We start from the raw sequence: 69,718 nt of genomic DNA, 5'->3' as shown, positions 1-69,718 counted from the left end.
TTAAAATACTGACTTCACAGTAAAATGTAACAAAATATTGCAAATATATATATATATATATATATATATATATATATATATCGCAAAAATATATCGCATTATTTGCTCAGACTGAACTCATTTAATCAGAAACAGCATCCTTGACAACCGCATAAATCTGATGATATTGGTGAGCACATGAGCGCAAATTAATTGTTCTGAATGAATCCAGGCTGTATGTATGATATGATGAACAGAGGGCGAAGGTTTATCTCAGATCAGCTGAGAGCCTGCTCCAAATGCAGAAGCGGTACTGTTCAGCAAAACTGAGAGACGCAATTAAAGTCAATGGAGAGGCCCGTACCCTTATATGTATGATATCATTAAAAAAATGCAGAAAAAATAGATTTAAGGTTTTTGTGGCTTTATTTCACTATGTTGGATGCAGGATCACTGATACAAAACATACTAAGTCACTTCCCGCTAATTTATACAAATGACTCAATAGTTCTTCTGTGGAAGTGTTTCTAATTTTGTGAAGGAATCTTTTGGTCATGAGAAATCAAACTTTGGCTTGATTGTGTCGTGGTCTGGGTGAGTGCTGGGGTTTTTCCACTGAGTCACAGTTCCACCCCTGGGTGGATTCGCTGCTTTCCTGCATGTCTCCACACCTGCTGGCAATTGAGCTGCCAATACTTAAGACCAGCGATCACCACTCCTCTTCGCTAAGCCTTCAGCTAATCACAGTTAGTGCGGGTCACCATAGTGGTTCACTGAAAGAGATTTTGTTTGCAAGAGGATTATCTTCAACCTGTGCTTTTTCTTCCATCAGCTATCCTGTTGTCTGCCACCTCCATCTCCTGGCAATACACACTTTCATCCTGAAGCTGGTTTGTGCTTGGCAGCTCTTTGCGTCACAGCACCTCTCGGATTCACTCGCCTGCCTGCCCTCCTGTCACAGTACTCAATCAGACTACCATCTCCTGTAGACCAAAGACTGCTCACTTGGACCTCTCACCCCTTCCTTGCCATTCCTCCACCTGCCAAAGTAAGAATGTTTCTTTATGGTTCACACTCACCAGGATTTACAGACTCGGTCACTAAAACTTGTCTCCTCTCTTTCTAGTGTTCAGAGCCTCCAGGTCATGTTTCCTGCCCCTTGCCCCTGTACATATCCCCTCGTCACAATTCTCTGGTGCTTTCGTAAATCTAGTGTTTCTCATAGTTTAGCGTCACTCCTGTTTACCACCGTAATTGAAGTCCCATGTTATTCCTCATAGCTCACAGTATTTGTCAGGTACGGAAGAGGATTAGGGCCACTGGAGAGGAGAGAAAAAAAAAAAAAAGAATTCTGACTTTAATCTCAGAATTATTTTTTTTATTATTATTTTTTCCCCCAGTGGCCCTAATCCTCTTCCGTAGTCAGGCCCTAGGAAATAAAGTTCTGTTTATTACGCTCGTCCGTGCCTGTGTGTATGATCTGCATTTGAGTCTGGTTGTCGGGTTCGGCCTTGGCCGTGACAGATTGTGGTGGATTTTTGCAGTGTTTGAGCTGGAATAAGCTCAATATTTATGGTATTTATATGAGATACGGGTTTCCTTAAATCAGTCTAATATTCTAATTGATACTTTGCCCATGGAGGACTTTGGCAGATGTTAATTTAATACATTCTTATCTTTTTTTTTTCATTTTGTTCCTTTCTTCTGGTGAAAATAAGGTTTTGTGCATAAAAATGCCATTTTTATTATTGAGTTTTTATTATTTTCAGTCTGAAGACCCTGTTTAACAATACTGTATCTTCACACAGTTTTTATGCCAAAGTATTTGACCTGCACACAGATCTTTACAAAGATCCAGCAGGCGCAATGGCCAACCCTCTGGTGGCTTGTACTTTGATCAGAAGTCTTCATTCAGAGTGGCTGAATGTTGTCTACAGCAATGAAGCCCTCAAGAACCTACAAGGCTGCCCCTCTGCCTTCTTCAAAGACACATCTGTCCCCTCATCTCCGCTGTTGCCACCCAACCCCTCCCCATTCACCTTTTGCCCCTCTGCTGTCCAGTCCTCAGGTCCAGTTACAATGAGGAAGAGGCTAATCTTGAAACTGGAAGACCTTGAGACTTTTCCCTAAAGTCTTCCCAAAAAGTTGAGTCTGTTCATCTGGTCGTGACATTTTCAGTGGGAGAAACATTTCGTCACTCATCCAGGGGACTTCTTCAGTCTCAGCTGACTGTAGGTTTCCCCAACTTTATAAACAGAACATTTGGATAATGACTGAAACCGGCACCACTGATTAATAATGGGTGGAAGGTCAGTTTATTGATCATTAAAATGCAAATTGATTAGTCACCACTGATCAATGGCCATGAGTACCATTCACAGAGAGTGACTGGTATTCAATGGCTGCAATCACAGTACTGTAAGATGGTGAAAGATGTACCCTTAGGCCCCTCCTCGATTCAGAGATGGTCCTTCTCTTTTCATGTGTCCATCCTCATCGTTGGAAGACTGTCCACTGGCCTGTAGGTGTAAATGGACTGCGGAATCCTGGCCTGACGAGTTAGCTCTTCTGTGTTGTGCCATCTTCTTAGCCAGAGGTCGTTTGGTTTCCCTGATGTATAAATCACTGCAATCCTCCTGGCACTTACTGCAACAGCATACGCTATATTACCATATTAGAGGCCAGATCCTTGGACCAGATTTTGCTGCAGTGTGTTTTGGGGTTGGAAAGCAGAGGAAACAGAGTAATATAAGTGGCACTCACAGCAACTGTTGAATTTGTATTGTTTATAAAGTTGGAGAAACCTGCAGTCAGCTGAGACTGAAGAAGTCACTTGGCTGAGCAACAAAACTTTTCTCCCATCCAGATAAACAGAATAATTTAGAGGGGGTTTCCATACCTGGATGACTGAACATGCATCAAGACAATGTAAACTTTGTGACTATAACACTGACAGTATTATGAGGGAATTGCTTTGCTGGTCCAGGTAAAATTGCACTGCATGTGGCACAAAATGAGTCCTGCTTTATTACATTGTTAGTAAGAAACACTTAAAGGCCCATGTTTTACTCTTAGCTCAGAGTGAATATGATGATATAGTAAACTTGTTTCATATTAACATTAACTAGGCGTACTAAACCTAAAAGCTAGATTAAACTAAAAGGAAAAACTATGAACAGGCAAATTAAAAATACTTTGATGCAACCGTGTAGAAAATAATTATAAAAAATGATACAGAAGTCTGCCTTAAATTAACCTTTCAATAACCCTACACTGACAGGCTCACTATGAAAGAGGCCTCACCAACATCCCCACATCACAAACTGTCTCTACACTGACTTCCACAGTCATTCTTAAAATTTAATTGTACATAAATGTGGTCAAATGCCATCGCCCAGACGTTCACAAGCTACGTCCATGCTTACACGGGTATTTTTGAAAACGGCGATTTTCCGTTTTCGTTTTAAAAAATAATCCCGTCCACACGTAAAGGCAGAAATGAAGGAAAACACTGCTATGAACATGCCAAAGCAACAGGTGGCAATATATTCCTAACCGTGCAGAAATGTTGGCCAATCAGAAGCAGTGTTGCCAACTTAGCGATTTTGTCGCTATATTTAGCGAGTTTTCAGGCCCCTTAGCGACTTTTTTTCTCAAAAGCGACTAGCGACAAATCTGGCGACTTTTTCTGCTGTTATTGGAGACTTATTTTTGACGACTTTTGACGTGAAAGAGCGTGTTGCTCTTACTCTCAACAAGCAGCGGTGCTGCCGTGGGCACCTCACCTGCTAAAGCACTCACGGGCGGAGGATAGTCCTCCCCCAGCTGCAGGAGATGTTCACACCTATGCGTCCAAACTGCAAATGAATCGCGCATGAGCGAAGCCGCTGCTTCCGCACTGTCTGTAACCAGTCAGTTCTTCTTTTACTGTTATGCTGTTTTGTGGATCACAAGGTTTAAAACTACTTATAAACACACACACAAAGTAACTCCACCAGAGTGCCTATTTCGGGTCACTTTTGCCGGTCGAAGCCCGGATAAAGGAGCAGGGTTGGAATTGTGACATTAAAAAACAATAATTGCTAAAAGAAATTTAATTTGTAGTTCTAAATGCATTTAGGACGTTTTTTGCTCACTTTATGTCTCTTCCACGATGTTATTTCTCTCTCCAACAGCGTAGGTTACAATTATATTAGCATGACCAATTATGCAAATTAGGTGATGACGTCATTTAGCGACTTCTAGCGACTTTTAGGACAGCCAATAGCGATTTTCCTTACTGAGGAGTTGGCAACACTGATCAGAAGTCTAGAAGCCTCGGTGGGAAAAAGTAAACAAAGCTGGGGCATAGAAGCAGAACCGAGTCGTATGTGTGGAGGGACAGTAACTGTGTGTATTTGTAAGCATTTAAACACTGCAGAGAGTAGAATTAACAGTAACAGTATTGTAGAAATTCATTTCACCGAAACAATAACGTGGCGCACAGTGTGATGTCAAAAAATGCGCACACCTTTGACGCTGCGTTTTCTCCGTTTTTCTAGTCCACACATAAATGCAAAAACTGAGTTTTCAAAAATATCCACCCTGGCCGGAGTTTTTAAAAATCTCCGTTTTCAGTGACCAAAAACGCTGTTTACGTGTGGACGAAAGGTGCAAACGCATAGAAAAATCTGCGTTTTCAAAAATACCCGGGTACGTGTGGACATAGCCGCAGTTTATACAAGAAACAGCTGGCCCAATTAACCATGATCATTTGCAAGGTGTCCATTCAGCAAAGTCAGTGTAATGTGAGGGCCAAGAGAGAGAGTTGGACCCCAAAAGCAGACACAACAGACCAAGATTTCCAAACACTGAAATCTTTATTCAACACAAAGAGGTCTGGGATAAGAGCAGGGCATTGAAAGGTAATCATGCAGGTGCAGCAGCAACTGTTACAGAAGGAGAGGAGGGTTATAAGCAGGCACTGAGAAATATCGAGGATATTGCTGGGTGTGTGTCGGCGGGCAGGACGGCAGGCAGGTGAGTTCTTTGATCCTTTTCAGATTTCCAATGAGCAATGGGTTGGCAGCAGCAATGGGCAGGTGAGTAGTCACGGGTAGCAGATCTGCACCAGGAAATCCAAGAAAAGAACTGGTTAGTGTGGGTAGTGATCCAGAAATGCCAAAGACTGAAGACAAAGAGAACAATAGATTAACACAGGATGTTACAAAGTTTAAACGAAGCATTGAGGCTGATTTACTGCTAAAGAATAGCTGACAAACTGGTGAAGACTGGAGGTGTGAGCTGGTCCTAAATACAGGTGAGCTAATTACTTACGATGCACTGCAGGTGAGGAGAAGAGGACGCATGAAACTGGAGGTGGAGATGGAGCTTGGTGCTCTGAAAAGGAAAAAACAATTTGTAGAAATACAAATTGAGAACATTTTTCCTAATTTGACTGTTGCAACTGCTGCTTTGGATGCCTTGCGATATAGAATCACTTGTTTGTTTAACTTCCTTTCATGGATCCTGAAATAAAAGGTGCTTTATCTTTTTCCCCTACAGTAATCTGTAGTTAATGAGAACCATGATGCTTAATGACGATAGCATGAAATTAATTTATCTCTGGGGAATCAGCCCTGAGTCAAACATAAGATAACCGATGCCAAACAGATCAGACAAGAGAAGACCATCTTTGACACTTTGATTGTTGAAAACATGTTGTGTGCTGAGAAGAAGAGAAATCTGAGCTCTTCTAACAGACAAAGTCATTGTTATTAGGTGAGCGAGGCACTGTCTCATTTTAATGGGTAAATGGTTAGTATTACAGGGTGATTTGACTTTAATGATTACTTTATTAACATGAGGCAGCTAATTTCTGTTGTAAATGTAAATGATAGTATGCATTATGTTTTATTTTATCTTCTGTATATTGAAGTTTAAGTTGTGCTTTTTTTAACAGGTGTGCTGCAACTTAAAGCTGCAGAATGCAGAATCTGACTGAACTTCCTTTTAATGCAACTTCCCAGAAAAGCCTGTCTGTTATCATCAAAGTATGTGCAGTTATCCCCTTCTTCTGCACCTTCCTCTTCTGCATTGTTGTCATGCTGCATGTGTTTGCATCTCACAGGCAGTTCCTAAACACTCCACGTTACATCCTGTTTGCCCACATGTTGATCAATGACACCCTGCAGCTTCTGTCCTCTGTGCTGCTTTTCCTACTTGTAATGGGTCAGGTAAAATTTCCCGTTTTCTACTGTTTTCCTCTGCTGTTCATATCCACTGTTACTTATCAGAACACACCTTTAATCCTGGCTGCAATGTCCCTGGAGCGTTATGTTGCCATCTTCTATCCCCTGCAGCGCCCGGCCGCCTGGCGCTCAGGCCGTATCTGGATCATTAATCTTTGTCTGTGGCTTACAAGCTGCATTTTCCTCATAATCGAGTACTCCATCGGAAAGCAGCGTCCTGCTGTAGATGTCCTCTCTACACCTCGACTTTGCATATATTTACTTATCAACTCATCTCCAATCCAAGCATTATTCAGAACTGCTGTGAGTGTGATGTTCTTTGCAGTTGTGGCTGTTGTCATCTTCTTCACATATGTGAGAATCCTGCTGGAAACCAGGAAGCTGAGACAGGACAGAGTATCTGTGAATAAAGCCAAGCACACTGTGCTGCTGCACGGCTTTCAGCTGCTTCTGTGCATGTTGGCTTTCACGCTCCCCATCACTGAAAGTCTCACATTGTTATACACTAACTGGCCAGTGGAAGACATTGCCTTTTTCAATTATTTCTGTTTTATCCTAATCCCACGCTTTCTTAGCCCACTCATCTACGGCTTCAGAGATCACAGTCTGAGGGGCTACATTGGGAAAACATTCCTCTGCTGCTTAGACACAGTCAAGCCCCATTTCAGAAGCAAACAGCAGGACAGCTTGTCTGCTTCTTGAAAAAAAAAACAGTTTAGACTCCTGCAGAAAACCTGTTCAGAGTATCTGCATCTCTGTCTGTCAGTTGCCCGAATGAACACCGAGCAATTTTTTTTACGCTGTAATTATTTTTTCCATTCACACTGGCTAATAACAGATTCCTTCTTATACTGCACGTGGAACAAACTAATAACCTAAAGCCAGTCTTCATGAAATGACAGTAAGTGGAAAAAGTTACACTGGAGAGAAAACAAACTCTTTGTATTACTGTTCCTCCTCTAAAGCTCAATCTGGAAACACAAACAGGCAATATATTTAAAAATATATCTAACAGATCCAGTTTATTTGTCTGACTAATGTTTTTAAAGCCTCATATTACCTTCACATATTTTTGCACAGATCAAAGAATCTGGCTCATGATAGGGGCTCTGTAATTATCAGTAAATATTTACAGTAAATTTAAAAAAAAAATTTCAGTGGTAATTTAAATATTGATTTGACTTCTTTTCCTTAAAAAGGCTAATAAATGGTGTCTAAAATCTTAATAAGAAACTCCTCATGTTGGTCATGTGTTTGTGTCAGATATTTGCACTAATAAATGTTTGACAGCTCCATTACATCTCTAACCTACAATAGTTTAGAGTGAATCTCAGAAAATACTTTTTTGTTAAAAAATAACTGCACTATTAAAAGATGTCCCTTTATACTGAAAGGAAATTCTACAAAATTGTGATAAAATGCCTTTATCATCTCAGTTTTATTCTTAAACACTTTGGTTAGTATTATCATTAAATCATCTTAAACTGCACTCTGTTTTAAAAAGCTGTACTTTGTGAACATTTTCTGCCGTTTTAATCTGAAATTTGCGAACCATAATGCTTTGACCTTTTAATTTAAGCATTATTGATAAGTTTGACATTTAGTAATCACATGTTTAAAATCTTATGTTGTCAGTATTATAAAGAAATCCTTGCAACAGTATTTGGATGCAGAACATTTGAATGCATATAATGATATTGTTTCTTATCAGACTTTGATGTTTACTGCATTTCTTTGAGGATGATTATCACGTGATGTTAATAAAACTGAACACAGAATAGAGCTGTTGAAAGTCTACAGCAGTAGATAAAAAATTTTCTTCTCGGTTACCCAACAAATTTGTTGTAGATTAGTCTTAAAAACGTAATTCCACAAATTTTTAATCTGAGAAAAAAACCCTTTTTTCAGATGAATCTCTTCATCATTAATATCACAGTTACAGCCTTCCTTACTTTACAATAAGTCATTGTCTCCTGCTTGTTACTTTTGCTGCACATGGCATCGCAATTCAATGGCAATCTGAAAATATCTTCATATTAATAATAAAAGAAAATCTTTACACAAGACTAAAATAGTCTTTACAATGAATTAAATACATTTGAGTTTGTTCTGGTTCGGTTTAACTCATTTTTAACTGCAGGCTGAATATTTAAATAGATCGTTTACAGCAATGTCAAACTTAAAAAAATATTAATAATTTAGCATGTTTGATACATATTTTCGGCACATAATCTCACTTTAGAAGAACCCCCCCCCCACCAAAACAAAAAACAAAAAATAAAGAAACAAATGGGGAATAATTTTATTATAGAGGACAACAGACATAAAATAAATAAATATGCATACTTTTAAACACAGGATCAGTTCTAAAATCTACTGTGAGATTTGCATGGAAATTTTGAAACCCATTGTGTTTTCCCTCTTTGATGATCTTTTTAGGCAGGTGACCTGTTTTTTTTTTTCTTTTTTAGAGAAATTATAACAATAAATATTTTATCACTATTTGTTGTGTTAATAAAATTTCTGAAATGACTTTGCATCCCATACTGTACACTGCTGGTAGATTCATTTCTGGAAAGGTACACACTGCTCAGAATAAAAAGAGGCATGTATGCTTTGATGTCTTTCTGATTTACTTGCTTTCAGTTGTCTTTATAAGTCTGTTTCCCCTCCACTTTCATTGCAATTAACACTATTGGACTCAGTCAAGAATAGGTCAAAGCAGTAATTGATGTCATCAGTCCAGGATACGTCATGGTTTTTTGGTTCTGTGATCATCCTGATGACATTTTTAGCTGAAAGCCAAACTTGATTCTCAGGTGGGGATTTCCCCTTCTTTGAGTGACAACAGCCTCAACATAGCCATTCTCCTCATCACTGAGTTCCTTCTCATCAGTTATTTTTTAGCCTAGATTGCACAGATTATATTCCATGCCATCTTCCGCTTTTGACACTTCCTTATCTATTCCATTCTCACTGCTAGTTTCCTGGCCTCCTCCTCCTCCTCCACTGTACTGATCAAAAATCACCACCAGGGAGGCGCAGTCCGTCTTTTAGGGATCCTTGCTGTGGCACTTCGCTGCTGCAGCTTGGTTGTTGCGCAGAGCTTTGTCCTGCAGATGTCGCTGTGATTCCAAACTCAGTTTTTGAAGAGCAGATGATTTCTCGTTGATTTTCACATTTTAGAAAATTGACTTCAAAGTAAAACTAAACAAAATATTGCAAATATATTACATCGCATTATTTGCAAAAACTGAACTCATTTCATCAGCATCCGCGAAACCCCATAAATCAGATGATGTTGGTGAGTACATGAGCGCAAACTAATTGTTCTGAATGAATCCAGGCTGTACGTATGATATGATGAACAGAGGGCGAAGGCTGATCTCAGATCAGCTGAGAGCCTGCTCCAAATGCTGAAGCTCAGCGGTGCTGTTCAGCAAAACTGAGAGACGCAATTAGAACTGGTGAATCTGCCGAGGAAGAGAGCGGACAGCTCACTTTCGGAGATGAAGTTTTGTGTTCTTGTTTGCTTTCTCTCGGGCCTCCTGAGTGTCGTTAGAGGGGAAATGTATACATCGCTGCTGAACGTAAAGCAGGCGGTCAGAGTTGAACGGAAGCTGATCGATTACCTGAGAACTTACATTGACCACGAGTTGGACAGACTTGAAGACATCAAACGGTGAGTAATGGTGAAACACTGGAAACAGATTTGATTGTAAAGGATTTAAACGATGTGTATCTTGGAAAATATCACACAGAATTAAAAGAAACCCCCATAGGTATTGTTATCTCGGTTTGTTCGAGTTTTCCAGAGGTGGTAATTAACCCGGGAGACACTGCACACACACACATAGTAAATAGTAATAGAACAAGCGTTGCAGATGTGAGGCTTGATAGTGAAATGATCATATAATGAACTACATAAACCTTATATGTATGTCATTAAAAAGCAGAAAAAATAGACTAGGTTTTCGTGGCTTTATTTCACAATGTTGTATGCAGGATCACTGTTACAAAACGAAGTCACCTCCCGCTAATTTATACAAATAACTGTAGTTTTGTTTGTTTGTTTTTTTGTAGAATTGCTTCTAATTTTTCTTCTGGTGAAAATAAGGTTTTGTGCATAAAATGCCATTTTAATTATTGAGTTTTTATTGTTTCCAGTCTGAAGACCCTGTTTAATAATTCTGTATCTTCACACAGTTTTTATGCCAAAGTATCCAACCTGCACACAGAACTTTACAAAGGCCCAGCGGTCACAATGGCCAACCCTCTGGTGGCTTTTACTTTGATCAAACGTCTTCATTCAGAGTGGCTGAATGTCGTCTACAGCAATGAAGCCCTCGAGAACCTACAAGGTTGCCCCACTGCCTTCTTCAAAGACACATCTGGTGGTGATATCTAAGCATCCACCCCCCTCTACTGTCACCACCCAACCCCTCACCATTCACCTTTTTGCCCCTCTGCTGTCCAGCTCTCAGGTCCAGTTACGAGGAGGAAGAGGCTGATCTCCCCAATCTGGAAGACCTCCAAGGGGCTGCTAAGGGGCTAATGAGGCTGCAGGATGTATATGCTCTGCAAGTTTCCAGCCTTGTAAGGGGCCGTTTCCAGAGAGTCACTAATGGCGAGTCTGTGGATGTCTACATGCCTGCAGTATCTGTCCAGCTCTCTGGTGATGACTGCTTTCTGGTTGGGAAGGTACTGAAAAAATTATGTACTTTGGAAAAAACACAATCCTGCATGTAAAAGAACAGAAATATTTGGAAAATTTAAGTAACAAAAATAATGGTGCTGTTTTACTATGTAGCTTTTTTTACGTCTGGCTCCCAGCCCAGGGTTTGGTCATGTGATGGGCGATGCCATGTATGTTCTCCTCCTATGCTTAATGTGTTGGGAAAGAAAATCTTCTACTGCTACACAAATACGTGTTCACAATTTTGTCTTATTTGTCTAAGTTTTACACTTTAGATCAAAAAGTAATTTTTACCAAATTGCCTGAAAGGCAAACCATTCATCAGTGAATCTAATAACGACCTAAGCCTACATAAAAGATGGATAAAGCCACAATGACATCATTCAAAGGTTGGCGGGTTGATGTTTAAAGCTTTGAGTCTGGCATTTTGACCATCTCCATATTGGGGTTTTTTGAGCCAGAAGTGAACAAATGAATTTGAAGTTAAATTATCTGTGGACTGTAAAGGGGCATTGCACTTAACTTTCAGTTAGTGCAAACACTGAGAAAACCATAAAAGTGGTGCACAAACCTCTTGGCAGGCTGTTAGTGCAGTTAACCACAGAGCAGGCCATATTATTTGTCCGATTACTGCAGTGAAAATCCTCCAAAATCAATACCAGAAACAAAGTCGAGAGAGAAGGTTCAGTGACTTGATTTAGTAGAGATGACATCTAAACAGGCAGCTGTTAGCTTCAGCTGTATGTGTTGGCTGCACCACCCGCTTTAATCTTTAACAATGCAAGATTATTGTTTTCTTTTAAACAGGAAAATATAGCTGTGTTATAAATGTTTTCAAATAAAATGTGACGAAGCATAAAATGAAAGCAGTGTAGAGTATACAGTATTTGTGCCAACTCTGTATTTCTTAAAAGCACAACAAAGGAAGTGTGGTGCAAGTACACATCTGTCTTCTTTCTGGAACAGCTGTCAGAGTAACATAAGGTAGGAGGAGTCACTGAAGGAAATTAACGTATTTGGAAGTTGGTGTCCTGAAAAGTTTTCACTCTGGTTAACATCCCATTCCAGAGGGCTGCAGTTTTATCCCAGACTTGTTAATAGTTCTGTTGTGGGAACCTAGACTAGAAAACTGGGATTCTTTCCATTGTGTGCCTGGGAATTCTTTTCATGCACAGATGAATATAATATTCTATAGAAGGGGGAAAAAAAGGAGATTTTCCCCACAATAAATTCCACTGTTTTCATGCAGTGGTTATGTGTAAGGGTAGGGCACTGTGTGGGAGAGACATACTCTTGTATGGAAAAGACATTAAGTCATGCTGCAGAAGCTTGTCTTCACTTGTACCAGGGCTGAAATTATGTGAGGCGGTCAGTCAGCAGAGATGCTTAGTTTTAGGGTTTTCTCTATAACAGAGCTCCTGCATGCATGTGCTATCATGTAGTTTTTAAACTGATCTTCAAAACCAGACACATTTAACACAAATTTGAGTGTCTCAGTTTTAGTGGGGAGAGGTTTAGGGCCCTTTAAGGTAATTGCCAGCTGACGCTTCCCTCAGGCTCATTACCTCATCAGCTGAGTATTTTTACACATTTATTGCTCTTTAGGCTATTTCTGTTAAGAATAGCTGATCTTAAATTAAAGAGTGAAATGTGGGTGTAAACCTGTGGTGGATTAACTCAGCATGTGTGATGAGTTGGTGGGCTTCTGTGTGTGTTTGTGGGGGTTAAATAGCACACATGGAGCTGTGGTTGTGGATGTAATCTGTGACGGGAGGAGTCTCTTACAACCCACTTTCAGTGTGGGTGCTGTCAGCCCTTTAGTCAGCACCTACTTCATCAAGTCAGGTCAACTGCTAAACTGCTTTGAACCTAAGTAAAGGAGACCTTTAGTGTTTGTGACTTTCAAAATCTAAAAATGCTGTAGTCCAGTTTTATATTTCCACATCATACATGAAAATGTGATGCAGGGACACACTCTGTGGAAGACATGCCTACATGTAATGCAAATCTACCGCCCATATTCGGTTACAGAAATGTCCAGATTATTTTTTTATCTACTTGCTTCAGGCACTGATGAGAATCAGGCTGCAGAGGTCTGTTAGGTTTACTTTATTGACTCTGCAACCTAGATTTTTTTCCCAATTATATCTTTCAGCTGACACCACTTTGTAGTACTTTATCAGATTTTGCAGAGCTTCTCTAAAATCATGAGACCCAAGGAAAAGAGAAATTCAAAAGACAAAGTCAGTTTTTGAAAGAACAAAGAAGGAATTCATTTATTTTGGTTGTGTGTGTTTATCAGAGATTTGATTCCAGGTGTCAGTGTGCTGCGAAAGGTTTCTGAAACTGGGCCTTGATGGCAGCTGTAGAACATAAGCTGCTACATGATACACGCAGGATAAAAGGGGGGACTAAACAAAAACTGAAAGTGGAAGAGCACAAGGAATAAACACAGGTGGGTGAACAGATGGGCCGACAATAGGGTGAAGGTGAGGGAGAGACAACAAAAGCAAAAATAGCCATAAAGGTGTGGAACAAGAACAAAGGAAAGCAATTAACAAGAAGCACATATAGAAGAATTGAGGAGGTACAAGGCACCACAGGACACACAGAAGAGTAAACCCTAAGAAAAAGGATGGCGGTGATATGCAAAAAAATGAAACAAGATCCTAACCCAGTAAATCCAAAAGAAAAGAATTCAAGTCAAGCTGAAATGGCTAAAATGGCTCAGCCAGCCACAAACATATATCAGCTGACTATCATGAGAAACTATCTGACTCTGGCTGCTGACTCTGACTCTGGCTGGTCTTACAGTTGTTAGTGTGATCCTTACTGAAATCATCCCTGCAACCACAAAACCTCACAAATTCTGGCTGACATGGATGCAGTATTCAGCTCTTCAGTTCTAGACAGACTCTGTTTAAATTGTGAAGTACTTGTTTTTTTTGGTGTTATTGTACCCAGGTGGCCTATGAACAAGAAGACTATTATCACTCAGTGCAGTGGTTGGAGGAGTCTGCGCGCCTTTTCAGGGGAGCAGGAGAGGAGTGGAGCCCTGAAAATGAAGGCACTTTGGAGGATGCTTTGGATCACCTTGCCTTTTCTCACTTTAAAGTAAGTAAACAGACAGACTGAGGAAATTTGCATGATTGATGATTTAGATTTCTCTGAATTCCTTTTCTTGTCTCAGACAGGAAACGTCTCCTACGCTCTGAGTCTATCTCAGGAGTTACTGCATCACAGTAAGGCTCTTAAAACCCCTTTTCTCAGTGAACTGTGTCATCCCTCTCTCAGACTGTTTACACATTTTCTTTCTCAGATCCAATGAATGGAAGAGTTTTGCAGAATGTTAAGAAATACGAGAAGCTCCTGGTTGCTGCTGGTCCACCCAGAGGCACTGGGCTGACGAGACCCTCCTCCAGTTTTTTAAGGACCAGGGACACTTATGAGAGACTCTGCCGGACTCGAGGCTCTCAGGTATTGCAATAATGAGGAGCAGATCAGGACAGGAACACATCAAACTTTTTAAATGTATATACAGTAATGTAGCCTTGAGTTACAGGGTTTTATGTCACTGGATGTTCAGTGTTTCAGGATGCACTTTATTTAAGAGGATGTTTTGTTTTTTCATTTTTACATGGACTACAATTTAAATATTTACATCAGTGTATGTAGATGTCATGTGAGATAAAAGTTGAGGCAATTTTGGAGAGCCTTTTTTAAAATCTTCACATCGGTATGCCAATAAAAATAATTATTTTTTCACCTTTTTTCACCTGAAACATGCCTGCCACACTCATGAAATTATTTCATCAAAAGTAAATACGTATTTATTTACATAGCCTCTTTCAAGATAAAAGCACAAGCACAAACTTCACATCAAATAAAAACAACAAACATGGAAATTGACACTAAGATACTGCTGACAAAAAAAACCAAAACACCACCAGTACTAACAGAGGAAAATCTCAGTGATTTGATTTGATTTTATCCTCTGAGGATCCTTAATTTCTGTCCAAAAACACATGAATCCATCAAATTAGTTTACAAATGTAAGTCTTGACCAAAGTGCCGATCTGAAGTCATAAAGCTTCGCTCCTAGCATACTCTAACAACTTCATTTAATTTCTACATTTTTAGGTCTGTAAAATGTTTTCTTGGCTTTAAAAAGCACCGCAAAAACTCTAAATGTCGTCTTTGTTTTTAAGCTTTTATGTGGTGACAAGATCCATTATATAAGTAACTGTAGATGGATATCCATGTTTTGATCTTGTTAATAGACTTCATATGGTCGTTGCTTCTTACAGCGCAGGCATTTTGCAAATCCCCAACTCTTCTGTGACTACTTCACCAACAACAATCCTGCACTGATACTGATGCCTGCAAAACGGGAGGTGGTGAGCCTGCAGCCGTATGTGGTCCTCTACCATGACTTTGTTACTGACACAGAGGCTGAAGACATCAAGAGCCTCGCCCAGCCAGGAGTGAGTGCTCATCGCATGTGGTCAAACAACCCATGTGCCTTCAATACGTTAGATTTTTGGGAATTAAAAAACAAACAAACAGTGTCTTAACGTCTTGTGTTTTAGTTGATTCCGTCAGATTGTTGAATGGTTTTGTAATCCAAACTTTTGGAGAATCTTGTCAACAAAGGGAGGGGGTTTCCCACATGGGACTCACAAAACATGAATCTGCAAAATGTTAACTTAGCAACAAGAAGTCAAATCAACAAAAGCACTAAATGAACACTTTTTTCCTTTGCAAAGTCACATTAAGGTGTGGGACTGCCAAACTGAAGCATATAATAGATGTTCTAATAGACTAAATCAATACAGTGGGGCAAAAAAGTATTTAGTCAGCCACCGATTGTGCAAGTTCCCCCACTTAAAATGATGACAGAGGTCAGTAATTTGCACCAGAGGTACACTTCAACTGTGAGAGACAGAATGTGAAAAAAAAATCCATGAATCCACATGGTAGGATTTGTAAAGAATTTATTCGTAAATCAGGGTGGAAAATAAGTATTTGGTCAATAACAAAAATACAACTCAATACTTTGTAACATAACCTTTGTTGGCAATAACAGAGGTCAAACGTTTACTATAGGTCTTTACCAGGTTTGCACACACAGTAGCTGGTATTTTGGCCCATTCCTCCATGCAGATCTTCTCGAGAGCAGTGATGTTTTGGGGCTGTCGCCGAGCAACACGGACTTTCAACTCCCGCCACAGATTTTCTATGGGGTTGAGGTCTGGAGACTGGCTAGGCCACTCCAGGACTTTCAAATGCTTCTTACGGAGCCACTCCTTTGTTGCCCGGGCGGTGTGTTTTGGATCATTGTCATGTTGGAAGACCCAGCCTCGTTTCATCTTCAAAGTTCTCACTGATGGAAGGAGGTTTTGGCTCAAAATCTCACGATACATGGCCCCATTCATTCTGTCCTTAACACGGATCAGTCGTCCTGTCCCCTTGGCAGAAAAACAGCCCCATAGCATGATGTTTCCACCCCCATGCTTCACAGTAGGTATGGTGTTCTTGGGATGCAACTCAGTATTCTTCTTCCTCCAAACACGACGAGTTGAGTTTATACCAAAAAGTTCTACTTTGGTTTCATCTGACCACATGACATTCTCCCAATCCTCTGCTGTATCATCCATGTGCTCTCTGGCAAACTTCAGACGGGCCTGGACATGCACTGGCTTCAGCAGCGGAACACGTCTGGCACTGCGGGATTTGATTCCCTGCCGTTGTAGTGTGTTACTGATGGTGACTTTTGTTACTTTGGTCCCAGCTCTCTGCAGGTCATTCACCAGGTCCCCCCGTGTGGTTCTGGGATCTTTGCTCACCGTTCTCATGATCATTTTGACCCCACGGGATGAGATCTTGCGTGGAGCCCCAGATCGAGGGAGATTATCAGTGGTCTTGTATGTCTTCCATTTTCTGATGATTGCTCCCACAGTTGATTTTTTCACACCAAGCTGCTTGCCTATTGTAGATTCACTCTTCCCAGTCTGGTGCAGGTCTACAATACTTTTTCTGGTGTCCTTCGAAAGCTCTTTGGTCTTGGCCATGGCGGAGTTTGGAGTCTGACTGTTTGAGGCTGTGGACAGGTGTCTTTTATACAGATGATGAGTTCAAACAGGTGCCATTCATACAGGTAACGAGTGGGGGACAGAAAAGCTTCTTACAGAAGACGTTACAGGTCTGTGAGAGCCAGAGATTTTCCTTGTTTGAGGTGACCAAATACTTATTTTCCACCCTGATTTACGAATAAATTCTTTACAAATCCTACCATGTGGATTCATGGATTTTTTTTTCACATTCTGTCTCTCACAGTTGAAGTGTACCTCTGGTGCAAATTACTGACCTCTGTCATCATTTTAAGTGGGGGAACTTGCACAATCGGTGGCTGACTAAATACTTTTTTGCCCCACTGTATATGTGTATATGTGTGTGTCACTAACAAACATTATCATTTGACAAGTTTTTTCTTTAACGAAACACATCTTTCGGCCTTTGGAGCTTTTATTTATAACAGATAAAGATTCAGAGTAAACCTTTAAGTCATGTTTCTTGATGGTGAAAAACATCAAATGCTGAATTGTTATAAACAGTTAATACATTTAGTTTTTAAAATTTGGTACACTTAATTAATGCATGAGTAGAGGGAATCTAATATTTTAATATAGATGTATATAAAATGCTGTGAATAGAAATGTAGGTCATAATGAGTACTATTAATTTTAGTGCTTTTTGCTGATCATTCTTTAATTTTGCAAAGACGAGACTTGAATCTAGACCGTGTATAGGTGTGTTACAAAATGCCTCTGACTGCTGGCGTCTAAGCCAGACTTCCTACTGGGAAGATTCTGGAGGGATCATATAGCGGAAGAGTTGGCGTGCTTCCAAACGTTTAGCAAAGCTTAAGGAAAAGAGGAATACATTACTACAAAAACTTGGCTGAATTCCTCAAACTGTCCAAATAAACCAACAGAGCTGGGGCCGATAAATGTTCAGTCCACGATAGCTGAGTCTTAATATCCAATGAGTAAAGTGAAACTTTACTGCAGTGGATCGTCCTGAGAGCTCTTCAGTCTTCTGATGCAGGAAATATTTGGTGGGATAACACATTTGCTGCCCCTATAGTTTCTGTGAGGTTTTGGCATTGTTCAGTGGGTTTTCCATCTCTTGCTCAGATGGAAACCCCTGTACTTATTTCATCATTATGTCAGCTTGTGGGCTGATTGAAAACAGGCCCCTGGTCTTAGTTTGGAGCAGAGAGTGGAATGGAGCATGGTTTCCAGCTTGCTGTTGCTAGATCCCAGAATACAGGTCTGTTAACAAACAGTTTAAATAGGTTTTCTTGGTGATTAATTGTTTGAACTGTATATATTGAGTTGAATATTTCACTACTGATTCTCAGCATGGAAATGTTTGTGTATACCTGTTGGAAAATTGGAAAACAATCATGAAAACCGGAGAAGCTCTGTGGTTTACACAAATATATTTGCGGTGCTTTTTTTCTCAGGTTCTGCTTCACTTTCCTCCAAAGCCCTAAAAAGAAAGAAGGATTAATGGAAACCCATCCTTAGATGCATTAAAGTTTGGCTGCTGTAACATTCGCAAAATTAAGATGCTTTTTTCTGTCTTTGCTAACAAGCTGAGAAGGTCTGTAGTGGCAGCTGGAGAGAAACAAGCAACAGCAGACTATCGGATCAGTAAGAGGTACAAACATCACCTCTTGTTACTCTACTACTGCCATAACAATAAAAACATCTGCTGCAGGTTTACTACTACATGCAGCTGGTATTTCTTTTCAGTCACCGTATCATTTTATTAATCAATATCTTTTATTGCTAGTGCATGGCTGAAGGGCTCAGCACAGTCTATTGTTGGGAAGTTGGACCAGAGGATCTCACTGCTCACAGGTCTGAATGTGAAGCATCCATACGGCGAGTACCTCCAGGTGGTGAATTATGGGATTGGTGGCCATTATGAACCTCATTTTGACCATGCTACTGTAAGTTTGTTGCGTTAGTTGATTAGCGCTTATTTACATGGTGATCGTGGATATTTTAATTGCCTTTATAATGTCTGTTTGCATTTCTGTAAAAACAGTCACCTTCAAGCCCCGTGTTCAAGTTGAAAACTGGGAATCGGGTGGCTACATTTATGATATATGTGAGTAAAGTCGAACCATCTATTGACCCTATTTGACCCCGTAGCTAAAAGTTCTTTGGCAGTTCTTTTTCAGCTGTCCAAAAGTCTAAATTAAAAATAAACACATTTGGAGAACCTGGCCAACTTGGACAGCAAGCCTGAGAAACTGACAACAGTAACTACATTTACACTTTAGGGATATTCTGCCACGCAACAAACTTGAAACAAACTCTCACAGTCACCTTCTTATCTGTCCTGATGCGGTGGCTTCAGGAAATATTTGGTGGGAGAACACATTTATTTGAACCTTTATTTGTGTTCATGTAACCAATTTGTCCTTCTGCTGAGTGCTTTTGTCCTTACAATAAAAGTAAAACTGGGTGGTGATTGAAAAAGAATGAGTCTTCAAACACTGCAGCAGACAGAGCGGCTTTTCATAACATGAGCACGTAAACACAAGACACAGCTCTGAAGGAATGTCCTTTTCCACAGCTCAGCCCGGTGGAGGCAGGTGGGTCCACAGCGTTCATTTACGCCAACTTCAGCGTTCCTGTTGTGGAGGTAAATACACTGCAAATATCTTAGTATCTGTTACTTTTATTTCATATTTTTCCCTTTTACACATTTAAATAAGTTTGGTGTCAAAATACTAAATGTCCGATCACAGAAACAATAGCCTTGAGATGAATTTACTACTTTATTTCACTACTACTTTACTTTGCAAAGTCAGTGGAGGTTTTTTTTTATCTTTTGTTTTTTGGTATGTTTTTCTGGTTGATAAATGAGCTGCAGTGTAAAGTTTAACAGGCCATTCCTGGGGTTTAACCTTTCACCTTAGAACTCATTTCTTGTCCAAACTTCAGAAAAAGATAAAGTGACCAAAAAAAGAAAAAAAAAAGTAAGAAAGAGAAGCCATACACATTGGTGACAAATTAAAAGAAACACCACCATAAAAAGTAAAATACTAGGAAACAATGCCAGCATATTCAATGCCAAGGTGTTCAAATGCCAACACCTTGGCATTGATTCTTCAACTCTCTGGAAGTCTTTGAAAAATGCTCTTTGAAAAGAAATTTCCCCCTTTGGTGTTTTAATTATGGCCGTGGGGAGACAAGGTCTAACATGGTAGTCCAAATCTACCACAGGTTTTAAATTTAGTTTGCTGTGGTTACTGTGAATGCCAAGCACGGTTTAAAGCATTTTTAGACACAATAAACCATTTACTGACCTCTAGGATGTAATATCGTCCTCCTGCGACTGTATTGACTTGCAGACATCCTGTTTAAGGGGACAAGTGGACCATGTCAGCAAATTGCCTCGCACAACAGCAGAATCCAGTGTGCTTTTTTTTTTTTTTTTTTAGGAAAAATAAAATACTTACGCAATAAAATACCCACTTTTTAAACTTGTTTACTTAATAATATTATATAGGCCAAAAATTAAGACTATAGAACTTATTATTAAGTACTTAAAATAACTGATAGTTACTGACCATAGTTTAAACCACACTTCTTTTTTTAAGATACTCAAAATGATTTGTTTTGTTTTTCATGTCACAGAAAGCTGCTATCTTCTGGTGGAACCTGCACAGAAATGGTGAAGGAAACGACGACACACTGCATGCTGGCTGCCCCGTACTTATTGGAGACAAATGGGGTAAGACCCAGGTGCATTATGATGTGACAGGGCTGTGAAAAAGTAGCGTAAATATGGAAAGTAGCAAATCAGTCACCATCGCTTATCCAGCATTCAGCTCTCCTGATATGCTGGTGCACATCTGTACCCCATTAGGCATTTAGAGATGTGGCAGAGAGCAGTTCAGACACTTGGAATGTAAACATCTGCTGATGTCAGATAAGCTGACAGAAAGATATTAATCATTGAAAAACAGCTACAGAAGTATTTAGTGAAGGTGTTGTTTTTAGCAGCCATATATATCGCCAGATATTAACCTCCAGGCTACACTTTCCAAGTACAATGACTCCAAGTACAAGTTGAAAATATTCAACAGCAAAAAAAAAAGAAAAAAACTTTCATGATACTGTTTTTTTTTTCTGTAGAAGATAATTTCACATGATTTGTGTCTGTCTTTGTGTTCCAGTGGCAAACAAATGGATCCATGAGTATGGTCAAGAGTTCCAACATCGCTGCAGTCTGAATCCTCAAGAGTGAAGGGGTGGAGCCATTGCTGGGCCCCTTTGGAGTGCAAGCCTTTGCAATTGTGAGCCACATCTACAGGGAGAGAGAAGGAGGCAGCAGGAAAGTTGATGCACAAGCAAGGGCAGCGAGAGCTGGGGAAGCATGCATCTGTGATTGGAGCCCTAAAGCCCCAGGGATCCTGGAGTGTACAGCGGACACTGCTGCAGTGGACATGGTGGAGGAGGAGGAGGCAGAGGAGGAGTGGGGCATCTGGCAGCCAGCCCCCAAGGGCGAAATGCTCTTTCTGGCCAGTTCCTGCAGATGGATAGAGGCCTTTGCCTTTGCACACTGTGCTGGCTTTAGTACACTGTGCAAGGCTGTTTACCTCCTGACAGCTTTAAACAGAGATCTTATACAGCCCTGTTCCTACACTGGGCTCACTCAGGGATCTGCTTTTACAAATCAAACTTTATTTTGAAATATAAATAGTAAATTAATAATAAATACTAAGTCAACAGAGATAATCAGTGTCTCAGAAAGAATCAGGTTTCAAGAGGTTAAAATCCGAGTCACCAGAGATTAATGTTGTCAGAGCTCAGGCTCGAAGTTCAGGGTGGTGCCAGTGAGTCAAAGGAAGTAGAAATTGTGAATGTGCCTGCACATTCCCAGCTGGCTGAATGATGTGGTCATTGCTGTCTGTGGGAGACTCTTTGAATTTGGTTGGATTTAACTGAATGTCTCATGGAACAAATGAACCAGCAAGAGTAGAGAGTTGAGGTTCAGATTCTGCTCTTCATTAATGTTGGAACTTGTGTAAACTCACATGAACAATCCTGACTGCATACTATTCAGATATGAGTGTCTAAGTAGGTCATAACCCATCATAAAACAGTGCTGAAATTCACTATATGAGGTAGGAAAAGCAGGATTAGATGTATGTGACATTTTGGAGATGCCCTGCTGCTTGAGTGGAAAGGATCTCTGAATAATACCTTTGCTCACCGCAGTGTACACAGACAGTACTTCCAAGTATATAAACCAGCCTGTTTCACATTCCTGCATGCACAGTAAAGAGCAGGATTGTTTTCCCAGGGAGATGATGGATAGACAGGCTCGACTGCTCTGAAGCTCTAATAACGCTTTGCTTGTCATGTGTAAGTCACAGGAAATGCTCAAAGCAAAAAGATCTTAGAACACAAATTTATTTCATTTAAAGAATAACTAAATACTACTATATTAAAAAACACTGTAGTTACAAGCTGGGTTAGGTATTTAGTTTCATTTTCTTACCTATAAAAATCATCTAAATCATCTATTTTTTAAATTAATAAAAAGATTATTTTTATTTCATCAAATCAAACATCTCAATAATCAGAATGGTTTAAAGTAATCATTTCTTTCTGTCTGTTTTAAAATTTACTGTTTCTTTTAGAACTGAAGGAGTTTTAATCTGCACTCTGGATGTACTCATTATCACTGGTTCTCACTGTTTCCACAGCAAATATAGCTGCAGATGGACTTGCTGCTCTGCAAGCGTAAAGTCCAAACTATTTGAAGCTCACATAACCAGAGGTCATAATATCAGGTCATGCGTAGGTCTTCCTCGGCACACTGTCAAGAGCACACAGTGATTCTGTTCCTCACAAAACAAATTCTTCAGAGCCTTATGGGTCTTTCTAAGTTTTGAGAACTAAACGAACACTTTTTAAAGTCAGTGAGTTTGCACAACTGATGGAAAATACAGATAAGTAGCAACATAAAAAGCAAATCATAGGTAATAACAAGTCTTTTTAATCTCAGATTCAAGAAAGGGGGGGGGGGGGGGGGGAGCATTACAGACTTGTGTTAGTGAACAGCTTTGACTGAAAGACCAGGGCTTCCCTCTACTGGTAGACAGCTCGGAGGTGTATTTGTAATTTTTCACAGTAATATATATTGTTTGGTTGTTTTTTTAATCTATTGTTTATTTGCTTTTACACAGTTGAACAGTTTTGGATGCATTGTTGAAGCTGCACTTATGGTTGTTTTAAAGGACTGTTGGACACTGGGTACAAGAAAAAACACTTTTGTGCCAATAAAATACACTTCTGAATAAAATGATTGCAAATAAAGCTTTCATATGTGTGTGTCACATACATTGTGATACATATTTCACAAATTTTAGAATCGCTTCAATTCAATGTAATGGTTGAGCTGCAAAAAGTAAAAGTGTCCACTGTGGCTAAAAAGCAAATGGCAGAGAAAAGTCTTAAAACAGAATATTATTTGCCCCCCCGCCCATCCCAATTAATCTCTGTATTCCTGCTTCCATTTCAGCAATTATTTAAACATTATGGTTTAAAAACCTCATAATTAAGATAGACATTGTACACTGTTAGTTACTGTATTAGTACAACACAATGTAAATGCCATAAATATAAGTGTAATAAATCCTCCCTCGTGGCGGTTATCATGCTGCTCAGTAATTGTGTAGTCGTAGTTTTCCACATTTTTATTATGAATGAATCTATTCAACAGCTCTAAAAAAAAACATCGCAGCAAAAATTAACTCACTTTCCCAGAATGCCTCTGTGAAAAGCAGCGGCAGCGGAAGCGGGGTAGTTCGTTGCTCGGGAACGGTTTTCCGCGCTGCTGTTTGTATTATGAGTGTCTGTGGGTGTGTGTGTGTGCCGCTCACTCAGCTGCGTTTAACGGATTATAAGTTAGCTGCAGAGCGATAACATGCCTGCTAACGTCTCTGACTGTGCTTTGGCCTGGCTGTTAGTTACAGTCCATGCTTACTGAGCTGAGGGATGAAGAGCAGAAAGCAGAGGTCCGCCAGAACTGCAGGCAGCAAAAAGAAAGGTAAACTCAGTTTAGCTAGCCGTTAGCTACTGTAATGTTACCGACAGCTGTCAGCCTCAGATTAGCCTCAAATGTTTACTTACTTATTAGTTACATTTCTCTATGTACTGTCTGTTTTGTATGCACTGTCTTTCGGTTTGTTTCGCCGGTCTTCACAAATCTCTTTTGTTTGTTTACGTGTAGCTCTAGCAGTCAACTTTATGCAACCTTTGTTTGTGGTTTTGTCAAAATATGCTAAAGCTAAAGGCAAAGTATACAATCTCTCTTTAAAACGGGCGCCTTCAATCGGTTTCTGTTTTATTCCTTTTTCGTTTTTGTGGTGTTTATGCATAAACAAGACTGTATTGATTTCATAAGAGATACCAAAATACTTGCTAATACATGGCAAGTTGGTGTAAGATTAAAGTACGCCTGTTTAGGCTGCTGCTGGTGGTGTAAGGCTGTGGGGATATTGTTTTGGCACACTTTGAACCCCTTAGTATGTATTTACTGAGAACTGTTTAAAAAACAAAACACAGCCTTCCTTTGTAATGTTGCTGGCCATGTCCATCCCTTTACTGAACATTGTATCCATTTTTTGATGGGTACAATGTCACAAAGCTCAAATTGTCTAATGTTGGTTTCTTGAACATGGCAAAGAGTTCATTGTACGTAACTAGCCTTCACAGTCATTAGATCTCAATCTAATAGAGCAATGGGCGATATTAAAAGAACTTATAAAATATCCATTGAACGTATAAGCATTGGTGTTTTTTGCTGTAAATTTATTTAGGTCTGATTTAAATCTCTGTGGATCTATGTTGTAACATACGACCTAACTGAAAGCCCCATATAACCAGTTATATCCCGCTGAAGTTAGAACAGTATTGTCAGTGTGATTTTTAGTTTGGGTTAAAGTAACTTTGACAGTAAAATTTTCCCTCTTTAACCTAATATTTTTCATTCGTTTAAAGAAAAACATTAGGTAAAATCTTTCAGTACATGTTTTTCTTTCTAGAGGAAGGCTTGATATAATTTGTCATATCCAATCTGTTATATTTGTCCAATGTTTTTCAAGGCAATAAAAGAAAATATAGGTAAACTGAACATCCCATTCTTTTTATTACTTTCTTTGTGTTTCCACTTTATCTCTTGCAGTCCCCAGTGATGTGTCCCCATCCACTAGTCTCCCACCTCTGGTCGAGGGCCAGCTCAGATGCTTCCTGAAGGTGACCATAGGCCGAGTTTTATGGACAGTTCACAAGCCACCATCTGCAACGTTCATCAGGCTGCGCTGGTGGGGAGAGTCGTCCGACGGTACACATTTCTTTCCCAGAGATGGATCACAGCTGGCACAGAAAACTATCAAGACCACAGCTCGCTTCCCCATCCGCTGTGGCCCAAAACAGTTCACCTCTTACCTTACAGGTAGTTAGGAGAGGTTGATGCTCTTGAGTTTGCTATGCTGCTTCGATTTCCTTTTAATCTCCATTATGCTGTTCATCAACAGATATGGGCTCTTTGGTGCTGGAAGCCCTAACTAAACCAGATCATCTGCCAGTTGCACGAGCTCAGGTCACTGGCATCTCCCGCCTGTCACTATCACAGTCAATCAGTGGATTTTACACTCTTGTATCTCCAACGTCTGAAAAGCTGGGAGAGCTACAGGTGAGTGTAGACTTAAAATCATATTTACTTGCCAAGTGCTTATTTGGATCTGAGTATTATTGGCTGTATTGAAATTGGGCTTTGCTCACTCAGTTTGTGACATTGAGGACAGTCCACATCTAAGCTTTTTCTTACACCCCTCATCAGGTAGCTCTTAGTTTGGAGCCACTGACAGAAGCTTATGACAGCAGCGGCTCCGGTCCCCACACAGACCTCAGCACCGAGCGACGACAAGTCACCCCAATGACCGTGCCCTCACAGCACAGGTTGCTTTCAGCCAACAACGGGAAAGAATCAGCCGAGAGCAGTGGCGGAAACACACCAAGGTTTAGAGTTGAATTCAAACACCTGCACAGCATCTCATATCTTGGCATACGCAGTGCCATTTTTAAATCAGAGGACAGTGATCTTACTTTATTCGTTGCTATAATATTTTCAGAGGGAAGGACCACTTATATTTCCAAAATGCACAGAGGGACGAAGAAGAGACGCTTGAAAATCAGATGCCAACAACAAACAGATCTCAGAACAGTCAAACAGCTGTGAATCCTTTAAATCAACCAACTAATGATATCATTTCAGGTTTGTTTAAGCATCCATGCATTATCAGTTTGCAGAAACGCATATCTATATTTTGAAATTTTATTTCTTTCATCTCAGTTATTCTCGACCGTGGAAACAAACTCAGAAATGCAATGGTTATATCAGCTTTGAAATCTGACACCGATAGTGCGGCGGCTCTGAAAGATACTCCACTGCTTCTACCAAAGGATAACATCCAACCTCTGCCAAAGTTAGTGTTGAAAAAAAATAGTGCTTCCTCTCTCTTACCAATTCACTTTCTGTAAGACTTTCTTCTTTTCTTTGCAGGCCCTTGTCTTCTCCTTCTGGGATGTTTCTTGAAAATATCCTTCACACTGATTTAACTCTGAAGCACTCTGATGATGTTACTGTAATCTCAGACAGTGGCTTGGACGGACCTGCTGACATAGACAACAGAGCTGTGGATCTGGTACTTGGCAGGTATCCATGTTTGAATTTATATCCAGATGCAGATGTACGATGTTGTATTTTTACTTAAAGTTTTCCCTTTTTTTCTCTTTTCTTTAAAGCTCTACTTCTGCTTTTCCTCTCTGGGATGGACAAGGCCCCTGCCCTGATTCTCTTTCTGGTCATAGCAGTGTCTGTAGCGATAGCGAGCTCAATGATCCACAGTATGATCAGAGCTTGCTGGAAAATTTGTTCTACAAAACTCCTGTAACTAGATGACTTTTATATGTTTGTTTTTTTAAATTTTGGTAAAGTAAGCTTTGTCAGTTTAACAGATTTTCTAGTATAACTGTCATTCTTTCAGATTACAGGTACCACATTAGCTGACACTGAGGAGTGCCAAGGGATCGTGTCTTCAAGTAAAAATCAGGCAAAAAAGCTGACTGAGTCTGCACCCAAGATTAGTGAAGGGTGAGGGCCTTTACGTATTCTTTTTAAGTCAGAGCTAGAGCTTCTTTCAGAGGCTCAGGTTGTTCTTAGATGCATGAAATGGTTGGGAACTGTGTTTTTCTGTGTCCAGCCACAATTCAGAGAATCAGCGGTCAGGTGATGGTGGGAATATCCATTTTCTCCTGAGTGCAGAGCAGCTGACTTTGCTGAGTTCGGTGCGGCTGGCAAGAGTGACGATTGAGTCTCTGACTGTACCAGCTGGCAGCTCACCCACAACACCCAGAAAAACCTCAAATAAAGGAAAACCACTTCGGCCATTAATTGCCAGGAAATGGTTAGGAAAACATTTAAAATCTTGTTGATCATAATGCTAATAATAATTATAACGATAATAATAATAATAATGATGATGATGCAAATCACTGACTTTGTTATAAAAAATACAAACTTTTAGGGACAAAACCGTATGTCATTTTCTTCTTTTAGTACATATTTTGTTGAGTATTCGTTCCCAGTGACTTCAAATCGACATGATCGCAGTAAGGCAAGCCGAGATGGGGAAGTGACCAGAGTTGTTTCCAGTAAAGTCACAGGAAGAGGTATGACCATTGAGAATCTGCTTTAATGAAATCATCCCAAGTGAAAAGTGCTGCTTGTGGTGCTTCAGGTTTGTGACTGACAAACATTATGTTTTTTAGTGGTGAACTTCCATCATCTCTCTGTGTTTCCTGTCAACTTCAGTACAGCCACAGTTGAACAGTGGTGGAGAACTGATCTGATTTTCAAGATTTACTCACGAAAGAGTGACCAAAGGAAAGTAAGTATCTTCAGGCTGACTATTAGTAATTTGATTTTGTTGAAATTTGTCAATTATTTCATGATATGTGAGCTACTGTTTTTCTTAACAAAGGCTTTACGTTATGATTATTTTTAATTAACTGGTTGTTTTGAAGTTAAAATATTTTTGACATACACATTTTCAGACAATAACACAAGTGTGATTAAAATATTGAAGAGTCTGTTATTGTATTTCTAACATGTTCTACAAACACATGGCTGTGATTCCATTAAATATAAAAAAAGATCATTGCTGTTTTCTTTTAAATGCTCGGGTGTACTATGTGTTAAATCACTATATCCTGTGTTGCAGCCTGTTGCCATTGGTAAGGCAATTCATCCATTGCGCAGTCTGCTGCAGAACGAGCAGCTGAGTCAGTCTGTCGTGTTGCCTGTTCAGAGAAAAGGCAACAGTGAAACATGGGAGTTTGGACCTCTCAAGGCAATATATTTTCATTGGCTTGCTTCTTTTACTCAGGAAGTAATGTTTGGAAGCAACTGTCACAGAAGGAATGTTGATGTGTTTTGCAGGTTTCACTAGAACTTGGAGCACACAGTAAAGGTTTCTCCTCTGAAAAAAGTAAAAGCAAGGTGACTTGGAGAGACATGTCACCGTCACAAAGTCCTGAGAGACAGGTGAGCCTCAGAACCCAGCATGCTACCAATGGCAGAGAGGAGTTACCGGCTAGTTCTTTTGAAGAAGCCAGGCTGAATGTTTGGACACCTCAGAGACCCTCCAGGGAACCTGCTCCTATTTCCGGCTATCAAACATCTCCCCCTAAATCGTGGCAGCAGGTGGAGGAGGAACCTGAGGCCCTGCTGCATGCCTTACTCATGGTACCAGATGGGAAGAACTTCAACTGTGGGCCTCTGCAGGCTCCGAATGTTTATTTGAACTGTAAACTGTTTTGGTGTGATGAGCCGGCAAGATCTGTTGTCAGCTGGGGTCAGCCAAACCCTACGTTTAACTTTGTTCAGGTAAGTGCTGCAGGTCCATTATTCTCACCACATTTAAAGTTTGCTGCCTGGCTTTGTACGTCATTGGAATGATCTTATTTATGAAGGGAAATTACTATAATGTTTTTGCAAACTGAATCCACAAAACAAAAGACATAAAACTTACTTTTTCTCTTAAGTCTTTTTTCTGGATCTACAAAGAGTTTGCACAAAGCTGTTTTTTGTAATAAAGGAGTATATGGGAGCATTATGAGTTTTTTATTTTTGACTGTTGTTTTAAAAGCTTTACATATTGTTACATGGTTTTTTTAATATTTTATTTATGTACGTGATACTGTGCTATTCTACAAGAAACTAGTAGTAAAATTAACATAAGAATAAATTAGCATAAACTAGCATTAGAAATTATTCTGTGGCTTCACAGAGTAGTGGTTTATCTGTTTGTCTATCATGGGAAAAATCCCTGGTTGGAGACCAGGAGGAGAAACAAATCCTCTTGGGGTTCCTTCAGTAAAGGCATCTGACATAAAAATCAATGCATACATTAGTCTGTTTTACCTGGCAGGCGTTTTGTTTATTTGTTTATTCCAGAAGCTACCAGATTTGGAAGCTGTTTGTTGAATCAATTAAAACTACATGGATGCAACAAACAGACACTTCAGAATTAGTGAAAAGTAAATGTAGATTAATTAAATGTAGTAATAATAATATAATTATTATTATAATTATTATTATTATTATAATTATTACTTATTATTACTATTATTATTATCTTTAAAACTGTTTTATGTTCCAGGCTTTAATCCTTTTTTTTAGTCTGGCATTTTTAGTTGTCGGGATCATTGATGATTTCTCAGTGCCTGCAGCTTGATCTAAATACACTCTTTACATTTCTCTGTTTTAGGTGACACCTGTGGCCTTAACAGCTAAGCTGCTGGAGAGGATGAAGAATAATATGATGGTCATAGAAGTGTGGCAGAAGACTAGAAGCTCAGGGCAGGATCGACTCCTTGGCCTAGTTAAATTGCCTCTTCATCAGTTCTACATGTCATTCAGGTAAGATAGGTAAACAATAATATAGGATAATTATGAAATATTACAGTTGCTAGCTGGTCAGCTGACCATTTATTTGTTTGCAAAAAGTATCTCTGAGTTTTTGACTGAAGGAATTAGTTAAATGTGAATGCTACACCATTTGTGCCTGGGAATTATATTTTGATGTTTAGTTTTTTTGACTGTTCATATACCAACGCTTTGAGAACGTTATCCACTGATTAACAATTGTAATTGTTATTTAGCTGACAGTCCTATAAATTGGAATCACAATAATAATATCTGAGAGGGAAGAGCAGTGAAAACTTTTAGTATCCCAGGTTTACATACACCAAGAATGTATTGTAAAAGGCAGTTACCCTACATTCTAGTCACTAAGTGGATTCCTAAAATATATGACAAAGTATAGAACATACTAACATGTTTACTAAAATATGTCTGTCCCCTTCAGGGATCCAAAGATCACCCACCTCCTCCTGCAGGCGCAGTACCCTGTTTTAGGGGTGGACTGCTACATGCCTGTCATTGATGTGTTCTCAGGGAGCTGTAAAGGAAACCTCAGGGTTGTTTTGGCTATGGGCCAATCAGAGCAGATCGTTTCCCTCCAGCGTACGAGAGATGAAGAATATGACTCGTTGCCTCATCTTGTGAGACCAGTTCATCTGCTTGATCACCATCCACATTCACAAACAAAGGTTGGTGTTACCATTGGCTGCATAATACTTGTCAAATAGATTAGTCTGGCAGTTTTTTTTATTTTATTTTAATAGAAAGTATAGAGAAAATTCCACTTTAAATATGTGCTGGCACACAATACAGACCAAAATATAAATATAAATAAATCTGCACAATTTACATTTGTCCCTATTGAGTTTTTATGGAAACTTGCTGCAATGCTTTTTTGTTGTTGTTGTTTTTTGTTAATTTAGATCCTTAAAACCTCACAACTCATGAATGTGACTTGGTAGAATAAATATTCATGAAAACGTTAACACCAAACTTCAACACAACTTGTTTGTTCCCTTTCTTTCTCTAATGTGTTGGTATGAAAACAAACAAACATTAACTGCTCTGCTCCCTCAGGTGACTGCAGCACATGTAGAATCTATGAGAGAGCATGTTTTTGTGGTAAGGGTGGAGAGGGTCAGTGGGATGACTCCCCTGCAGTCCACAGTGTGGGGTGAGGCAGACTGCTACATCCAGTACAGCTTCCCCTGTCAGGAGGGCAACTCTGCTGCAGACATGGACCAAAACCTCATAGAGAGCAGTAAGGCCACCTAATCATTTCAAATCTTCATCATAAGATGTTTCTATTCCCTCTGAATCATTCCAAGCTTAATCACATCCCAACAGCTGTGAACCTGAAACCATTTCGTACCACCACAACGCTCTGTGTTCCTGACCCGGTGTTTGGTCACACAGAGACTCATGTGCTCCTGGCTCCTGAAGGAGTTCCTGTCCAGAGGCTGCTACTCAGCTCTCTCTCAAGTCAAGGTCTCAGCAGCGGTGGAGGCATCCAGTTTGAAGTGTGGTGCAGGTTTGTGGATGCTGTTATGTCATCCATGTATCATTTAAACTTTAATAAAATAATGAAATGATGTTTACCACAGTTAAAATGCTGATTATAAGCCTAATATTTCTACCCCAGGAATGGTAATGTTTTGGTTTCCTGTTTTAGCTGAAGTGCCCTCTGTAAAAATAGGTTTTAAACTTTACTTAAAGTTTCATTAGGTACAAGGAGCACAGAAAACTTTACTTCCTTGGCAGCTTTTGTAAATTTTGTTTCATTACATAAATCTAGTGCATTTTGTATGTTTTTAATCAGTGAGTATCACACTGTATCCTGTTAAGGAAAATACTTTATTTCTAAATGCTCAGTTGTGCATACGGTAATGATATACAGGTCTGCAGAATTACTCTTTAGTGTCTTTAGTGAAGTGATTCTCAAGCTGCATGTGTGTGTACAGACAACCAGGTGTAGTGGGGGCATGCCAGACAGAATTTTGAGATCCACTAACTTAAATCAGAATTTATGTGAAAGTAATCAGTCTTAATTGTAACTGGCTCAACTTGTTTTCTTTTTGTGATCAATATAATGTCTCTCTGTAGATATTACTATCCAAATGTGAGAGATCAGCTCGTGGCCAGAGGAATGCTTCCACTGTCCAAGCTGTGTGCCATGGTTACCATGCAGAGGCAAACTCCTGATGAGGCTCAGATGTTCTCTCTGCCCCTGATTCCCAGGACAGAGAGTCCCACAGTACACCAACCTCAGCCTTCAGGTATACACACATAATTATGCACGCATGCTAATAGGAATATATAGATACAGGCCGTATCTGAATGTTATTGCTTTTGTTTTTGTAGGACTGTTAGATGTTTGCATTCGATACAAGCACAGGCCTGTGAGACCTGAAGGACACACTGGAAGAGGAGCTGCCTCTCGAGTTGTGACACTCGTGGTTCAAGTGCACAGAGCATGTGGTCTGAAGGCTGCCGCAAGGTACATCACTATTACTGACCTCTGGACAATTTGCCTTTTTTATTTCATCTATGTATGATAAAGCTCATTAATTAGAACAGATTTTCTGTACACCTGCTCACTTTGATAAAAATATTTGGGTTAGGATGTAGGATTAAGAGCTGATGATGTGCACCAAATCTACAGTTGTTGAGACTCTGCTGTTTTATTTTTGTTCATTCTGAGATTGGTGGCAAATTTCATCTGATCAAAATAAAAGTATTCGCTCATTTCTTCTTTATGTGTATTGAAACCATAATGCCCAAATTAGTATTTAGAAATACTGCCTCTGCTATTTCAGGATATTATCAGAACAAGATGAGAGGTTCAGCTACTTTGTCGGCGTTGGTTTGAACACTTTCATCACAGTCCAGCTTTCTTTCTTGCCCGAGAGTGAAAGGAGGTGCACCCGCACAGCAGCAAAGGCTTTCTGCCCCGAGTTCGACCACCACATGGAGGTGTCCTGTGATCTGCTTGCTCAGACCAGCAGCGGAGAAACCTTCAGCCTTGCTGAGCAGCTGGAACAGGCTTCTGCTGTCTTCACTGTGTGGAACCGAGACAATCGTAAAAGTTTAAGTGAGCTCAGTGCACTCTTTGTGAAATGAGGTTACTCTTACATTTAACTTGCCTAAAGTATATTATGTTACAGTTTTCTGATTATGTTTAACTTGAGACCATTAATCATTTATTTTACTTTTTATTTATCTTTTCTTTACCCATCAGTGGAGCCTTAAAGAAATTGTCATAGTTTTTTTTTTTTTTTATATTATATCATATACACCCGTGCAATAACTGACTGATCTAGATATTAAGAATCGTCATGAATGTTAGCCCTAGTTTGTGAATATTTTTCGTTATACACCATTTAACAGTGAGATAAACATCAATGCGTTGGAAAAGTTTGTAAAAGAGCTGATCCAGGATGGGACATTGGAGGATACCTTTGCTTTTTGGCAGCATAATGTCAAGTTAAAAAACAAACAAACATGTATTTAAAATTTTTGAAACATTATTGTGTAAAAATTTTATTAGCAGTATTTGTTTCTAATATTGTCCTTTTTTTTTTTTTTTTTTTTTTCTTTTGTAGGTGTGAACGTTTCCAAATCTAAAGATTTAATGTTGGGGACTGTGAAAATACCTCTGTCTGAGCTCATCAACAAAAGAACAGGTATGTTGGGCTTAAAATAGTTAAAGCAGTTATTTTTTGTTAAGACTTTGTCAGAGTTTTTCTTTTTCCACATATGTAGGTATTTCTGGCTGGTTTGGAGTTTATATAAGTCTTGAAGCAAGTTCTTCTCAGCACCAGCACATCTTGGTCGGAGGCCTAGAGCTTTCCATTAGCTTCGCTCACCACTCTGATAGAGAAAGGGTCATTAAAGCTGCTCAGGGTTTAGGCTGGGAAAATACCCTGACTGACAGTTCCATGATGCAGGATGAAGAAGAACTGTTTGAAGAGAGCATGAGAAAACTCTCGCTGACCTTTACCATGCCTAGAGTGTGGCTACCCATCCACTGTTTGCTGCTACCTGGGCACAGTGAGCTGCTGCGCTCCACCTACTGCTACATCAGGTACAAGTTCTATGACCGAGACGCCTTCTGTTCTCACCTGAAACACCCATCTGCTGATGAAGGCGCAGGGGAAGACAAGGCCACAGTGAGTTTTGAAGGAAGTAGGACTGTTGAACTGAGACGTACGCAGCCTTTAATGTGGTATCTAAGGGAGGAGAAGCTGGAGGTGCAGGTGTGGGTTGCCTTTAAGAAAAATAAAACCAGAAGGCCCAGTGACACAGACCGACTGGTGGGCTCAGCATTCGTCGATCTGTCCTCGCTTGCAAAGACTTCCAAGCAGAAGCTGACGCTAAGTGGTATGAAATAACTGCTCAGCAATGCTTTAGTAAAATCGTCTCCATATTTCAGAGTGTAATAAATTTTGTATTTTCACAGGAGTGTACCCTCTGTTCAGGCGCTCAGCAGCAGATCTACAAGGAGCAGCTCTCAGGGTACACATCACCTTGACAGGCGGTTCAGATCCAGGAGAAATACCTACTGGAGCTGAGACTCAGGTGGACTCTGACAGTCAGGAAGAACTGGTATCAGAGGACATGGAAGAAAGAGATCAAGTCCTTTCTCCATCTACACTCAGAAAATCATCAGCACAGAGCAAACACAAGTATAAATCCTCCAGAGCCACTCCAGACATCTCATCTGTGCAGCACACGGAACAGAGTACAGATGAATCTTTCCCTGTGACAGTCACAGTGGATCAGGCCATGCACCTGAACCTGAAAGGTGTGACCTGATGTCTTGTGCCTTTTTTTTTTTCTAAAAAAAAAGAAAGCAAAACAGAAACAAAACGTACAGTTCACTAACAACAACATGTTTGTCTTTTCCATCAGGCTGTCCCCTCGCAGAACGCAGTGAAGGGATGCCATGTTGCTGTGTTTCATACGCCACTGCTGACTCTGCTGAACCAGTGTCCACGGCTGTGATAGCTAACACAGACTCCCCTGTGTGGGACCATCAGCACGAGTGCAGGTTGAATAACTTCACAGACCTCAACTTAAATAACCTACTGATCAAACATCAGGCTAATGTGTTTGTTTCAAATTTCCAGGCTATCAAAGCAGCTCCTGGTTGATCCACAACAATCCCTTGTGTTTAAAGTCTGGCATAAAGGAGGTACAGGAGCTGTTTCACCCCGTTGTTTGTGTTGCTTTAATGTTTTTGAAGGATTAATTTATTCATTTTCATTTTGCTTCCATAGAGCTGGACAGGGTGATTGGATTTGCCTCTGTAGACCTGTCCCCTTTAGTCTGTGGCTTCCCATCAGTGTGCGGTTGGTACAACATCACAGACTTTGGCGGCCAGTGTCACGGCCAGCTTAAAGTGTCCATCACTCCACTGAAGGGGGTCCAAGATTTACGCTGGCAGAGACTATCTGTGAGTGAAGAAGCTGCCAAAAACTCATTGGTGAGAGAACTCAGACTGCTTGAACAGATTTTTTACTCTTGATGGCTTTCTCAAAATTTGAAACAAACCAGAAGGTGTTTGTCTGGCAGGGTTTGTTCCAGGCCTTTCCTCTCAGCTACCAGACTACAGCCACATACAGCAGCTTTCCCTCTCACATCAGCAGGTTCCCTGAGCAGAAGATCTCATCACCCGACCACACGGACAGGCTGTTCTCTGAAAGGTTTTTATTCACACCATGGTTGTGCCGATCATCTGTTAGAATATTTGCAGCCAGTAAGGCAATGGAAGATGTTCATCAGCTGTGTTTCATCATTTTTGTGGTCCTTATTCCTGAGATCCAGTCTCATAAATGTGTATCACTTAGTTTAGACACATTGAGGACTGAAAAACATTAGGGCAGGTTTTTGTATATCTACAGTAAGTAAGTAAGCCTTAAGCCTCCCCTCATTTCTTTGTATTTTGCCATGAAAATCAGAAATATGTGCAGCGATTTGTTGAAACGTATAAATCTGGAAACAAACAATTAAGCATTTAGGCAAAAAAACAGTTTTAACATTGGTGACACAGTTTAGTTTAGTTTCCACTTCTTGTGTAAAATAAAATAATATTTTACAAAAATAAAATTAAAAAAAAACACTGGTCTCTGAAAATGATATGGACTGAAAATGAGTTTAAAGCAGCCAATGTCCTCCAAAAACCTTCAGAAAGTCTGGAGAACTATTGCACAAGACCACTTCAAAAAATTACAAGTCTGACCCCTTTGGAAACAAAATACAAATAAATGAGTGTAGTGTAAGTACTGTGTATAATACTGTGTTTGTGCAATGGGGATTAATTCGTTTTCCTGTCACAAAATGTCAACAAAACAAAAGAACACAAGCGTCTGCTATCAGATTATTTTAAACATTGGTATTGGCACAGAACTGGTGCTTTGCAGAACCGGTCCTTGCATAGTTTTATTCATTGCCACATGCTACAATATAAAGTCTGCAACTGTATTTATATGTTATTGTAATGACTGCTGCAGGTCCAGTGAGAGTGACCGTCATTCTGAGCACATGGACAATGTACGCCTGTACCATCAAAGTCTGCAGGAGCAAACAGCGTCTCAGTCCTTTCACAGCAGCAGTGCAGGTGACATCAATCCTTCCAGCTCGATCCTGTTCTCAGCACTCAGGTACCAGTTTATGGACACTGCATTGTTTAACCATTTATGACTGATGCAGAGCCTGAGCTTTGTTTCTTTTCTTACAGGAAAAAACTGAGCGAGCTTGACAACATTCAGAAATATTTCAGCCGCAAACTTTCAACTCCTACATTCCCACCTATGCCAGAGCAGGAAAGTCACAATAAACATGAGAAACGGAGGGACTCGGAGTACAGCTCATCTCAGCTTCTACTAAAGTCAAACCAGTTAGTCGGAGAAGTCCACAACATCATCAGTGGTGAGTTCATCCATTTACTGCTAAGGTCCTAGAGGACGTTGTGGTCAACCAGTTAACTGCTGCTCTGGATCAGCACAGCATTCTTGACCACTTTCAATCAGGTTTTTGTAGATTTCATTGAATTGAAACGGCTCTTCTGAGAGTATCACATGACATTTTGAGGCCGAGCAACAGGGGAAACTGTTCTCTGCTGCTCAGGTTGGACCTTACCTCAGTTTTTGATACAGCTGAACGTTTCATTCTGCTTAATAGGCTGAAGTACTAGGTTGGTATATCAGTATCTGGTTGGAGGGATTCTCTTCATACCTGTCTGACAGATCATTTTCTGTAGCTACTTCAAAGCACAGATCTCCCCTTATCCAGTTCATTTTGGTGTACCTCAAGGTTTCTGTTTTGGGGCCTCTGCTGTTTTTATTGTATTTGGTCCCCCTTGGGCACATTCTGTCAACCTTTAAGGGCATCTCTTATCTCTGCTCTGCAGATGATAATTGGTTCTACACCTCATTTCACCCAAATGAAATTTGAAAACTTAGCAGTTTATTGAAGTGCCTAGACACTGTTAAACAGTGGATGGCAGGCAGTTCTCTTCAGCTAAATCAAGAGAAAAATGAAATAATTAGAACCTCTTGGTTCTTTGGCAAACTTGGAGAGCTTTTCACAGACAGACACCAGGTTATACCAGAGGGCTTCTACTAACATATGTCTATGGCAGGCCCCTGAGGTTCTGTGACCAGGGCCTGCTGATGGTGCCCAATACTAAGCTGAAAACAAAAGGAGACAGATTCTTCTGTTTAGTGGCCCACAGACTCAAGACTTAAGATCGGTGGACTCTTTTAAAAGCCAGTTAAAAACAAAACTTTTTAAATCTGCTTTTTATTAATTTCTCTTGTTTTGCTTTTTTATGCATAGTTGGCAGAGTTGGTAGAGCAGGTCACCTCCTAACCAGAAGGTTGGTGGTTCGGTCCTAGTATGCTCCAGTCTGCATGCCAAATAACCTTGGGCAAGATGCTAACCCCAGCTTGCTCTCCAATGCATCCATCGGAGTGTGGATGTGTGTATGAATGTTAGTTAGACAGAACTAAAAAACTTAAGAAAAGAGAAAAGTGCTTGTGTGATTGGGTGAATGAACGAGTTGTGTAAAGCGCTTTGAGTGCTCAGAATAGAAAAGCCCTATATAAGAACCAGTCCATTTATTATTATAATAATAATAATAATAATAATAATGGATTGCATTTATATAGCACTTTTCGGGCCCTCAAAGCGCTTTACAATTCCACTATTCATTCACTCTCACATTCACACACTGGTGGAGGCAGCTACAGTTGTAGTCACAGCTGCCCTGGGGCAGACTGACAGTCTTCTGCTGCTTGTTATTTAAATGAGCTCATTGTACAGTTTTTCTCATATCCCATTATATTTATTTTATATGCAAATTACATTTATGTTATTAACTTCTTCTGTGTGAGCCAGACAAAACTAAAAAGATTCAGCTTTGGGTTTAGACACATGTTGCATGCATGTGTGTTTCTCAAACCCTTCAAACTTTGTCTGTCTCTTTACACAGGTCTACAACGACACCGCTTGGAAACAATTCCTTCAAACCCACAGAGTAGCTCAACAGTGTCACCTGTTGGAGACAGCAATACACAAGCAATCACTGAGAGATCGTCCAGTCCTCACAGAGTTTCACATTGTTCCCCAGAAGTCACGTCTCCTCTGTCATTTACACCAGCAGAAGTGTCTGAGGACCTCACAGACTCTGAGCCTGAGGAAGAAAAGGACAGACGAAGTGGCAAGGCTAAAATGACTGAGAGTGATGAAGAAGAAACAGGTTGCAGAGAGGTAGAGGACGATGATGTGGATGAGCAGACAGATGAGGATTATGAGGAGGTTGTAGTGAAGCTGAGGCCTTTAAATGAGGTGACCTCATTAACAGACAAAACCAGTCCCTGGACCAGCATCTTGTCAGATCCTGAATTGGCCTCTCTGGAGAGCCTGGAGGGACCAGAGCACCTGGACCTGAGTGAAGATGAGGGCAAGAAGGAACTGCTGGTAGATATGGAATCGGGTCACCCCAGTGGGAAGCACAGGGAAGAGGAAAGTGAAGACGACTGCAGCTTAAATGGTTCCACAGGAGATGCTTCAGATCTGGAGAGAGGTGATGAAACGTCGCAACATGCTGGAGGTGAAAGACAACAACAAGAACTAAACAGCCCTAACAAGAGGTCACATGACACAGATTCATCACCAGCCAAACAGCACACCACAGACACCCACAGTGTTTCCGCCTCCTCAGACGAGCCACACCTCCAACGGTATCTTTAAATGTGTTTCATGATTCATTTGTGGCCGTTAGGTTATGCTGTTGGTTTTTGCTTTTCTGAGCCAGTTCAAATCAGTGATTCATTATAAAACTTGTGTTAGGTGTGTAAATGCTTCATCTTGTGTGGCGTCTTTAGGGTTTTATTTCAACATTCATCTCAACAATCTAGACATAAGGAGACTGACAGGTGGAAGTGCGAAAACGTTCCTGCTGAGCAGGCTGAACATAAACTCACACACACTAAATCCCATGTGGTTGCTCACAGTCTGTGTAATAATGAATAATAATAATGGATTAGATTTATATAGCACTTTTCAAGGCACTCAAAGCGCTTTACAATTCCACTATTCATTCACTCTCACATTCACACACTCGTGGAGGCAAGCTACAGTTGTAACCACAGCTGCCCTGGGGCAGACTGACAGAGGCGAGGCTACCATATCGCGCCATCGGCCCCTCTGGCCATCACCAGTAGGCGGTAGGTGAAGTGTCTTGCCCAAGGACACAACGACCAGGACTGAGAGCCCGGGGATCGAACCGGCAACCTTCAGATGCGCTTCCCCTTAATATAGTTTTCCCGTGGAGGTCAAACAGATATTTTTTTTGTTTTGTTTTTCTGAACATTTACTTTCATGTTTTTGGGGAGTGTTTAAACACAGTTCCCCTCCTCTTCAGTTGTACCTGCCTCAAAACACACTGAGAACGTGTTTTCTTTAACTTTATCCATTAAGCTCTGTTCCTGCAGAGGTTCTAAACTTCTTCCTCCCCTCCCACCAACTGGAGGCGTCGATGAGAGCTATACGTTTAGCACCCACGTTCTCCCAGGCATCCAGCAACCCGGTGAGTGTTTGTCCACGGGCAGTGCTTTTGGCCGTCACGCCTGCTTATATGTTCACTCTCTCCACTCCTGTTACTTTTACAGTGGTGTTAGAGATTAACCTTTACCTTTGATGTATCTGTTCATGTTTGCATAATTTAATGGTTTTGCAAATATACTTGCCCAACCTTCTGTACACACAGTGTTATGAATAATCTTTCGCATGATGTGTGATGTGCGTGATGCCAGACTGACATTCGGTGTAATTTAACACTCAGTTCTGCAGCACTAACAGGTTGACTTTCTCTGATCTCATTCACAGTGTTTGCCCAGCATTTAAATGTTGGGGTTTTTTTGTTTTGTTTTTTAAACCAACAACACATTTTTGTATTTTTGCAAACTTTGGATGTGATTAAGTAAAAAGTATGAATTCTAAAACCACTGATTGGATCTCTCTTCTAATGTAATTGATCATTTTAATGCAATTTAAAACAAACAAAAATAATAAATCAAATACAGCTTTATTGTCAAAAACCATATGTACATTCCATACACAAGAATTTGAAATTGAAACGGTCCCACGGCCCTCAGTGTACACTAAAACAATATAAAGATAAAAATAAAATAAAAGTCTTATATACAACACAATATAATACTGCAGTACAATACAATAAGATGCTGTCACATGCAAAAAAGAAGAATCAATGGAGATGACTGTCACTCCTGTTTTTTAATTTTACAACTTTTTGAAGAGCACAATAAAACAGAGAAGTTGAGAGTTAGAACTTATTTGGAGAGGTGGTGTGACTGTTGGCACCACCTCTCCTCCCTGCATGATGACGAGACCTTTCAAAGAAACTAGTTCAGGCATGCCATTTGTTGCTGATACATGCAGCTGACAGTCTCACAACATGAAGGCTAACCAAACAAAGGTTTGTTGTGTGTGAATTGTGAGTCATATAATCACAAAAAAAGATTCAGATCAATTAACTTATTTGTCTTCAGCCTCCCCTGCAACTAAGCTGTCTTGGTACACTGTGTGCTAGCAGTTCAGAACTTGTTTTTTTTTTTTTTTTTTTTTTTTTTTTTACTTTAACGCTTCATGTTTTCAGGACCAGAACTCATCGGTTCACAGCGCCCCACCTCCCAGAGGCCCTCGGCAGCGTCCCAACATGTCACCGTCATCCATGAAGAAAGAGACGGAGAGAATAGCAAAAATTTTTGCAGCTCACTTTGATGAGACTAATTAGAGACGTTTGGTTTCAGCCTGCAACAATAATCATGTATATTAAATGTAACATGTTGTATTTTTATAAATAAATATTAACCATTTTCTCTACTGAAGTTTTTTTTTTTTTTGTTGTTTTTGTTTTTTTAAATGTTTTATTGAAGCTGAATGTCTGCAGGCTGGTGGCCACAAGTTTTGGTGATGTGTAACTGTTTCAGGTTCTCTCTTGAATAAGACAGCTGTGTATGTTAATTTCATGTTTTTGGGTTTCCCATCATGTTGATTTGTTAAAGAAATAAAACATTGAAGTTCAGTTTAAAAATGCCATTGCTAGTCCACATCACCTCTTCACCTCATTATAGTAGCTGACATAACAGAAGGGCACCTGTACATATGTGTGGGTATTTATATGAGAAATGTGATACACGTAATTGGCATCAAATAAAAAAAAAATGCAAAAATGAGGCATAAGTCAGGATAACTGGGAATATTTATGGAATATGTGGTGGCAGTTAAAGTTGAACGTTTCGTTGATAATAAACAACTATATAAAAGATAAACAAATATGGAAGAGTGGGGAGGTGTGATCTCCAGACTTTAATATTTTCAGATAGTGGTCCTACTGAAATATTAACACACCTACAATTCCTGTAAATAGAGGGTTTAAATACATCATCCTTAAGATGTATGATAGCAGAAACATGAAACCTGAATCGATCTAAAAACAAAAAAACAACCACATATCCATGATACAACACCCAAATGACACTGCAGGGTAGTTTTGGGGATGTAACATAACTCAGTTAAAGTTAATCCTGAACCATTTACTCCTGTACTGAGGATGTTGTGAGGTTCTGTTATACTTTGGGGGGCATTTTTTTTTTTTTTTTTTTTGCCATGGTTTGAGTCTTCTTGTCCCTCTTAGAGGAAAATGTCACTGCCAATCAAGAGAAAGTGCAATTTCTATAATAAAAGACTATTATTTCATATTATTTCCCTTCATAGTTATCGATCGTGGCTCAATTTGTAATCACAAGGTTGCCGGTTCGAGCCCCGGCTTGCTGGTGGTGGTCAGAGGGCCCGGTGGCGCCAGTGTCCGGCAGCCTCGCCTCTGTCAGTGCGCCCCAGGGTGGCTGTGGCTACAATGTAGCTTGCCATCACCAGTGTGTGAATGGGTGGATGACTGGTTGTGTACAGCGCTTTGGGGTCCTTAGGGACTAGAAAAGCGCTATACAAATACAGGTCATTTATCAGATATACACCCACGTGAACTCCTGTGAGTTGGTGGTCGCCATTGCCATCATAAAAACACCAAAAGCAGGATTATTTCCCATAAGAATGGAAGGACATTATCCGTACTAAGATACATAAAACTTTCCTGATGACGCCTCAGCTCTTGTCCGCTGACATTGAAATTGTTTTTTATTTGAAAGCAGGTGGATCATGACAGAGAACACCGATAAAGAACAATCCGGGGTATTCCGCGCATGTGTGTGATGAGTATCTGGAGTTCTGCAGGGCGGTGCAGCAGGTCCGTTCAAAGTCAGTAAATGTGGGCCAGGCTTCACTCGTCGGCTGCGCAGTCAGGTGTTTGTTGACATGCAAAGATACCGACTTAGTTCAGTTTGCTTTCGACTTCTTGTCGTGAGCGTTTCTGTGTAATGGCACAACGACGCTGTTCCCTTCAAACTCCAAACTTTCTTTTGCATGGAGCTTGACCTACATCGCTTTTATTCGTTTCCGTACACGAAGGATGAAATGATGATTAGTCCTTCAATGCGCACTTTGTTATTTAAGTTTTGTTGTTGCTGAGGCTTGCTGTTGAGCTCAGGCACTGATCATGGTTGGAGGGAGAGCGGCTGATTTGGTGCCCACAACTGCTGTTAAAATCTTCTCAGCTGGAACAGCAGGCTGCGTGGCGGACCTAGTCACCTTCCCACTGGACACCGCCAAAGTCCGGCTACAGGTGAGGCATCAGGAAGCCCCACCCACCTCATGGTATTTGCAACTATAGCCACCTCAAAATATTCTCGGTAATTAAGAGCTTTATATTTTATAACAAAAAGTGTAACACAATTCAGAATATAAAAAAAGTGGAAAAATTGGTGCACAGGGACACCCCCCTCACCCCGACCCGGCTCAGCTTATCGTGTAAGTGTTGTTTCCTGATTTATTTCTTTCTTTCTTTCTTTCTTTCTTTCTTTCTTTCTTTCTTTCTTTTAACATATTTGTCACACTCAAATGTTTCAGATCACCAAATTACCGAAACCCCAAAGTCCGTTTTTAACTGATGATTTGAGTTATTAGAGAAACAAGTGTAACGTGAGGGTTCACTTGATGGAATCTCCCTGAATAATTAGGAACAGCACGATGGAGACAGTTAACTGTCTTACCAGCCTCTTTACTCTCAGCACACAGCAACAACAAAAACCAACACTTCCTGTGTGCCGCCGTCATCAATATTTCACTGGGCTCTAAGAAGCCAGGAAATGTTATACTCAGATCAATGCAGAAAGACCAACTAGGTAGATATAACACATACTTATTACTGCTTTGAACATGCATGTGTAAACATTCAAATGTGTAAACATGTAAATACCAAAACAGGTAACCACCAAATAGCTGCATAACTAGCTCTATAACCCTTGTAAACACCTCTTTTTGTATATCAAATTACCTTTAAATTTACTTCCACATTTTACACAAGATATCCAAACCTACCTTGCCTTGTGTGAAAATGTAAAATTTACTGTGACCACTCACATTTTTAAGAAAGCAAAGTTCAATTTCACTAGCCACACCCAGGTGTGATTACTGCCAGTCTAAAAAGTGAAGTAGGCTAAAATATGACACAATTCAAAGAAACAAAAAACCAAAACAAAACATGTAAAACAAAAAGTCACTGAAAGATATCAGTCTGGAAATGGAAATGGAAATGGAAAGTCATTTCTAAGGCTTTGGGACTCCAGTGAACCACAGAAAAGAACCCAGTACAACATCTGAAGAACTGCAGGCCTCACTTCAGCTAGGGTCAGAGGTATAGAGGTGATGGGAATGTGATGGTGTCGAGCTGCTTTGATGCTTCTGAGCGACTTGCTGTAGCTAATGGAACCATGAATTCTGCTCTCTACCAGAACATCCTGAAGGAGAATGTCCAGCAATAAGTTTGTCCCTTCAAACCCAAAAACACTTGAGTTATGCAAGAAACACACTAGTGTTTTGGATCCTTATCCTGCTCCTAAATGGTAAACTGACTGGTTCTTATATAGTGCTTTTTTACTCTGCCTCATTCACCCATTCAAGCAAGCAATTTTTGCTATGCTTTTTCTATCTACAATTCACACACATTCATACTCCGATGGATGCATCGGAGAGCAACTTGGGGTTAGTATCTTGCTCAAGGATATTTGGCATGTAGACTAAAGCAGCCAGGGATGGAACCACCAATCTTCTGATTAGCAGATGACCTGCTCTAGCACCTGAGCTATAACCACCCCAAATGGCCTTGTCAAAGTAGGAACTGGCGTTATCAAACTCCAGACTGAAATCTTATTGAGATGCTTGGGAGTTATTTGAAACAGGCTGTTAACGCCTGTTAAAAACAATGTTGTTTGTTTTGTTTTTTTTACAGGCGTAACTAACAAAATTACCAGTGAGTGTCAGTTTTCCCAAAATCATTGAAGTTGCCATATCTGTCTAAGAGCATAAAAAATAACATTTATTCATAATGTTACCACATGAGCATTTTTAGGATACTATAGATATAGATTGTTGTCAGCCAATACCTGTGTTTTGGCTGACTAGAAGATAAACTGCTTTTCATGTTGTCCAACCCCCTAGTTCAAGCATATGCTCAGAAATATCTCAACACGGCTGCATGTTACACGAATGTAACCTAACAATTAAGAAAGCAGCCTGATCACAGACATATGTGGACATTTTCCCTCTAAGTGAGGCAGTGAGGCTGATGGCACATCTTGAACCTGTTATTATGTTTCTTCAGGTGCAAGGTGAATCCAAGCCCTTACTGAAAGGCCAGAGGGCGGAATACCGAGGTGTGTTTGGCACCATCTTCACCATGGTGAAGACAGAGGGGCCGAGGAGTCTGTACAGCGGCCTGGTGGCAGGGCTGCACAGGCAGATGAGCTTTGCCTCGATCCGCATCGGCATGTATGACACCATGAAGCAGCTCTACACGCGAGGCTCAGAAAGTATGTCTGCATCAAAACCACATCCCACAACTCAGTACACAGCAGAAAGCTCAGAAAGTACGTCTGCATCAAAACCACATCCCACAACTCAGTACACAGCAGTTTACAGCCAGTGTACCTCAGGAGTTTCACAACTACCAAACAAATTTAACCTGTTAAACCTGTTGCTGGTCTTGAGCTGGACTTTGTATTATTTGCCTTGTTTGGATGGATTTATTGTTTCTGTCCGATGTCTCTTTATGTTATAATTTAGATTTTTTTTAAACAAACCTTATAATGGTGAACTTTTAAAGCCAGGTTTCCATTGGTAAAAGAGATCTTAATTTACGGCACTTCCTGGTTAAAGTAAAAATAAACATTAAAAAAAACCCCAAAATGAGCTTCAAATACAATTATTTTATGAAGGACTCACTGTCTTATTGTTTTGATTAATAATTAAAATTATCACAGCTAAAGGTGGTACAGATGGAAAACAGATAAAATCCTTGCAGGTGATCCAGATGTGCAAAAATTCCTTTACTGTGAGTTTGATGTCAGTGTTTCACAGCTGTTAGGAAATACATGCCAGTCGGCAGGTATAAACATGTAAGAAATTATGTTCAGAAAGAGACGTTTAACTGATGTTTAGAGCAACTGGTTAGTTTAGATTTTTTTAAGATTTCTTAAGGCAAGGCAAGGCAAGGCAAGTTTATTTGTATAGCACAATTCAACAACAAGGTGATTCAAAGTGCTTTACAGAGACATTAGAAACAAGAACAAATAAAAAGCATGATTTAAAATTGAATAAAACAAGCAAATAAACTAACTAACTAATTAACAAACAAACAAACAACAGTATATAAAATCAAAACAGATAAAATCAGAACAATAGATAAAATCAGTAGTTAAATGTAAGTTTTGAAATTTAAGCTTAAAAGTGTGGATTTGGTGCTTTATTCAAATGCAGCTGAGAACAGGTGAGTCTTCAACCTGGATGTAAATAAACTGAGTGTTTCAGCTGATCTGAGGCTTTCTGGGAGTTTGTTCCAGATATAAGGAGCATAAAAGCTGAATGCAGCTTCTCCGTGTCTGGTTCTGACTCTGGGAACTGATAAAAGACCGGATCCAGATGACCTGAGGGATCTGGATGGTTCATACTGGGTCAGGAGGTCATTGATGTATTTTGGTCCTAAACCATTCAGAGCTTTATAGGCCAGCATCAGAACTTTAAAGTCTATCCTCTGACGGACAGGCAGCCAGTGTAAGGACCTCAGAGCTGGACTGATGTGGTCCACTTTTTTGGTCTTAGTGAGGACTCGAGCAGCAGAGTTCTGAATGAGCTGTAGTTGTCTGACTGATTTTTTAGGTAGACCTGTAAAGATGCTGTTACAGTAATCAAGCCTACTAAAGATGAATGCATGGACTAGTTTTTCCAGGTCCTGTTGAGACATCAGATCTTTTATCCTTGATATATTCTTGAGGTGATAGTAAGCTGACTTTGTTATTGTCTTAATGTGTTTTTCTAAGTTTAGGTCTGCATCCATCACTACACCCAAATTTCTCGCCTGGTTTGTGGTTTTTAGATGTATAGATTGAAGTTCTCTGGTGACCTGTAATCGTTTTTCTTTGGCGCCAAAGACTATTACCTCAGTTTTGTTTTTGTTTAGCTGGAGAAAATTGTGGCACAACCAGTCATTGATTTCCTCAATGCATTTACCAAGAGCCTGTACAGGGCCTCGGTCTCCTGGTGACATTGTGATATATATTTGTGTGTCATCTGCATAGCTGTGATAGTTTATTTTGTTGTTGTTTATAATCTGTGCCAGTGGGAGCATGTAGATGTTAAACAGAAGGGGTCCCAAGATGGAACCTTGGGGAACTCCACATGTGATACTTGTCTGCTCAGATGTGAAGTTACCTATTGATACAAAGTATTTCCTGTTTTCTACGTATGTTTTGAACCAGTTTAGTACAGTTCCTGAAAGACCTGTCCAGTTCTCCAGTCGTTTGAGTAATATGTTGTGGTCAACTGTATCAAATGCTGCACTGAGATCCAGTAAAACTAGGACTGACATTTTTCCACTGTCTGTATTCAGACATATGTCATTAAACACTTTGGTCAGAGCGGTTTCAGTGCTGTGGTTCTGTCTAAAACCTGACTGGAAGGCATCGTAGCAATTATTCTGTTTTAAGAAGTAACTGAGCTGTTGGGAAACTGCTTTTTCAATGATCTTACTTAAAAACGGGAGATTTGAGATCGGCCTGTAGTTGTTCATTTGTGTCTTGTCAAGATTGTCCTTTTTCAGTATAGGTTTGATTACAGCAGTTTTTAGTGATTCTGGAAACACACCTGATAATAAAGAAAAGTTGACGATCTGTAACAGGTCTGACTCTAAAGTCTTTGAGACCTTTTTGAAAAAACTTTTTGGCAGGACATCTAAACAGCAGGAGGAGGAGTTCAGTTGATCTAAGATGTCCTCCAGGTCTTTGCTGTTAATAGGTTGAAACTGTTTCATGGTGTTTAAACAGTTTTTTGGTGGACACAGTACATATCCTGGATCTGCTGTTGATGTACCAATTGCTTGTCTAATTTTTTGGATTTTTTTTTTTTTTTTTAAGGGGCTAATGAGCTCAAACACTCCCTTCCTAATATCTGAAAATAAACTTCAGAAATTGAAAAGTCCTGATCATCTAACCGGAAATCAGACTCCGACTAAAATGAGTATAAGTCTAAACCGTAATCGCCTGAACTTGTTTTGCAGAAAATGCCTCCATGATGTAAGCCATGGAGAAAAAATGTCCTCTTTCAAGGAATGTGTTTATGCTGGAGGCCTCACCTATTCTAACTATGCCGCTGTGGCATTATTAAGCAATCCAGATTTCCACCCAGATCAACAAAACTTCAGAAATTAGAGACACAACAACACACCCGCTTGTTCTCATTTCCATGTCCAACCCTCTCTTTCACTTTTTCTCTGGTTTTTAAACTCTCCCAAAGGCATAAGGACATCTGCCTGACCTTGATGAGGACATCTCCAAACTATAATCTCTGGCCTAGCTTGTTGCTTTATTTAGTGAAATTATCAATTAAACCAGTTTGAATGAATAATGTTCTACCAAAGAAAACAGTGTATGTCTACCCCAGTAGGAAATGATGCTTGAAACCTGAGAGAAGAGGATCTACCAAATAGAAAGTGAAATATTAACTCGCTTCATATTAAAAGCATAACTGAAAAATTTTGTGCATCCAGGTTTCACTATGATTATCCGAACTGCACCAAGTTTGATCTCTAATTGCTGTGTGTGTCTTTGTTTGAGGCACCAACATGTCATAAATCAATTGCTTGCGTAACAGATGCTGGACTCGGGACTCGACTGCTGGCAGGTTCCACCACAGGAGCGATGGCCGTGGCTTTTGCTCAGCCCACTGACGTGGTGAAAGTCAGGTTCCAGGCTCAGGCCCTGCGGCCTGAGAGCGGCTCTGTCAAGAGATACAGCAGCACGACTGATGCCTACAGGACCATTGCCAGGGACGAAGGTTTTAAAGGCCTCTGGAAAGGTATATTAAAATACACTCCACAGGGTTTAGGTGTTATTATTGCACAACATGACATCCCTAACACCACTGAGCAGCGGTCATCTTGTAGCAGTTATGACTTATATCATTATATTTCTCATAGATTGCCACAGGGATGATTCATGTCAGCCTCTGAGCTGTAACATCATGGTCAACAAAAAGGAAAAAGCAAAAAGCAAGGGTTTAGGGTCATGTTAAAAATATAAGCTCTGAGGGAAACAAAAGTAAAAATCATACTTACACAAGTTAGTGGCGCTTTTATGGTTTCTGCAGCCTAACACTTATGTTACGTCACAAATTAGACCACAGGTGACTGACTTCAACTGACTTGTCCCCAGAATTTTACGGAGTCTTCTGTTGGCCGAGCATTTCTCAGAGAAACCGGCTGCCTTATGTGCAGATTTTATGTTGCAAAACAAAGATGTGACGCTTGCGTTACTTCAGGCATCTGACAGAGAGCCCACAATGACCTCTGGATAAACCAGCACATTTTCAGATTAGTCTTCCTAAAGGGGAACCACAGTGATTTTACATGTGAGTCTTTTTCAGGTGTTCATGAAACTACTGTATGTTTGGGAAAATACTGTGTGGCTCCAGAAAAAAAGTGCTTCCTCTATTGACTGACAAAAACACAACAAGTGATTTGAATTTGTTTTGGTGAAGAAAATTAAGATTAATTAAAAAAAGGGCTTAAAACTACGTTAGCTGCTTGCAACATAACAGAACTGAACAAACTCCCTGGAATTGTTGGTAATCAAATCACAAGGTTTTCCCCAAGGAAGACAAATCTGTATAATCCCACAATTGACAATTATTTTTCCCATTTCTATTAGTGAATAAGACATACAGTAGAGTCTAGAAATCTTTGGACAGTGACACATTTTTCATAACTCTACATTCTTGAGTGCAGACTCTCAGCTTTAACTTTTAACCCTAAACCTTATTTGGCGGTGAAGTCATTACATTTCTATGTGCTTTTTTTAATCAGTGTGGGTTAATAGTTCAATATATGCATTTTTTTGTGTCCTTTAACCATTAAAACTAGAATTAATTTAGACAATGCTTCAAAACAACAGTCCAAATACAGCAAGTACCCAGAGATGTTACCACGATGGCTGTTGAATGGCAAGACTTGCTTCCAGAGGGACTTGTGGATATTTTTTATAAATTAGCAGCCAGTGAAACTTCTACATGATCATTTTTTCCCCTGAAAGCCCTAAATAAGTTACACAATAGATTTTTAAGGAATAAGCAAATATGCCACAAATTTAAACTTATATTTACTTTTGTTTTTTATCCTCTCACTCCATTTTTTGAAAAAAAATTGCAAATTTCTGCTGATAATGACATGAGTGTGCTGCTGAAACTGATTTAAAATGAGATGCTGTTAACTGTTGAGGCCAGTAGAAGAATTTCTTCTTTATAGCAAAGTGAAAATCATGACTGATTTTCATGACTGTTTGATGACAGCGCAGGATGTTTTTTAAGACTGAGTTCACCAGAGAAAGAAAAGTGTTCCTATATGTTTGCTGTTCTTACAGGTTGTCTTCCAAATATAACTCGTAACGCCATCGTAAACTGCTCTGAGCTTGTGACCTATGACATAATGAAAGAGCTCATCTTGAAGTATAACCTGATGACAGGTAAGTGCAAATCTTTCTAACGCTCTCTCCAGCGTCGTGTTTGTTTGTTTAAATAACAAATCAGTTTTTCCTGCAGACAACATGCCGTGCCACTTCACCGCAGCATGTGCAGCCGGTTTCTGCACCACGATTGTAGCATCCCCTGTGGATGTGATAAAGACACGCTTCATGAACTCAGTGCCTGGGCAGTACAGCGGTGCTGTTAACTGTGCTATAACCATGCTGATTAAAGAAGGACCAACAGCTTTCTACAAGGGGTAAGGAATGTATTTTTGAAAACCAAGCATGACAGAGTGACTCCTACACACATTCTTGTTTCATCTGATTTCTTTCACAGCTTTGTGCCCTCATTCCTTCGCCTGGGTTCCTGGAACATTGTGATGTTTGTGAGCTACGAGCAGATAAAGAGAGCTGTGATGAGGTTTCAGCAGTTCTGAAAATCTTTGCTCGGACCTGTTTGCCTGTTGGTTTGATACTGAAGCCATTGTAGCACAGCTATTGTTGTTGGTTTAGACCTTTTCACCCTCAGGAATAAAAGTGCACATCTAACAAGGAGAAACTGCAGTGATGATTGATTTTTTTTAAAAAAGCATTTATTTAAATATTTACTAATTCTTTTCTTATATCTCCAAAAGCCCTCTTTTCACACGAGGCATTTTAATGTTTACTGGCACACTTGAACAGACGCACAAGACAAAATGCCCACAGTGCATTCTTTAAGTTGTATCTTTCTTAGGCAAGTGTATGCATTCATTGCCTTTGCTTCCAAGTGTAGTAATACACGCATGAATGGAGAAGCACAAAGCTGAATTTAGATGTGCAAGGTAACAAATGACTGTTGGATATATACTGACAGAACAGGTCGAACATGTTTCTGAGGCTGTAAAAAAGAATATAGGAAGTGCAAATGTATGTAAATATGTAGCCCAGAGTAATTATCCCATTTCATACTGAATTTTCCCAAAGCATACAATTAACACCTTTTGGAATGAGCAGCTCCTATTTTTATTTTTATTTTATTTCATGGATAAGGTAGAAATGTTTGTTTTATGTTAGGCCATAATTGAAACTACTGAGATAACATGTATACTCTACTCACACTCTTCAGAAAGGCATGTTCCTGGATACTAGAGAAAAGGGCAAATTGTTTATTATAACTGCAGATTCAGGAGGAACAACAGCTTTCATTCTGGTTGTGTAATGGTGGGCCAGCTCTATATCATCCTGAGGTGCATAGACATTTGCCCACCCAGTCTACCTGTGTTTTGTAGGAGGTAAATCAGGAGTAAGGGTGTTGAGCAAACTGTTGTGGTTTGCTGCTTCACAATTCCAGCAATAAGTCGCTCATTCTCAGTGGGTGCTGGATAATGATGACCAAAACAAATAAGCCTCTTTTAGTTACCGTGATCAATAACCTTTTGCTTGGTGGCTTTGAACCCACCATCTTCTCTGGTCATATGACAAGTTATGCTAAAGTGTTATTATTTCAATATCTGCTCAAAATGCATAGATATATAATTCCGACATAGTTTTAGACCTTTATATAACTCAGATCAGTATTGTGACAGATGAGATTAAATGGGTTACATTAAATCCGACATAATATTTGTTTTCTAAAATGTCTCAGTCTTCATTGAAAACTTGAACTCAGCACTCATAGCATATGTTTGCTCACTGGGTTTAAGCTACTGTGGGAAAACTCCCTGTAAGCCTCATATATTTTCTGTATTTTGGGTAAAATTATTGCTTTGTGACTTTTGTTGGGTTTTTTTTAAGTGAATGTATTGCTGGGTCAGGGCATTTTTATCTCTTAACCTCTCTCTAACCTCATATACGAGGTTGACTGTGTGTGAGTTAGACTCTATGTATAAGTATACTGGTTCACTTGGTCTGTTGCACTTGTATGCCTGTCAGTTATGTCTAATGTATGGTTTATGCTTTGACCAACTGGACTGTCCTGTTTAAAGTTTTAAAAATATGAATAAAATGTAGATGAAATAAGAAGGCAGTAAATAAAAGGACAAGATTTTCTATAGGGGGGCAAATGTTGACCCACACACGTACACAATGAACCTCATCATGTGTTACTATATACCTGCTGTACTACTGGATGCTGTTACAGATACTCTTCTGTATAATCCCCCATGAGACCTTTCAGGGAAACAATACAGAGATAAAACACCACCTAAGTGTGAGATTCAAGCCAGTAAAAGACTTTTCAGGCTAGAGGATGCAAGCTCCTACAAATATTTTATGATAGTTCATCTTTCTTATGCCATTTGTATCATTCTTGGTGTGTATACAAGCTTATTAACAAAAGTATCCGCATATTCAAACATAATCGAGTTTCCTGCCAAACAATGCAGAGACACGGAGGTGAACAGCACAAAACAACCAGCTGACAGACAAGAAAATTGCCCAGTTTGAGTCTTGCAGGACAAAAGACGCTGCTGACAAAGATGAAACTGAAGTCTGTGCTGGAACAAAAGCCCGTATACATGGTCCACCTTGCTAATCATCTCCATGGCTGAACTGGTATGGCAAAGTGTGGTGGACCACATGGCACCCAGGCTAACCCTAATGTCCGCTCAGGCGAGTCCATGTTGAGCCAAAGCAGGACATGGACTCGTTGGTCTTTTATCAAAAGACTTTGAGCGTGGACATCATCATGAAGGAAGCGTTGTTTGTGCTCCTTCTCTGACCTTGGCAGGAGTCTCTGGGCATAAATGGCTGCAGGTATCGAGTGTCAGTGAGCAGTTCAAGTTCACCACAGAGAAAACATTACTGTGTTCTAACCAGTTTATAATTACTGACGGCGTTTACAGTAAAATCACCTTAAGTTAAAACTCTGTAATCAAAATGATCAAAGTTTGATTTTTCCTCCTGTTATTGTTGGTGTGGTTTACCATGTTAAAATAGTATATCTGCAGTGTATGGTTCTAAGGACACTTGTTTCCAGCACTGAATGAATGAAACTTGAAATTTTTCATTATGAATGGCATTTTTTTTTCAGTTGTGGAAAGAACCTCCATATCGATCACCTGAAATCATGTATCATGTGCAAGGAAAACAAAACTTTAGAAAAAGCAAACGGGGCATGGTTTATATGCCTTTCTAATGACTTCAGATGCACACAGCCACCTTTAAATGAATAGAAAAGAAGTCAGCTAGATGAGTTGAATTTTGCCCTCCAGACAGAACTGTCATCAACATCACTTAAAAAGTGCTTCAAAAGATACCTTTCCGTAAGCTCAGCAAGAGTGTTTTCTCATAATATTCCACTAATGGCACTAGCTTTGAAAGCTGAGTGGTATCCGTCATATGCTGGCTATGAGTTAAAGACACAGATCTGGTGTGCAAAAGATTAAAAAAAGAAAAGAAAACGCTACCTTTCAAAGATTTCAAGGTCTTCATAGAGTTGTGAGGCTTCAAAAAATGTGTAACTCAAAGTACAGCAGCAGAGTAAATACATTAGGAACTGTTTCTGAGGGGAGTTGGATGATCCCCCCCCCCCCCCCCCCAAAAAAAATAAAATAAAATAAATAAAACTCTGAGCTATGAAGCGCTTTATCTTTAGTCACTTTGCATTTGGTAGCTTCTTTAAAATGTCCATGTTAAGTTTGTTGAGGGTGATTTAAGTGGCTGGTCAGTCATCAGTCCAAACAAGCTGAAAATTAACTAATTCTGGTCCCTGCACAGTTAAATAAATGGTCTAGTCCCCAAAGAACCCCTTTCTGCAGAATAAACAATAAACCTGCTGAGTTTTTTTCTGATATAACTGAATATATTCTTCTACCCATGCTTTACTGTTTTTCAATATTTATTTTATTTATTTATTTATTACAACAAACACATTAATCCAGACTAAATTTGATTAAAAATCCATGACTTCAGTGCGGTGCTGGTTGGTGCCTCCTCGGCTGCACGTTCAGTGGCTGAAGACAGATGGGTTTGCGGCCTCGGAGGTGCACTCCCATTCGAAGGAGCTCATCCTCATCAGAGCAAAACAGCGAAGGCTGGATACAGGGGACAGTGTTTATGTGGGCGCCAAGCACCAGTAGGAATGGAGGTAAGACAGCAGCTGTGGTCAAACTGACCTGCTCAGGAAGGCCCAGAGACAAATAGTGAGCCTCACTGAGCCTTTGTGCTGTTTTTGTTTCATTTCGGATTATCTCCTGCAGGTTCTTCATCAGGACCAACCTGATGTGGTGGAGTTTCTGGGAGCTGACAAAGAGCTCCAAAAAATCTTGTATTGCTGTCTTTCCATCTGTAAACCTCTGAAACAGTAGCTGTGAGACAGAAACACATACAGAAGGCGTTTTGCAGAGCACAACTTGGCTCCAGCATCAATCTGAAATGTTTGTGGGTATTAAAGTGGGAAAAATGTAGCTTGCTGTTCATATATATTTGGAAACTGACACAAGTTTTTTTTTTTTTTAACTGTTTAATGAAACATATTCCAATGGCAGTTATATAATGGACATGGGCATACTGTCTAGACTCTTAGCTTTCATTTGAAGGTATCAACATTCAAATTGGATGAAGGGTTTAGGAGTTTCAGCTCCTTAACATGTGCCACCCTCTTTTTAAAAGAACCAAAAGTAATTGGACAATTGACTCAAAGTCTATTTCAAGGGCAGGTGTGGGCAATTCCTTCATTATGTCATTGTCAATTAAGCAGATAAAAAGCCTGGAGTTGATTTGAGGTGTGGTGCTTGCATTTGGAAGATTTAGCTGTGAACAGACAACATGGGTCAATGCAGGTGAAACAAGCCATCCTTAAGTTGCTAAAATAGAAAAATTGTGGTTTTGTACAAAACTAAAATTAGAAAAACATTGTCTCTGTCCAAATACTTTTTGACCAAACTCTATATATTTATTGTGTTTTAGGACTATTTTTATAATGGGATAATAGTTTGCCACAACTTTGCCAGACAGAGTGAACATATTGAGCCAACGCAGGGATATTACTCCTGAATTAATATAAATGTGAAAAAAACAAAAGAATCCTGTGTTTTGTTTATTTTTTTTATTTACTTGGCAAACCTTTCATTCCTACAGATCTTGATCCTGCAGATCTTTCTGATGTAATGCAGTGAGATTTAGTTACTATCGTCTTATTAACAACAAGGTATTTGAGTGTGTTATTAAAGAAAATACTTCACTGATCACAGATCAACAAAGTGGCTCTGCAAATTATTAAAAAAAAACAACCCAAAAACATTGTTTCCTCACCTCAGACTCCTCCTCTGCATGTCTGATCTTGTTCAGGAGACACCAGTGAGCATAATGAACACTGTATTTTTCTGCTATAATGAGAAATGAAAGTGTTTCAGCATGTTGTCTAAATAGTTTTTGGACAGGCAAAGAAAATCAGACCAGAAGGGCTTTCACTTACCGAGTTGATCTTGTTTGGCCTGAATGATGCTTCTGAGTTTCTTCAGCTCCTTGTACTTCACTGCAAGCAGCAGCTTTGCATCTCTAAATTTGGGTTTCTGGCTAAGATTGACTTTGGCCAGGTTTTGATTTGAAATCCGTGTCTTTTGCGCAGCCTGCTGGAGCCTCTGAAACTAAAAAAGCACCACATCTTGTTTTAGAAACAGGAAATGAATTAGTGCTGTGCTTTTCCCCTATATGTGCAGAAGTAAACAACAGCAGACCCAAGATGTTTGATTGATTAATCAACTGGGAGGAATGTATTAGTCGCTATTATAATGTTTGTTTAAATCTCTTTTTTAAAGCAATAAATATTAAATGCTTGATAGTCAAAGATTATAAAATGGAAGAGGTCCTACTGTGAATTTATGATGATAATAATAATTAGTTGATGATTTTATAACACTGACGAATAGTAGGACATTGACAGGGACCATTTTTATGTAACAAGTATGAATATTTTTAATATTTCTTAGAGTATTTTACTGTGTGTCATTAATACTTCGCAGAAGTAGAGTAACCTACTTAACACATTTACCACCCAATGCCCTCAATTAACCATGTTGGTAATTACGAAAATAATTTTCTCCCTGTCTTTATTTACATGTGTGCACATTATATTTGTAGTTTTAACATATAATTATTGTTTTTATCCATCAATTTTGGAATAAATTTGGAGTAACAAATTATAAAGCATATTAACATTTTTCTTTTTATTAAGATGCCAAATTACAGTTATTTACTTCACTTATTTACTTCTCGGAGATCTCAAGGGTGCAGGCTCAAATTTGGGAAACGTGGTCTAATGAATTTGTTAAGCGCTGCACTTTTAAAAGAATCCGAATACTTCTTATTCGTGTTAGTTTAAACATCTTTTTCACTCACCTTTTCACTGCTCCTGGCCATGTGAGTTATTTTGTCCTCGTCTTCCAGCAGCTCTCGCAGCTCTCTGGTTCTGCGGACGCCGAAGTGAAACCGGACCGGCAGAGACATGCTGACCGTCCGTGCTCTGGATGCTCTCTGTCTCCTCAGTATAACACCTGCTGGCTCCTGAAGCGTCCTTCGGGAGCTGTTGATGCTGCATTCAAAGACAGTCAGAGGTTATACTACTGCAGAACTTGTGGAAGTAAACATGAATCTTCCTTTGAAAGTTTGACATCCTGGAGAAAGAAATGTTTTGCATTTTTTTTTTTTTTTGTAATTTTTGCTACTTTCTGCCGAAAGTAGTTAAACTAAAACATATTTATGTTTTAGTTTAACTTAAATAATAACTTTAGTTATTGGTTAAATAATAGCCAATAACTAAATTGGTAAAAATGCTTCTTTAAGCTTGTGTGAACCTTTCACACAAAAAGGTCTGTGTGGTTTTCTTTGGGAGTGTCTTAAAACTGAGTTTGAATGTGTAAAAATCACTGAAACACATCATCTATTAATGAATCAAGGACTTGGGAAAAAGCCTTTGAAGATAATGCTGGTAGTTATTTATTCTTGTCAATAAATTACATAAATAGTTTCCTTGCCATGCTTAATATTTGTTCAAGATGAGTTCTAGAGAATTTCAAAATAATTTAAAAGAATTGTAACTTGTAATGATTAAAGACCTTAGTATTTATATACTGCATACTTTTTATATAAATCTGCTGTATTTATCACAGTAAAGGATGAAAAGAAAACGGCAGTGCACAGCATATTGTGAGAGTGTGTGTTGTTGACATATTGTCGCTATCACTGTGGGATTATTCTTGGTTTTGTGTGTCTCTGTTGTCTAGCCTTGTCCTGTCTTGATCACCCTGTCAACATGACCACTGCTGCCCTCAGAATAACTGAGGCTATATGTAGCCTCAGTTAATCCTTAAGTCCAGCGCTGCCGTCCGTCAGTGAAAGTCCTGCACTGAGACTGAGAGGCGCTTCATGTCCAGACAACATTCAGATTTACCACCACAGCTCTGAACACAGGACATGTCCACTGGGTGAGGAAGCGATTCTGCTTGTACTTAATTTTTTAAAATTTTGCATAGTGATGTGTTTTACTGTGTGTGTGGTATGCTGAAGACGGCTCTAATGAGGTTATAGGGTTTTATTTTAGGTTTTTTTTGCATTTCTTAGGTCCTTTTCTCCTTTTTAAAAATTTATAACAACATTACTTTTTAAATGTGCAAATTGTGTCGTCTTGAAATATTACAGATCTTCACAAAAAGCTTTGCAGTTCTCAGTTTTGCATTATGGGCAACAGAAGTCTTGCTCATAAAGAGTTAACCTTCTGATTGTTAGGATTTCTCCTTTTCTGTGTCTTTGCCTTTGTTTCTGTTCACATCACTTCTTATCTTATCTATGCTTGTGCTGGAGTTTGCAGAAGTCATTATTTATATAACTCCAAACTCCTCAAAGGATTATTTCAACTCACAAACCACAAACGGGCCTTTCTCTTAACCAGACTTTCTATTTGCACAAAAAGCACAACACATTTTATTGTTCGCAAAAGTTTGCAGAAAAAGTGTGAAAAGAGTCCTGTGAGTCTGTGATTGCTGCATGTTGTGAGTAAATAAGAAATAATTATGGCATGGAGGGGATGAACAACAACTAACAAACAAGGTTAGGTTGATATTTCGAGTTTTTTTGTACGTAAGTTTAAAAGTTAGTCCTCTGAAGTATGGCTTCAGAGCAATCACTTGAATTTTAATTTTGCTAGTTATTAAAACAAAATCACTGATGTGAAACTCTCATTTTGACACGATGTGCTAAAAGCTGTCCTTTCACTTTTCAGCACATCTCTTTTCATTTTTTCATTTTTTCTTTCACAGTACATGAGCTGTAGTTTGAAGTATTGTGATTATTCACTGTCTCATTAGTTATCACTGCACCGACCTGAAGTGAACAGTCACTTGTTTTGGTTACGGGCAGTTTTTTGCTAAGACTGCAAAGACTCCTGAGACAGTTAATGTTCATGTGTTTTCAGTGTTACAGGACAAACATTACTTTCTGTTTCTGGGTTCTGGTTCCTGGTTGGATTTTATTCTTATTCATTTCTTGTGTTTGTAGTGTCCCAGTGTTTCTGTCTTTTCCTCTCTGTCTTGCCTTACGTTGGTAGTTTCTCCTCCCTGTGTGTCATCTCACTCATCTGTACTTTATCTCATCGTCTTCACTCACTCCTTTTCCATGTGTGACTTGTCTTCTCCTGTCTGAGTGTCCTTGTTTGCGATTGCCCGCCCTGTCTTAATTGTCTTGTTGTGTAATCAGTCCTCTGTATATAATTAGTCACGTCTTTCCTTTTGTCCTTTGTCAACAAGTCTGTTTTGGCTCCCGCTAACTCTTATGATCTGAAAACCTCATCCAGATCATAAGAGCCCAATTTTGTTTTACACCTTTGGACTCTTGAAACTGCATTTTTCTCCTTTTACTACTGAAGACCAAATTTACCACATCTTCACGTGACACTTTAACATCAGATTGTTTATATTTTACCCTCAACTCTTATGCAGTCAAATAACAACAACATTGCTGGGCTTCTTCTTTATTCCACAAATTCTGGTGCCTACATTACCCACAATGCAACAGTTGCTGCGGCTTTAGTGCAGAAATAAATCTAAAAATATCAAGGCATCCTGCTGTTTTAAAGTCACAAAAATCATATAAGGAGATTTTTGGATATTATTGCATGTTTGTATATTTCAATAACAGAACACTTAAGAACAGTTGTGCAAAGTAATTAAACCCAACATTTCAATAGTTCAACTTTAAATTTTTCAAAAAAAGTGATAAAGGTGATAAATCTTGTGGTGACCTGGCTGCATTATGGTGTACTATATGATTAAATGTTTGCATACAAATAAAGAGATAACAGTTTTAATCCTACCTGTGTGCCTCCTTTAAGATTTACTATAAATGTTAAAAATCAGTCATTATTTTAGTTAATCTTCTGTCTCTATTGAATTTAAGGCAAAAATGTAACCAGATGCTCGGAAATGCCATAGCATTGTAGTCTTATCAAAAACAAATACAAAGACAGTCAGAAGGTCATAGTTACATCTACAGTGACAGTGTCACCCTGAGGCGTTAGCCAACATCCCACAATCTGTCTGTACAGACTCTAACAAGGTTGGAAAACCTGCTCCTTTAATGTGTGTCTTAATGAGAGGCAACATTGAACCTCATCGCCACAAATGTAGATGCACTGACTCTTGGTGCGGTCACAGCCAGCAATATTATGCATTAAGATGTTAATATTGTATTAAAATGCAGCAGAACATTTTTGTATGAATCAGAGCTGATGCAAATGTCAACACAGAAGTACTACTCAAAAAAAATCGAAGCAACATATTTGACAGAGGCTATGCAGTAGTACTTTCTTCCAGTCAAAGATCTCAGTATCAAAATCTCGTCATGCCTCTGTTTCTGCTTCAACCTGTCAGCACCATGATGCGTCCTCTAGCTCTTCACCAAAACATCTCTGGGACGCTGAGCTGTGAGTGAGTCAGAGTTAACCACCATGAGCGCTGACACCGTCAGCAGGCCAGAGCTGGAATTGGAGAACAACGGCGAGCTTGCTGACTTGGTGGCAGCCATGAACGTGTCCGCCAACCGTTTAACCCCTCCTAATGGCTACAGGTCGGGTGGTCCAAGGACCACCAACACCAACCGAATTCGCCTCTCAGACAGGAAAATGTCTCTGCAGGAGAGAGGGAGTCGCATGGCCCGACAGCCAACCATTGAGACCAAACGTGTGTCAATCACTGGCGTTGATGTGAGATATTCTTACATTATTTTCACATTATTTTTAAATAATTTGATATTTTACTGATCAGATAATGGAATTCTATCCTTCACTTATGTAGGACTGTATCCAGCTTAACCAGTATAAACTAAAGGAAGAGATTGGAAAGGTAAATTAAAATCATGATATAGCATATACTCTGGTAATACAGAAGTGAGGGAATGCGATTTATGAACCTTTTTACCTTTGGTGTTTCACTCCAGGGTTCGTATGGAGTAGTGAAATTGGCTTATAATGAAGATTCAGAAGAGCACTATGTAAGTCAAAAGATTAAACTATACTGAAGAATTTACATGTCAGTTTGCCTTTATTACCACAATTTGCTTTATTTAATTCATTTAGGCAATGAAAGTAGTTTCAAAGAAGAAGCTGATGAGGCAGTGTGGATTTTTGCGTGAGTGAATAAGTATTCTTAGTCATAAGTATTAATTCCCTTTTGGCATTTTTGCTGTGGTTTTAGTGGTTATGTGTGTGTATGTATGTGTATACATTCCAGGCCGCCTGCCAACCTCAGGGTCAAAGTCACAGCAGGATCCGTTCCCTAAAGCCGCCTTGCCTCTGGAGAGCGTGTACAAGGAGATCGCCATCCTGAAGAAACTGGACCATCATAATGTTGTCAAACTGATCGAGGTTGGTACGAGGACTCAGTCTTACAATCTCATTGGAAGCTTAGAACAACACAAATAAACACGACAAACATTTCAGCTTTGAATGAAAGTTGTGCTGAAGTATGCACGATATTGAATGCAATAAACACTTTATAATAGAAAAGTCTTTTTCTGCTTTTAATACAGAGCGGAATGCAACTTTGGATTGGATAATATGTTGGATTAAGGTTCAAGCAGAGATGCAGGGAAATGGTGGCTTACACAGAGTCACAGAGTGATTCCCCACAGAAGTGACATCTTCAACATGCTTCGTATCATGAGCTGTTATTTGATCCAGGAAAAAGGCAGATATTAGATAGTGTTGGTGGGTGGTTTAAGCCCCTTCGCAATGGTACACACTAATGTATGTTAATATCAGGCTTTTGTCTTGAATTCTCCCAGTGGATTCACTCTGTAGTAATCACTGATATTTATTCTTTCTAGAAAACATAACGAGCAACTTCTAAAGTTGTCCCTGCTGTTGGCAGCTTCAAACCTCCAGCAATGGACTAAAAAGAATCTGCTCACATCTGGTTTTTGTCTTCAGTTCGGTACCATAAACATTGCTGGGTGAAATGATTCTGCATTAGTGACTGGTGTAAGGTCCAACTCCAGTCTGCAGTGATGGAAACATCTCACGGCTGATTTAGACTTCGGCAGTGAATCTTCGTAGAGCTTATGACGTAACCTATGTATGTGGTTGACGCGGTTGCCAGCATGCATCCCTGTGTGTAGTGTTAATTACATTGTGGTCACGGCCCAGTATTTTATGTGGTGCCAGCCACAATAGAAACAAATAAAAAAAACCCTCTGATGTATTTCCCTGGTGGGGCAGGTTTTTTTTTTGTGTGTTTTTTTTTTTCTCTGGAGGAAAATATATCTATTGCTCAGGTTTTTCCACATCTTTGAACATTCCCTCACATTCACGTCAATCGTTTTTCAAAATCTCCCTTCAAGAATTGTGGACATATTATGCTGAGGCAATGTTGTTATTTTCTTACTGATACACTCAAAAACTGAGGCTGGAAATGCACAGGAGGAGTAGAAAATAGGCCAATTCAGCCTGAATCAATGAGAGGTGTAGGTACATTTTCAGAGCGCTGGACGTCAGGTTACATTTTAAGATTTTAGAGCGTCTTGGGGTTAAAACGTACCTACAGTGTAGATTTAACAGAGGCTAGTTACCAGGTGAGGGCAGCACTATTGCCTCACAGCAGTGGGTTCAAACCCGAGTACTGACCGCTCTTCTGTGTGGAGTTTGCATGTTCACCCTGTGCCTGAGCCCTGGTTGCTCTTGCCGATGAAAAACATGCCAGATTAACTGTGCCTGTGTCATCCCATCATTAATCTGATAATTTACACTTCCTGGTTGTATTAATGTAGAAAACCAAAACCATCTATTTCTTCTATCCCTGTTTGAGTCAGTCTTTGTAAAAGATGTTTAAAAACAAACAAACACTGTAACTGTGTCACTGGCCTTTGTGCTGCTTCCTTGTGCTTAAAATGTGCTTGTGGTGGACAGAACGATAGACTAGAAAAAGACTAAACTTTCTCCACTAGCAAAGGGAAAGGAGCCAAAGACTTATTATTTTAATAATGATGATGATGATGATGATGATGATGATGATGATGATAATAGTAGTAGTAGTAATAATGATGATAATAATAATGATAATAATAATAATAATAATAATATTACTATTATTATAAACATCAGTTACTGTGTCTTCCAGGTGCTGGATGATCCTGATGAAGATGGACTTCACATGGGTAGGCAATAATTTATATTTATTATAATTTATGAATCTATTTTGCTGCAATACTGTTTTCAATAAGAAGGCAAGAAGTCATTAAAATCTCATTTTAATCTGTCTTCAAGCCTTCGAATTGGTGACAAAAGGGTATGTTGTTGTGCTTTCATGTATTCTATTGAGCTCTGAATTGGGATTTTATTGAGTTGGGGATGCCACCATGATGATTAGATACAGCATGACTATTTAATGTAAGTTTCTGCTTTTGTGCACCTCTCATGTTGGTCAGACCGGTGATGGAGGTGCCTACTGACAACCCTCTAACGGAGCAGCAGGCTCGCTTTTACTTCAGAGACGTTGTCCTTGGAATAGAGTACTGTAAGTATACAGACTTTCTGACACATTTCTATCTGATTTTACATATCTGTTCAGTTGCATTCACTTCACTCATAAGCCTCAAGGCAGGAATGGGTGAATATCTGTGTCTACAATTTGTTTCCATATGAAATTAAGCCCAAATGATCGTTCCTGTCACAGCTACACATTTCAAAACGATTAGCAGCTTAACTAAGTTGATTTTACTAACTGCAAATATGTTCATCATGAGCTTTTACAATATCAAGCTGAGGTGTGTGGAGACCAAAAGCAGTCAGGATCTGTCTCAGATCCAGGAAGACACCCTGGACAGGAGGATGTCCTCAATTGTGTCTCTTCAGTAGCTTGGGAATGATTCAGTATCCTGCTGGAAAAGCTGGAGGATGTCTTTGGGGCAGTGAAGTCTGGTGTTTCTGCTTTGACAGCTGCCCCATGATCTGGGTCAGATAAGCTGTTGGATAATATTTGACTTTAAAAGAAAAATATTTGAGAAAATATTCAAAGGTTAATTTTAAGCTGTTTTTTAACTTTAGAATATAAAACTGTACATAAATAATAAACTTAACAGGAAAAATGTAAATGTAATGTAAATTAATGTTAAATCTATATTTTTTTGTGCAGTACACTACCAAAGGATTATTCACAGGGACATTAAACCATCTAATCTGCTGTTGGGAGATGATGGCCACGTCAAGATAGCAGACTTTGGTGTGAGCAAAGAGTTTGAGGGGACAGACGCCCTTCTGTCAAGCACAGCGGGGACGCCGGCCTTCATGGCTCCGGAGATGATGACCGAACACGAGCAGAGCTTCAGTGGAAAAGTGAGACAATCTTTTCCCTATTGGTCATCAGTGATTTAACTATGCTTTGATTTTACATATCAGGCTGTGTTAGTTGAGAGAAAGTATCAAGAAGTGATGCTTAGCGAACCAGCTGAGAGCCTTTCAGTGGTGTCACTGTGATCATTTGTGTTTATTTGCCAGGCATTAGACGTGTGGGCGATGGGAGTCACACTGTACTGCTTCGTCTTTGGGATGGTAAGCATGATGCTTGTAGATTAATACACTTTTACATCAGTCGTTTAACATTTGAATCCCTTTTCTTCTATTTTTCCTGCTTTAGTGTCCTTTTTATGATGAATACATAGTTTCTCTACACAACAAGATAAAGAACAAACCTGTGGAGTTTCCAGAGACGTAAGCAAACTGTAGGATTGTTCAGTAGACAATATCAGATTTTGACTTTCAAGGTTTGTGTAAATGTTCTATGTAGATACATAAGACTAAAATATAGTAGGACCAGTATGGGTTAAAATCGTAGTTTCTTATAGATTCATTGAATAGATTTCTCCTGAGATCAAGCAAAAAATGGGAACAAATCTATTTGCTTTTGGTCTATGATCATTTATTTGATTATAATTTGTTATTTTCTTTATTCATAAGTGTTTTATCAAATCTAGTTAAAGGTAAGGAGTCAGTAATTTGTGTTTTTACTTTAATTCATTTATCTTCTGTCAGCTAGCTGTTTTTTTTCATCGGCGCTTTAAATATTTTATAAACTTGTGCTCACTTGTTTAGCATTTTGGAACTTACTGACATTCAGTCTATAATGATTTGATATTTAATATTATTGTATAATATATTATTATTCATCAGTAGCTTCATGTCACATGTTAACATACCTAAATGTGTTTAATTCCTATCCACTTATTTTTCTGACTCTTTTATTTTGACAGGCCATTAATAAGTAATGAACTGAAGGAGCTCATTGAAAGGATGCTGGATAAAAACCCTGAAACAAGAATCACCATCCCAGAAATTAAGGTGAGAAGGAAAATCTATCACATCTACATCCTAGAATCACAGAAACAACATCAATTATAATGAACATATGTGGTCCGGATGCAGCTCCATCCGTGGGTGACAGAGAACGGTGCAAATCCTCTCCCACTGGAGGAGGAGCACTGCACGGTTGTTGAGGTCACTGAGGAGGAGGTGCAGAACAGCATTAAACTCATCCCCAGCCTCTCCACTGTGGTGAGTCGCACACATCTGATTGATCATGCAAAGACCACAGTACCTGCAGCTGGCACTGTGGTCTTTGCAAAAAAAAAAAAAAAAGTAATGTATTGCGTGGCTGTAATTTGAATGTGTTAAAGTAACGCAACAACAACAATGAAAAGAAACAAAAACATCTCATCTGCATGTTTTAAATGGTAATCTGGTAGTAGAACTCAATTACTTCAGTCCTTTATGCTTCAAAACCACGCAAGAGAAAAGAGAGAAAGCACACAAAAGTAACAGTAAAATGGTTAAAAAAATCAGTGGGTTATTATGATTTTGAAGTGCTCAGACCTCCTGCCTCCAGAAGCATGCATTAGAAGACATATTGCATGCTTAACATTGCATGGGATAATTTTTTAAAATTATTTTTTCATTATATAATAGAATTAAAAACTAAGATTTGCAGCTCAACAGTTTACCAAAAATGTAAATCAAATGGGAATTCACTGATACTCTCTCTGATGTCCCTCAGATTCTTGTGAAGTCCATGCTGAGGAAGCGGTCTTTCAGTAATCCCTTTGAGTGTCAGGGCAGACGGGCGGAGAGGTCCATGTCTGCCCCTGGAGGTCTTCTTACGTAAGTAGCCTACTCTGCAAATCCTGCCTGCGCCGCTCTGCCAGACTGCCAGCTCTGCGATTAGGCCTCTAACAAAGCAAAGCAGCGAGCAGATGCTTGGATAAAAATAGATCAGTTCATATGTAGAGTCTCTTTCCCATATGAGATCTACAGTTCCAGCATATCAAGGGCATTAATCTTCAAATACCGAGTAGCTCTTACACTGTATTTGTTGTGTCCTTAAACGAGCAGCAGGCAGATAAAAGCATTTGTCCTCTCCTGATAAGCTAAGTGGGAGCCCCCGGTGGCAGCGGTAGTGGCTGCGCTGCTTTTGTTTTCCATTAACGGTCTGTGGGGGGCACAGCTAATTACGCCTCCATGAGAAGAGATGAGAAGCTACATCCTCCTCCACACTTACCCAGCTACCAGCAGTACTACAGCACAGAGCTGCAGTCTCCCACTCAGCAAAATATGTGAAGCCCATCTGACACATGTGATGAGTAAATACTGAAATCTTCTGATCATTTGAGCTAATAATGGCAACGCTTTTTAAATCAAATTAAAGGCAGAAATATTCCACACTCTGAAAGGTATTGATTGGCGCTCCAGCCAGCTTAAAGAAGATCAAAACTTTTTAGATTGATCTTCTTGGAGGGATGACGTAGTGCGGCACTTTGATCCAGGTCAGAATTAACTTCATGTTTAGCCTGAGCCAGGTTAATCTTCCAACGCATTATCATAGTATAATACTAACAAATGGGGTTGTTTTTTTTAGACATTTTTTAAAAAATTCCAGCACAAATTACAATATATTATTAATGGACGATCACAGAAGTAGATTTATTCTGTTTCTTCGTCTATTGCTTGATTTTATTTTGACTGCTTGTACGCTCAAGTTTTTCAGTCATTGGAAAAAAAACCTGGTGGGCAAAAATAGCTTAAAAAAGTGATCTTATTCATCTTATTTACGTATAACCACAAAATTAATGAATTGAACTCACTGATCTTTTTCTGCAGAGAACATGTCTATCAGTAAAATATGAAGCACTAGCCAGCAGCAAAAACAGCTACCATCACTCAAAATCTGGATAACAGCACCTCACAATCTTACACAGTAACACAATACATGTAAAAACTGAAATGTAAAAACAAAACTTTGCAAATGAATGACTTTCATTCTACACATAACACACCCAAAATCCACAACACGCTCTTTTGTACAGATTGAAAGAGTTGTTAAAGATTAAGGCTACAATTAAGATCAGCAGTTCCTGCACTTCTCTTGTATTTATGCTAAGCCAGTATCAGGCTGTAGCTTCACATTCATAAATATAAACAGACATATAGCTGTCATCAAATTTTTGATCTAACTCTCAAGCAAAAAAGCAATTTTCCCCAAAATTTCTGTCCACAACCAACTGCTGCGTTTCTAAAGTAAAATTTGTGTTTGTCATAAACTGCATTACAAACTTTAAATCCTGGCCTCTTACGTCACATCTCCTTCTTACAGTGGTTCTTGGGGCTTACTGGGGTCTTCGTCTCACCTTCATCCTTCCTTGAGGTAAATTTTTAAGCATTTAGGCTGAGCTCAGATGCTTCATACTTAGTGGAGCTCATCGGTTGTTTGTTCAACCTTAAGAGGATTTAGGAGGAACAAGACAACAGAAATCTCTCAGCAACGAGCTGTACCAAAAATAAAAGGACACATGGCGTTGTTGACAACTGCTTTGTGTTGGCTTTTCCTCCCTCTTGCGTCCTATTGAGGTTGATGTTGGGGGGCAAGTGATAAGCTTTGCTGTGAAGGACGAGTACGCCATAACATTTGTAGTCTAGTGTGACCCCTCCTCCCTCCTCTTCCTCACATGCAATCTCACATAGTGCTGCACCTTCAACGACATGACTGAGCGTTTGTCGCCTGCAGGAAAATCAGCAGAGAGGGAAGCAGAGAAGGAGAGTTGGAGGACTTGTATGAAGATGAAGCTTTTACAGAGAGTGCTGATTAATCTGGCTCACATGGATTTAAAACACAGAAAGTATGTTTTTGTACATTTATTTGTGTCTTTTTCTCTTAATTCTTTTGTTCGTTGTTGCTTTTGACATTAGAGGAGAAGATTGTGGTCATTTTGTAAATTTACTGAATATTCAAGTAAAGATTTGTAGTGCATGAAAATACAGAAAAAGATGATATTATCTTCCATCCAGGCTTAAAAAAGTAAATATACTCCATGAAGATGAAGATATTTTTACATTTTCCTACAGCTGTTGAAGATAACAAAATATAAACTATTGAAACAATGACTGAATCACGTTTCTTCTGTCACGTTTAGTTTTGTTGCGTTGACTATTAAACACTAGATGGCAGCCTTGAGAAAACCTATTATTTCATAATGACTTTTATTTGAATGTTTCTAGGTTGACTATCAGTGGCTGCTACAGCTGTGCACGCATGAATGCACACTTCTTCATTACCACTATTTCTAATGATTCTGTATATCGGCTGCTCTTCATGCTTTTGACCAGTAGAGGGAAGCATTATGCAGCAATTATACAAACTCAAACTCAACAACCTGCCCTGCTGAAGGACCCTTAAGCTATAGACGATTTAGCACCATGGACACTGCTATAACAATCAGCCGCAGATCCACCTCACCATTACAGTAGTTCAAAAACAGCTTTCTAAAATTTTATACGGTTATATGAGCGCTGAACTGGACACTTTATTATGGACACATAAACGTGAATACAGTCATTGCTTTGTGATCCATTATATAAATTTGCTGTAAATTGATCATTTAAGAAAAAATGATTCTCCCTATATTTTTCAGCTTAAGGATATATATATATATGTGTGTGTGTGTGTATATATATACACACACACACACATATATATATATATCCTTAAGCTGAAAAATATAGGGAGAATCATTTTTTCTTAAATGATCAATCACGTTTATTTGCCACTGTTAAGATGTTTTATCCGGAGTGTATTATATCACAACCCTCCTCTCTTCTTGTGCAGCAAAAATAGATGTTTCAGTAGTGAGGACGAGGCGTGATGCTGCAAAATTTAAAATCCCTGAGCAAGAGTGCCACTGCCAATCACCATCACAGCTTCACAGTAACAGCACAACGCCCTGATCAGCACAGATTTCAAGTTTATCGCACTGAGCTGGATTTAGAGAGGCAGGCTTCACCGTAGTACAGGTGGGCTGAAGGTTTTTCTGGGGTTGCGTGTAGTAGGTGGAACAATATCTCTGATAGTCTGAACAGCAGAATATGGAAAAGATACAAAGGCAACAAGTAGAGAGTAAAAAAAAAAGGAAAAGGTAAAGACCAATAAAAGAGATATGAGCTGGTACCATGTGATTGCAGTGGAGAAGCTCGAACACAGAGCTCACATTGTCAAAGGAGCTCCAGATAAAGG

General features: G+C 39.4%; 6 protein-coding genes across 6 annotated transcripts; 5 read left to right on the top strand and 1 right to left on the bottom strand.

Annotated features, from left to right (window-relative positions):
- Positions 1-5,945: 5,945 nt before the first annotated feature.
- Positions 5,946-7,179, top strand: LOC146619152 (odorant receptor 131-2-like). The gene has a single exon (XM_085371269.1). The coding sequence runs from the start codon at positions 5,946-5,948 to the stop codon at positions 6,909-6,911; it is 966 nt and encodes a 321-aa protein (XP_085227395.1). The 3' UTR covers positions 6,912-7,179.
- A 2,435-nt stretch (positions 7,180-9,614) lies between these two features.
- On the top strand, positions 9,615-21,311 carry p4ha3 (prolyl 4-hydroxylase, alpha polypeptide III). The gene is made up of 13 exons (XM_085370643.1): positions 9,615-9,891; positions 10,416-10,570; positions 10,687-10,910; positions 13,870-14,019; positions 14,096-14,147; positions 14,225-14,382; positions 15,213-15,389; positions 18,566-18,630; positions 18,766-18,925; positions 19,024-19,086; positions 19,558-19,626; positions 20,625-20,721; positions 21,167-21,311. The coding sequence occupies exons 1-13, from the start codon at positions 9,719-9,721 to the stop codon at positions 21,235-21,237; spliced, it is 1,614 nt and encodes a 537-aa protein (XP_085226769.1). The 5' UTR covers positions 9,615-9,718; the 3' UTR covers positions 21,238-21,311.
- Positions 21,312-23,852: 2,541 nt separating this feature from the next.
- Positions 23,853-41,308, top strand: c2cd3 (C2 domain containing 3 centriole elongation regulator). Its single transcript, XM_085370868.1, has 33 exons — positions 23,853-24,048; positions 25,186-25,455; positions 25,538-25,695; positions 25,843-26,021; positions 26,135-26,277; positions 26,356-26,488; positions 26,566-26,718; positions 26,808-26,952; positions 27,050-27,156; positions 27,266-27,469; positions 27,622-27,734; positions 27,834-27,952; positions 28,286-28,414; positions 28,504-28,950; positions 29,834-29,985; positions 30,434-30,677; positions 31,066-31,249; positions 31,336-31,519; positions 32,092-32,264; positions 32,350-32,485; positions 32,805-33,079; positions 33,591-33,671; positions 33,751-34,368; positions 34,448-34,792; positions 34,900-35,038; positions 35,118-35,182; positions 35,268-35,473; positions 35,563-35,693; positions 36,501-36,650; positions 36,728-36,918; positions 38,483-39,233; positions 39,973-40,081; positions 41,171-41,308. Exons 1-33 carry the CDS (start codon positions 23,997-23,999, stop codon positions 41,306-41,308), a joined length of 6,624 nt encoding a protein of 2,207 aa, XP_085226994.1. The 5' UTR covers positions 23,853-23,996.
- Positions 41,309-43,126: 1,818 nt separating this feature from the next.
- On the top strand, positions 43,127-51,133 carry LOC146619149 (dicarboxylate carrier UCP2-like). The gene is made up of 6 exons (XM_085371646.1): positions 43,127-43,252; positions 45,290-45,497; positions 48,832-49,035; positions 50,595-50,696; positions 50,773-50,953; positions 51,034-51,133. The coding sequence occupies exons 1-6, from the start codon at positions 43,127-43,129 to the stop codon at positions 51,131-51,133; spliced, it is 921 nt and encodes a 306-aa protein (XP_085227772.1).
- Positions 51,134-54,586: 3,453 nt separating this feature from the next.
- LOC146619148 (vacuolar protein sorting-associated protein 37D-like) lies at positions 54,587-57,125 on the bottom strand. The gene is made up of 4 exons (XM_085371727.1): positions 57,018-57,125; positions 56,095-56,266; positions 55,932-56,005; positions 54,587-54,985 (listed from the first exon to the last, which is right to left on the bottom strand). The coding sequence occupies exons 1-4, from the start codon at positions 57,123-57,125 to the stop codon at positions 54,587-54,589; spliced, it is 753 nt and encodes a 250-aa protein (XP_085227853.1).
- A 3,493-nt stretch (positions 57,126-60,618) lies between these two features.
- On the top strand, positions 60,619-68,297 carry camkk1b (calcium/calmodulin-dependent protein kinase kinase 1, alpha b). The gene is made up of 16 exons (XM_085370631.1): positions 60,619-60,873; positions 60,965-61,012; positions 61,107-61,160; positions 61,246-61,297; positions 61,400-61,533; positions 63,284-63,320; positions 63,430-63,451; positions 63,591-63,679; positions 64,298-64,497; positions 64,660-64,713; positions 64,799-64,872; positions 65,412-65,499; positions 65,584-65,712; positions 66,212-66,315; positions 67,805-67,855; positions 68,216-68,297. The coding sequence occupies exons 1-16, from the start codon at positions 60,619-60,621 to the stop codon at positions 68,295-68,297; spliced, it is 1,473 nt and encodes a 490-aa protein (XP_085226757.1).
- Positions 68,298-69,718: the final 1,421 nt, after the last annotated feature.

The sequence above is a fragment of the Diplotaxodon limnothrissa genome, linkage group LG14, assembly GCF_057381915.1.
Source record: "Diplotaxodon limnothrissa isolate DT_005_m linkage group LG14, D_limnothrissa_male_GT1.1, whole genome shotgun sequence".
NCBI classification, from domain to species: domain Eukaryota; kingdom Metazoa; phylum Chordata; class Actinopteri; order Cichliformes; family Cichlidae; genus Diplotaxodon; species Diplotaxodon limnothrissa.
Note: the sequence above shows the minus strand (reverse complement) of the source record. Positions and strands in the feature narration are given on the sequence as shown.

Excerpts from the sequence above, each read along its gene's own strand:
- LOC146619152 (XM_085371269.1), top strand. The coding sequence starts at position 5,946 with ATGCAGAATCTGACTGAACTTCCTTTTAATGCAACTTCCCAGAAAAGC.
- p4ha3 (XM_085370643.1), top strand. The coding sequence starts at position 9,719 with ATGAAGTTTTGTGTTCTTGTTTGCTTTCTCTCGGGCCTCCTGAGTGTC. Across the intron at positions 18,926-19,023 it reads CTCATTTTGACCATGCTACT|TCACCTTCAAGCCCCGTGTT; the intron begins GTAAGTTTGTTG and ends CTGTAAAAACAG. Across the intron at positions 19,627-20,624 it reads TCAGCGTTCCTGTTGTGGAG|AAAGCTGCTATCTTCTGGTG; the intron begins GTAAATACACTG and ends TTCATGTCACAG.
- c2cd3 (XM_085370868.1), top strand. The coding sequence starts at position 23,997 with ATGAAGAGCAGAAAGCAGAGGTCCGCCAGAACTGCAGGCAGCAAAAAG. Across the intron at positions 27,470-27,621 it reads CCATTAATTGCCAGGAAATG|TACATATTTTGTTGAGTATT; the intron begins GTTAGGAAAACA and ends TTCTTCTTTTAG. Across the intron at positions 35,694-36,500 it reads GACAGGCTGTTCTCTGAAAG|GTCCAGTGAGAGTGACCGTC; the intron begins GTTTTTATTCAC and ends TGACTGCTGCAG.
- LOC146619149 (XM_085371646.1), top strand. The coding sequence starts at position 43,127 with ATGGTTGGAGGGAGAGCGGCTGATTTGGTGCCCACAACTGCTGTTAAA. Across the intron at positions 43,253-45,289 it reads CCGCCAAAGTCCGGCTACAG|GTGCAAGGTGAATCCAAGCC; the intron begins GTGAGGCATCAG and ends ATGTTTCTTCAG. Across the intron at positions 50,954-51,033 it reads CCAACAGCTTTCTACAAGGG|CTTTGTGCCCTCATTCCTTC; the intron begins GTAAGGAATGTA and ends TTTCTTTCACAG.
- LOC146619148 (XM_085371727.1), bottom strand. The coding sequence starts at position 57,125 with ATGTCTCTGCCGGTCCGGTTTCACTTCGGCGTCCGCAGAACCAGAGAG. Across the intron at positions 56,267-57,017 it reads TGGCCAGGAGCAGTGAAAAG|TTTCAGAGGCTCCAGCAGGC; the intron begins GTGAGTGAAAAA and ends GTGCTTTTTTAG. Across the intron at positions 56,006-56,094 it reads GGCCAAACAAGATCAACTCG|CAGAAAAATACAGTGTTCAT; the intron begins GTAAGTGAAAGC and ends TTCTCATTATAG.
- camkk1b (XM_085370631.1), top strand. The coding sequence starts at position 60,619 with ATGAGCGCTGACACCGTCAGCAGGCCAGAGCTGGAATTGGAGAACAAC. Across the intron at positions 64,873-65,411 it reads CCTGTGGAGTTTCCAGAGAC|GCCATTAATAAGTAATGAAC; the intron begins GTAAGCAAACTG and ends TTATTTTGACAG. Across the intron at positions 65,713-66,211 it reads TCCCCAGCCTCTCCACTGTG|ATTCTTGTGAAGTCCATGCT; the intron begins GTGAGTCGCACA and ends GATGTCCCTCAG.